Here is a 60948-nt window from a genome sequence, read left to right as displayed (position 1 = left end):
ATGCTCAGCCAGTGGGTTCCCCTCTCCTGTCTCCCTTTTTGCCCCCGTGGCTGGGGCACATGGCTGGACGGGTCTGTCTTGCCTCTGCAGATTAGACACGGATGGCTGGCGGGAGGCCACGTCAGCAGTCTGAGCTGCCGGCCCCTCCAGTGTTTGTGTAAGAACCCCTTCCGCACCCTGGCACGGCGTGGCCCACTTACCCCCTCTGCAAGCCACAGAATGTGACGGGGGCAGCTCCCCCGCCCCAAAAAGATTTCTAATAGGCCGTTGGCCCACGTTCTCCCGGCGAGGAACGCCAGGAAATGGTTTATTTGCCCATTTTTACTTTGGGGAGGAATAAAACCTTTGCTGGAAATGTTAGCGAGTGTCTCCGGATACATTGTTGCAGAAGATTGTTATTTGTTGACGGGAGGCTTGCAATTATCGGAGATAAATAAACAGAAGTTACCCTGACAGCACAGGCTTCCTCTACGAGCTCCTAACGTTCTAAAGCGTTCAAAATGACTCTTATACGGGCATCACCAGTCCGGCCCCGGCCCTCTGACATGTTGGTTGGCGGGGTTCGTGTCTGAACAGGAGGATTGGGCACAGGTCAGACCTTCCAAGTGTCCCTGATTTTGGTAAGTCCCTCTTTGGTCCCCAGATGTCCCCCTTTTTTCTAGATACATAATTGGGGCTTTTAGGGCCGCAGAACCCTGCGATCCCCTCATACCCAGCAAACATTCTGACCTCCTAGAAAAGAGGGGCATCAGGGGGGAGAGAGATGGGATTAGGGGCGAGATAGGTACCTTGTGTGCCTATCTCACCTGTAATCTTGTGTCTTTCCTCCCCTTCCTCGATGTCGGTTGCCATGGTAATTGGCAATGTTTGTGTGATGGAGTCTCACTGATCGGGGAAGCCCAATTTATTTTTAATTATTATTATTTTTTGTATTTTTTGTAATGATCAGATGAAATGTTTGGGGGTTTTTTGGGGGGATTTTTTCTGTGTATTTTGCAGAATTGCGTTTATTATAATGAGCGCAGACTCCTCTGAATGGAGGTAATGAGCACCCGGCACAGACCCGCAGCTGGATGCGGAGGTTAAGGGTTGGCATAATTTCCGCTGCGAGCACAATGGCAGCGCTCTCTCCGCCCGGACGGGATTCCTCCAGTATAGTGGGGACCCCGCCGCGCGGACCAAACAAAAAAACTCTAAACGCCAAAATATTTCGTTTTTCCTCCCCGTGAAGTCCACTTGGAAAAAGTCTCATGGGTAAACGATTTAATATCTAGAAAATGCATTTATTATTTTCATTCATAACAATTTATTTTTTTTTTAATTTCAGAATTTTTTCACATTTTATATTTTGGACCCCCCCCCCCCCATGCACGACTTGGTTTTGGATCGTGTGCTCCAGGAGCCAGGGACGCCTGTGTGTTGGCAGGTCCCTTCTTTCTCTGGGGTGGAATAATAGTTTGTCACAGCAGCTGTGGCATGTGCACACAGACTGGTCAGGCCAGGCACCCCACCCCCTCTGCTGGTAGTAGGATGAGAGAGGCAAGCTTTGGGAGGATGGGGGTGGAGGAGGTTTGGTTTTGAATAATATCAGCCTCTCCGAGGCTCTGACTTCCTGTGAATAAGTGTTGCCAGTTCGTGCTTCTCGCTCTGTCTCCCTGAACCCAAACCGGCGAGAGCCCCTGGATCCGCAAACTGAAGGGGGTGCATAGTCGGGGGCCGCACAGTCAGGGGCCACGCACTCGCTGATACCCCGGGGGAATATGTCTCGGATTGAGTCCTTTTCAAAAGCTCGGATTGAACGCACAAAGGAGATCGCTCTGAAGGTCAGTCTGGTTTGATTCCTGGGGTTTTTGTTTAATTTTTATTTTAATTCTTGCCCCGCGTCGTTAACCTGCCTCGAGCCGCTTCCGAGAGTCACGTACGGGAAAGGGGCAAACGTGGTGGGAGATGGGAAACGGGTGGGTCCCGGCGAGGAGGAAGCTTGGGTCGGAGAGCAGGGATTCCCCATTGTGTCTTCATTGTTCGACCTTGTGAGCGGCGCACCATTGCCATCTGTCAGCGCCGTTAACTATTTCCCTCCCCGTGGGACTGCAGCTCGGCATGCCCCGTGGCCAGAAACTTAAAGGGTTAAAGGAAGCCAGTACTGCCCCTGTTGGGTTACCGAGTAGCGGCTGCACCTTTTAGCCCCAGAGCGGTCCCACGTGCCCCCTGCTTCCCGCAGTTGCTTGCCGTGGTAGTTGAAGCTATTTTTGGCTGCCCCCCGGTACAGGCGTCCGCGCCCCCTCTCCGTCACTTACAGCCCCGTGCGCCACGGCCGGACCCCGCATCAGCAGTATTACTGGTCACGTGGACCCTCGCTCCGGGGCAGTTATGAGGAGACAGAACACAATGACTTTGGCCCTAGCAGAAGGGGCAGATACACGGGCTGCAACGCTCACTTGGGCACTTACTAATAGTAGTGGGGCAGTTATTTTGTAAGATTGGAGGCTGGTACGGCGGGGCAGTTATTTTGTAAGATTGGAGGCTGGTACGGCGGGGCAGTTATTTTGTAAGATTGGAGGCTGGTACGGCGGGGCAGTTATTTTGTAAGATTGGAGGCTGGTACGGCGGGGCAGTTATTTTGTAAGATTGGAGGCTGGTACGGCGGGGCAGTTATTTTGTAAGATTGGAGGCTGGTACGGCGGGGCAGTTATTTTGTAAGATTGGAGGCTGGTACGGTGGGGCAGTTATTTTGTAAGATTGGAGGCTGGTACGGCGGGGCAGTTATTTTGTAAGATTGGAGGCTGGTACGGTGGGGCAGTTATTTTGTAAGATTGGAGGCTGGTACGGCGGGGCAGTTATTTTGTAAGATTGGAGGCTGGTACGGCGGGGCAGTTATGTCGTCACAGTAGAGGCTGATGTGAGATCGGAGGCTGGCGCGATCTGCCCCGTCCCTGCTGTTGTGAGATGATACGCTGGCAGTTTGTTGCCCCCCGTGCCGTCTGCACTCACATTCCACGTCTGCGGGCGCAGCGCCAGCGAGCTGGAGAGAGATTTTGAAACTTTCTGTACGTTAAGTGATGCGTAACGTCGCTGGCAGCCGCCCCGCGTCACATGCACCAGATCCGCACCGCTCCGTCTCCCGGCCCCCAGACTTACCCTGATAACGGACCCCCCAGCATCCGCTGCCACATTACAGCGCCCGCGTCTCAAAACACGTGGGAATAAAGGGTTAACGTGGCAGTTCTGTTATTTGGTGGGAGGCAGCGCGCCGTTTCCTGCCCTGGAAATGTTTTTACTGCCTGGAAAGTTGAGCAGACGGAGTACAGCTGCCGGGGTCTCAATTATCCACGTAATTCCACTCCCATTCTACACAAAGGGCTCGCTGTGCGGCTCCCCTGCCATCCATCAAAGTGAACGTCTAGGACTATTGCTTGAAAGCGTAGTGCATGCATGGAACAGTGCCCCAGTGGAGGAGGCAGAGGCTGATGAAAGTTGGGATCTGTTTTTGAAACAAAGCATGAGACCAGATAGCCTTTTTTTTTTAGATTGAGGGGGGGTCTGAAAGGAAAATCTCTCTTTTGAAGGTTAAAAGACGTGCTTTATCGGTTCCTGCTGGTGACATCTTCAAAGTAAGAAAGTGGGGGAAGCAAATCTCCCTTGCGCTTCCCCTTGAGCACTTCCTGCTGTTAGACCGTGACAGGAAATGAGACGTGCAAAGTCTAATTGCTTCCCCCGGTTACACGTTTGGCAGGATTCCAAATTCTCTTTAGAAATAACCAGAATGTTGTGCGTTAAAAAAGAAAGATGTGGCTGAGAATTGTGAGAATTGCAGTCCACTGGAACTGGGCTGTGAAGGTGCGATTGCATAAGAAAGACAGATTCCCCGGCCCAGTGAGAGGGCTGGGGCAGCGGAGAGGCTCCATCTCCGCAGGTGCTCACATAGCCTCGGGGTATTAGAGGGCAGGTGCCGGGCTAATGCTTGATTCACAAGTCTCTATTGGAACGGCGCCACAGAATGAGTCGGTGTCACTGGTGCCAAGAGAGAGAAAATGGGTTACTGGCAGACTCGCTCTTATTTCTAGGAACCAGAAAGTCCCTGCAAGAATACAATGCAGAGGAGATATGACCTCCCAGCAGAGGTGGTAATAATTAGGGACAGTCTCCCGTGAGCTGGTACCTGCTTGCTGGCGGCATCTATTTACTGATAGAGGGATGTTGGGCTGATCTGCCGGTACCGATTGCGTGTCCGCCAGTCACACAGGTACGAGGGAGCTGTATCCCAGGATGCAGTGTGCGGTGGCTGGGCTGGGGTGGGCCCCTCCACAGGGACTCCCATTACACGGCGCCCGGTGCAGTGTCAGGATTTAATCCGGATTTATGAAATATCCCTCTAATGAGAGAATAATGGCGGATTACAGATCCCCCGAGAGCCCTCACCTCCCGGCGCGACCTCTAATCCGATTACTATCCCAAGAAACGCGAGCCTCCAAAGTACTAACGCGAGGGCTGGAATATCAGACTACGGATTCCCGGAGCCCGCCGAGGGTCCAACAAATCGGGGGTCTTGGATCTGCACAGCTGCGATCAGCCAGCCGGCACTACGGCAGCTGTAAGCAAATGTATAGATCAAAAAATGAGGTATTTACTGTAACTCCGCCCCCTCTGCGACATCAGCACCCGCCCTGCATGCAAATTAACTTCTTTATATTTGACTGTTCATCATGGCACGGGTTTGTCTGGTTGACGTGACCCCTCCAGGGGCATGACCGAGTGACGTTTCAGCCACGGCCCCCACAACACCTGGGTGTTCCGATAAAAGGGTTAATTCACTCCAAACCTCACAGCGGCTTCTCTCCCTACCCAAACGGGAAGTTATACCGGGGGCTGCATGGACCCCAATATTTGTAAACCCCGAGTGCCAGGCAGCACTGTGGCTTAATGTGTTTTTAGCAGAGGGTAGTAAATAACGGAGCAGTCTTCCAGTGGAACTGGTAATGGCCAAACATGACAATAGCATTGCATTGCTCAGCTGCCCCTGGGGCAATTCTTCTCCCTCACTGAGGTGCCATTGTTTTGACATGAAAGGGGAGAGACGCAGACAGTCTTTGTCTTGAACCTGTGCTGGGGGGAAGGGGAAACAGCAGAGGAAGTGCGATTACTGCAAGCAGCTGATTCATAACCCAACTACTAATGTTCATGCGCTGCTAGAATAGGAGACCCTGTGCCAAAGAGCTTACAGTCTAGCGGTATAATGGCAGACCCTGTCCCAGGAGCTTACAGTCTAGCGGTATAATGGCAGACCCTGTCCCAGGAGCTTACAGTCTAGCGGTATAATGGCAGACCCTGTCCCAAGGAGCTTACAGTCTAGCGGTATAATGGCAGACCCTGTCCCAAGGAGCTTACAGTCTAGTGGTATAATGGCAGACCCTGTCCCAAGGAGCTTACAGTCTAGCGGTATAATGGCAGACCCTGTCCCAAGGAGCTTACAGTCTAGCGGTATAATGGCAGACCCTGTCCCAAGGAGCTTACAGTCTAACGGTATAATGGCAGACCCTGTCCCAAGGAGCTTACAGTCTAGCGGTATAATGGCAGACCCTGTCCCAAGGAGCTTACAGTCTAGCGGTATAATGGCAGACCCTGTCCCAAGGAGCTCAGCACATTAGGCTACCTAGTTGAGGGTTATTTCTGGGACGGGTCTCCGTTGGTCTGGGTTCCAGTCCCTGCACCCACCGACTGTATAAACGGCTGTGTCACGGGTCACGAGTCTCCTGATTGTGCAATCTCCGTGTTCGGAGTGAGATGATCAGCGCGTCTGAGGAACCCTCCGGCTGCTTCCTGCGTTTCACCGGGTCGCGCAGGATCATCTCAGTCCAACCCGCACGCAGTACAAAAGGCCCTGGGAATCATTAACTGAAACGATGGTCGGGGATGGCCGCCCGTGGATAATGTCATTGAGGAGTCTTTCCCGCTCCCCCCAGCTCCCGTCATTCGGATGCATTGTCGTTCTAACAAAGGCTTTTGTAGCCTGACGGGCGCCACGTGGAGAGCCGACGCTCCTTCCAAAGGGTTCATCGTCTTCATTGATGTTGCGCATTCAAACAAAACTTCCATTTGGACCACGTTCTAAAGAAGAGTTATCCCGAAAAATGTCTAGATTGACGCAGAGATCTAGTGATCCCACTTTATAGATCCCTAGTGAGATCTCCCCTAGAGTATTGTGATATATGGACCAGGAGGACGCAGCTAGTGCTCACTGGTGTGGCTGCTGTATATGTGGATCGTGAGTTGTAGACACTATGAAGCTGCCACCCCCGACACGCCAAACCAGCCATCGGGGGGGGCAACATAAAGCTCTTGACGGAGACTTATGTGTCACAAGTAGCTTCGCAAAGAAAATGCGTTTCACAAACAGCCGTGCGATGGGAGCCCTCGTGTGCGAAACGCGTCCGGTGTTTTTTTACATCTTTGTTTCGAGTCTCTCTCTCCGTCCATCGAGTGCAGGGAGTCTTCAGAATGCTGGCTGTACTCCAGCACGCGCAGGAGGAGCTCACAATACCCGTTCTCTCTACCAATATGTCTCAACGCTCTCTATTGTAACAGCGCTATGGCATATAACTGGGGCCGTCCGGTGAGCTGCACAGAGCGGGGATCGGTGTCAGCCTAGGGGCCATCCGGTGAGCTGCACAGAGCGGGGATCGGTGTCAGCCTAGGGGCCGTCCGGTGAGCTGTACAGAGCGGGATCGGTGTCAGCCTAGGGGCCGTCCGGTGAGCTGCACAGAGCGGGGATCGGTGTCAGCCTAGGGGCCCTCCGGTGAGCTGTACAGAGCGGGGATCGGTGTCAGCCTAGGGGCCGTCCGGTGAGCTGCACAGAGCGGGATCGGTGTCAGCCTAGGGGCCGTCCGGTGAGCTGTACAGAGCGGGAATCGGTGTCAGCCTAGGGGCCGTCCGGTGAGCTGTACAGAGCGGGGATCCGTGTCAGCCTAGGGGCCGTCCGGTGAGCTGTACAGAGCGGGGATCGGTGTCAGCCGAGGGGCCGTCCGGTGAGCTGTACAGAGCGGGGATCGGTATCAGCCGAGGGGCCGTCCGGTGAGCTGTACAGAGCGGGGATCGGTGTCAGCCGAGGGGCCGTCCGGTGAGCTGCACAGAGCGGGGATCGGTATCAGCCGAGGGGCCGTCCGGTGAGCTGCACAGAGCGGGGATCGGTGTCAGCCGAGGGGCCGTCCGGTGAGCTGCACAGAGCGGGGATCGGTATCAGCCGAGGGGCCGTCCGGTGAGTTGTACAGAGCGGGGATCGGTGTCAGCCGAGGGGCCGTCCGGTGAGCTGTACAGAGCGGGGATCGGTGTCAGCCTAGGGGCCGTCTGGTGAGCTGCACAGAGCGGGGATCGGTTTCAGCCGAGGGGCCGTCCGGTGAGCTGCAAAGAGGGGGGATCGGTATCAGCCTATGGGCCGTCCGGTGAGCTGCACAGAGCGGGGATCGGTATCAGCCGAGGGGCCGTCCGGTGAGCTGTACAGAGCGGGGATCGGTATCAGCCGAGGAGCCGTCCGGTGAGCTGCACAGAGCGGGGATCGGTGTCAGCCTAGGGGCCGTCCGGTGAGCTGCACAGAGCGGGGATCGGTATCAGCCGAGGGGCCGTCCGGTGAGCTGCACAGAGCGGGGATCGGTGTCAGCCGAGGGGCCGTCCGGTGAGCTGCACAGAGCGGGGATCGGTATCAGCCGAGGGGCCGTCCGGTGAGCTGCACAGAGCGGGGATCGGTGTCAGCCGAGGGGCCGTCCGGTGAGCTGCACAGAGCGGGGATCGGTATCAGCCGAGGGGCCGTCCGGTGAGTTGTACAGAGCGGGGATCGGTGTCAGCCGAGGGGCCGTCCGGTGAGCTGTACAGAGCGGGGATCGGTGTCAGCCTAGGGGCCGTCTGGTGAGCTGCACAGAGCGGGGATCGGTTTCAGCCGAGGGGCCGTCCGGTGAGCTGCAAAGAGGGGGGATCGGTATCAGCCTATGGGCCGTCCGGTGAGCTGCACAGAGCGGGGATCGGTTTCAGCCGAGGGGCCGTCCGGTGAGCTGCAAAGAGGGGGGATCGGTATCAGCCTATGGGCCGTCCGGTGAGCTGCACAGAGCGGGGATCGGTGTCCGGCTAGGGGCCGTCCGGTGAGCTGCACAGAGCGGGGATCGGTGTCAGCCGAGGGGCCCGTCAGCTGTACAGAGGACGGTGTTAGACTTGGCGCTGCTGGCCCCACTTACTGACGGCGTCTGTATGATGCTTGTAAGTAATCCCTCTGCGTCCACACCCTGTCACTTCCTTCCTCTGCACTCGCTTTCACTCGTGACATCACGTATTGAATGATCTCATTTAATACACTGAGGAGAGAGCTGTTCAGAAAGGACCCCCTCCACAGCTTAATGCCCCCTGGAGGGGCAGGGACTCTAAGAATGGCTTTAAAGGAAAAGGCTGCATGTCCAAGGCGGCCCCTGGAGTCTGAGATAGAAAATCCATCAGCCAAATGTGTTACAGAGAAAGGGACTCGCCGCTGGCGGCGGCGGCGGGGAAGCCTCTCCCCAAAGGTCAGGATCCCCTGGAGGTTCCTGCGCTTGCCGAGTACCTTTCAGATGTGGCTGCCAGGAATATGGTTAACTCAATAAATGATGCACCCCTGCCTCCCCGATCGCTGTGCTGCCGGCCCCTTGTCCCGATACTCAGTGCTCCCTATGGCCAGAGAGATCCTTTTATTTTAGGGGGCGTGGCTGGAGGCGGGGTCATTTGTGTAACTAAGTGGGGCATTTAGAAGAATAATGGGGTTTATTTCCCCCGTTTGATTTCTAAAGCCGTTTCCTGCTGTTTCTATACACATTATCGGGGCTTTTAGGGCTGTAGAGCCCTGCGATCCCCTCATACCCAGCGAACATTCTGAGCTCTTTGGAAAGAAAGGACATTTGGTAGGTATGCTTTTTTTATATTACGTTACATGTGGATTGGCATAATCCACGCGGCGCTCATGCGTGTTGTATGACAGGATATAGCTGGATTTAAAGCTGCTGTCCAACTTACTCTGCTTAATGCACACAATTACACACAGTAGCACCTTGACACACGCTAACACACACAGTAACATATTAACATGCACACACATACGAATACATACAGTAACGTAGTTTGTACAGTTAACCCATTGCTCTCCTGCCGAACACTAGGTGCCGAGAAGCGATTCCTGGTCGCCATGGCGACCTCGGGTTTGTCGGGCCCTGGCTTGTCATGTGATAGGTTGTTCCCGTAGATAGAGTGTTAACTATTTGTGTTGTTTCACGCGAGGAGAGAGTAACGCGGCAGGTCGGCTGCGGGTATTCGCTAGAGACTGCGGGTAACGGTCTTGTGTAAGTGGGACGGCAGCTTTAGTGTCGAAGCGGGAGGTCAGCAATGAGCTCCAATAGGCAGTATGGGAGGTTAATGAATAGCCCGGCTCCGGGGGTGTTTGGGGTAGTTGTGAGCGGAAGGAATGTGATTAAAGTGATGTTATCTGCAGGAATTTCCCCGCTCCTTCAGGACTGAAGGAGCGGGAGGAAGGGGCTCATGGGGCAGACCTGCGACCCCACCTCGTGTCCGAGTATGAGCGTCCCAGTGCGATTGCGCAATCACTGTTATCTGCTTGCCTGCTACATCTTGGTGCATGCTTACTGTTATGAGGGCAGATCCACGGTAGATGCATGGAATCTGCGCCTGGCAGAGGTGGTATTGGTTTACGGGGTCCGTGCTGCAGTAGAGGAGGAATAGCTTACACGTTCTCTGTGCACGGCTGGTCAGTGTAATGACTCCGGTAGGGTGTCTGGTGCCTTCATCATCAGAGGCTGTAATTACATGTATCGCGGCCTCCGATAACATGATTATAAACTTCCTGAACCCCCCCCCACACACACGCACGTATTATGAAAGAGGGAGGTGTGGGGTGGAAAAACTACGCCTTGCCCCTCGACTCTGACGAACCTGCGATTATAACTCTGCGAAAACTACCAGCTATCCTGATTTTAAATGTCCAGTCACCAGGGTTAAGGCCGTCAATGGCTCTTTAAATGGGGTAGAATGTTAAATACTCGTTAAATGTCATTATAGGCAGAAAAAATAAGATTTTCAAAACATGAAGGATTTAATCATTCTGGGTGCCTGTGGAACCCGGGCTCAACATCTGTACAAGGGCACCTTAATCCAGCTTTCCCCCGCAAAGAAGCCCCCGGGCTCGGCAGGCGGCCCCCGGGCTCGGCAGGCGGCCCCCGGGCTCGGCAGGCGGCCCCCGGGCTGGGCGATTACTCACTATCCTGTAGCAGGAAGTAGCGCTTGTTTCCTCTTTCACCCAGAAACCGCGGCACTCGGATGATTGTTACCCAACCATCCCCAGCACCCTGTCCTTTAATTCCTATAGATCAGCCTTATTATACAATCTTACGGTGGCCATGGCCTGGCCCAAGAGCTTGCAGTCTTTCAGATTGCTTGCATTCAGCCCCCGCTGTGTGAGGTCGAGCTATGATGTCATACAGGAAAATCCAGTCCGTGGGATGAGGCATGATTCACCTTGATGCATACTGAGTCGATAACGACCTCTATAGTGACCTTTCTCACCAGGAATACCCCCATCAAAAAGGCACAGCAGCGGGGCCCCTCTGCTAAATACCCCAACGCTAGGCTGCGCCGAGGCAAGCGCACAGGGCATTAGCGGTGCCCTAAAGGGTTAATGGTGCGATATTTGGAGAGCGCTGGTTCTATACGTATCCGTCTCCTCTCCCCCCGTATCTGCAGAGATGTTCGGAGGCGAGGGCCGCCCCCCTGGCAGAGTTTGAGGGTTGTCATGGTTATCTGTAGAGAAGTAGTGGGGAGAATCCGATAATGCAGCATTTACCCGGAGATGCAGCAACAGGCAGGATACCGCAGCCCCTCCATCAGCGCCTCCGCCCGGGGCGACATCGCCCCTCGGACCATGAGCTGGAGGGGCAAGAGGCAGTATGAGCGGGCCGCTGCCCTCCAGGTGCGTGATTCAAGCACGGCTGCTGGTTTTAAGGGACGCCTGGAAAGATGGGGGGAATGTGTAGTGGGTTAATGGGGGGTACTCCCAGCAGAGGTGATTCAGTTAAAAAGTTAAGAGCAGGAAAGAAGGTGCGGAGAGGGGGCCGCTACTCGCCTCTGTAGGAATGGAGGATTCTGGGAGCTGCCGCTGACCCCCGGTCTCTGCTTATTTTCTTTTTTAGAACAAAGAGAAAGAGAAGATGAAGGAGGCGAAGGAGAAGGACACCAGATACACCAACGGGCACCTCTTCACCACCATCACCGTGTCGGGCACCACCATGTGCTTCGTGTGCAACAAAAGCATCACCGCCAAGGAGGCTCTCATCTGCCCCAGTAAGTGCTGCCTCCGGGCGTCACGCAGAGCACACGCGTGTGCGTGTACAGCTGTATCAAGTGTTTGGGAAGGGAAGCCGTTACACTGTTGAGAGGTTAGTGCGTGTGCAAGGCTGGCTGGGAGCGTGCGCACGAACGCTCTTACCGAGCCTGTGCCGGCGACAGACGCATTGCTCTGCATCATGGTAGGTCCGGGCCGCAAATGTCTCGGAACCCCGAGGACGTCACCGCCGATTTACGGGGCAAGCTGTAGTTTAGGGTCTTGGGGGGCTGTTTGATGCGTGCTACGGGGCCAGCGCTGGAGATAAAAGCCATCTGCAGCAGGTCCTGCGTCTGCATATGTCTGACTGCCGGGGTTAGATAGAGGGGAGTGCAGTGGGATTATCACATCGCTGACCCCACCATCCCGCCGCTCACCCCACCATCCCGCCGCTGACCCCACCATCCCGCCGCTCACCCCACCATCCCAACGCTCACCCCACCATCCCACCTGTGCAAAGCAGCCGCCTATTCAGCTTTTCCTGCCAACGCAGGCTCCCCAGAACATGCTTTGCCGAACCAGATGAACGCGTCCAGAAATGTGTCTAAAAACACCCTCTGCCCACTCCCCACCCCCCACCATCCCCAAATACATAGTTACAGGACTCCGTCTGCTGTGTAACGTTACCAACCATTTCACATAATCATTCGGGAAGATGTTTGTTTAGATCTAGTGATCCCACTTTATAGATCCCTGGTGAGATCCCCCTGGAGTATTGTGACCAGTTCTATAGAGCGGATCTCCAGGAGGACACAGGGAGGTAGCGTGTGAGGTGTATAGAGACCCTGACGTCTGTGCGTGGGATGTGTGTACATGGATCTAGTTGGGGTATCGGGGGGTGTTCTAGAGTTTCAGCTAGGAAACCCCCCCCCCCCCCGCAGCTGTTCCCACCTGGATTATGCGTCTCCGGCCTCAACAGTTGCTGCAGATCTCCGCGCGTTACTGGACTCCACATCTGTCCAGAACAGCAGCTGCCGTAACGTGAACCGACTACACACGCTACACCCCTGCCTGTCTACACTGCCCCCTGTACACACAACTCCCCCCGTACACACAACACCCCCTGCCCCCCTACACACAGCACCCCCCGTACACAGACTCATCTCAGTGTCTGTCTCTTTTTAGTGTTGGGTTGAGTGTCATTAATATTGTGTATCTCGCTGTGTTGGTGACGGGGTTTGTGTGTTTGTGTCACAATGTAGTGTGAGCGGGGGGGTTGCTGGGGTATTAAGGTCTAAAATTATCCATATATTTTAAAGCAGGGGGGGAAGCTGCAGGGGCATTTACTGTGGCAGTCATCTTGTTCTTGCCATGAGTTTATTTACTGAACCCCAAAAATGATTTCACGCAGTAGGGCCGTTAGACTGGGCTTGCGCTCTCTTACAGAACAGAGTCCAGAATTTAAGTGCAAGCTCTTTGGTCTATAGAGCGTAGAGGGGCCCGTGTCTGGCTCCGCTTCGAGGTCAGATTCATTCAATATATTTCCCCCCCCCGAATAGCTGTGAATTTGGCCGTGTGGGTTTAACCCTTTGTCCACGGTCACATTTAGCCACATTTTCCAGGGAGCCAGTCTCATCTGTCACAGGCAGCGCCACGCGTGGCAGGAGAGGGACAGCGAGGCTCTGATGTGACTGTAACATGTTTAGGGGCCCATCCCTCCCGGGGCCACCATGCACTTATAAGCGTGATGTGCGTTGTTGGCGATTTACTGGGGCAGATCCCTCGGAGTGCTGGCGATTTATCAGGGCAGATCGCTTGGATCGATTTATCGGGGCAGATCCCTCTGAGCGTTGGCGATTTACTGGGGCAGAACCCTCGGAGCGTTGGCGATTTACCGGGGCAGATCCCTCGGAGCGCTGGCGATTTATCAGGGCAGATCCCTTGGATCGATTCATCGGGGCAGATCCCTTGGATCGATTTATCGGGGCAGATCCCTCGGAGCGCTGGCGATTTATCAGGGCAGATCCCTTGGATCGATTTATCGGGGCAGATCCCTTGGATCGATTTATCGGGGCAGATCCCTCGGAGCCTTGGCGATTTATCAGGGCCGATCCCCGCACCCTCCGTAGGTATAGCTCATGATTTGATGACATGATCCCGGCTCCCAGTGCCAGCTGCGGACAATGACGGCTTTGTGAGATATCACGGGAGAGAGAGGCCGGTCTGTGTCTGAGTTTCACGAGACGTCATTCACCCCCCCAATCTATCAAAACAGTCTTCAGCAGGTCACCCCGGCTAGCCACAGCCGCCCCCTGGCATGCAAACAGTTAAGTAGCAGCTAATTACCGTATTTGCTCGATTATAAGACGAGGTTTTTTTCAGAGCAAATGCTCTGAAAAATACCCCTCGTCTTCTAATCGGGGTCGTCTTCTAATCAGACCTCAAATAGAGTCTGATTAGGAGACTAAGATCCAGATCCCCCGCACCGCTGCAGGGGACCTGGATCCTCCTGTCTCACCCCCCCCCCCCCATCATACACACTTACCGGTGCTTCCTGCTGTATTGCCGGGGCAGCGGGTTGACGTCTACGCGATCCGCGTAGACAACGTCCGCTGCAGCCGGAAGGAGGTGTGGCTAGCAGCGGGGGTTGTCTGCGTCCGTCGCGCAAACCTTCCCCGACTGTCAGAGATCAGAGTTCCCCGCACCGGTGCGGGGAACTCTGATCTCTGACAGCCGGGGAAAGTATACGCGACGGACGCAGACAACCCCCGCTGCTAGCCACACCTCCTTCCGGCTGCAGCAGAAGGCGACGTCAACCCGCTGCCCCGGCTGGAAGCACCGGTAAGAGAGGGCTGAGAGGGGAGGGGAGGGGAGAGTGTGTGTGTGTGTGTGTGTGTGTGTGTTAGTTAAATGGGGGTATAGGGTGTGTGTGTGTGTGTGTGTTAGTTAGTTAGTTAAATGGGGGCATAGGGCATTTCTGGAGTGGCGTTAAGGGGGCATTTAATAGAGCACTCTGCCTCCTGAAATGCCTTATACACCTATATGCCACTCTGCCCCATAATATGCATTTTAACCCCCTAAATGCCAGAGTGGGATATAGGGGTATAAGGCATTTCTGGAGGCAGAGTGGCACATAGGGGGTCAAAAGGCATACCATGGGGCACAGTGGCATATAGAGGGTTAAAAGGCATATCATGGGCCACAGTGCCATATTGGAGTGGCAAGCCTGGGGGCAGATGTGCGTAACTGGGGGACAGGTTGGAAAATACAAGAAATAAAAACAAAAAAAATATTTTTCTCAATCATAGCTTTTATTAAAAAAAATAGTTTACATGAATTAACATTTACTGGTAAAACTTTTTTCCTTTAGGGTCGTCTTATATTCAGGCTTTTTCTTTTTTTCCTAAGTTAATATTCAGATTTTGGGGGGTCGTCTTATAATCAGGGTCGTCTTATAATCGAGCAAATACGGTAATAGCATGCGAGGGATGTGGTTTACTTGCGTGGAGTTGGCTTCATTAATTTACTTCCAGTACCAGTTAGATGTTTGCCGGGGCAAATTTATCACGCTTATGATTAAGGATGGAAAAGACAAACGTCAGGCACCTGAGCTGTTCACCAACTACAAGTCCTATTATCATTTGACAGCCGTGGGAAGGGTGGCTCAGCATCAGCTGCGAGCCCACCAGTCATCCGCCGGCCTGCATGCCTATGGGGGCAAAGGACGGTGGATGGGGGGGTTAGGCGAAGGCGTGGAGAGATACCCCTTTGCGTGTTGATACAGAGATCCAGGGCCTGCTGGCGGCCGAATGATAATTATTAATGATATTCACGATAACGCCCCGTCTCTCCCCGCAGCGTGCAGCGTTACCATACATAACCGGTGTAAGGACTCCCTGCCGAGCTGCACCAAGGTCAAGCAGAAGGTAAGTGCCCTGAGCGAGGTCACGGGGGTAACTCCAGGGGTGGTAGGGCTGTCCAGTCTTTATATGGGGAGGGCCACAGACCATTAAGGAACACTGGCTGTGGGGGGATTATATAATGCAATGAACGTAAGGGCAGCCCAGCTGTATTTGGGATGGCCTGGGGGTAGAGGTGACATACTAACTACGGTGGAGTTTGAGTGGGGTATTTGGGGATCTGGTAGCAGATATCTAGTGAGTAATTCATGTTCTTTCCCCTCTCACAGCAACAGAAGGCTGCTTCCTTAAAGAATAACTCAGCCCTGCAGAATGTGTCCCTCCGGAATAAGAGTAAGTAACGCAACTCTCAATCTATAGTCCGATTATGGCTGCGGACTATGAAGCCACCACATTGCTCAATAATAAGAATATGAAATGATGAAATGTGCCCGTGGTTGCGCTCCCCTGCCCCCTGGTGGATGTGAGTGGGAGTGCGCCTTACAGAGCAGTTACAGCAAAAAAACAGTAACTTTATTAGTAGTTATTTTTTCATCTATTTCTCCAGCACCACCAAATGATATATTTTATTATATAGGCACATTCCGTTCATTTCCATGGTGACAGCTCCACATATAGTGATCTCCTTGTTCTTTTCTCCCCATCACAGCCACCACCCTGCGAGAGCGCCCCAACTCCGCAATCTACCCGTCAGACAGCCTGCGCCACTCGCTCCTCGGCTCCCGCAGAGGGCGGCCATCTTTATCCCTGTCCAAGAGCGTCTCCACCACCAACATCGCTGGGTAAGATGGAGCGGCCTTTTATTCTCCGCAAGTTAGCCATTTTCACTGAGAATCTTCTGGTTTAATGCGAGTTCCTCAGAATAACGGGCGGTTCTAGAAGTCTACACTCAAGTTGTGTAACTTCACTTTATTCGACTCAAATTCCCCTCCCTGCTGCTGGTATCTGAACGACGGACAATGCATATTGTAATGCGAGAATTAACCCCCCGCTGGGGTAATGTAAAAAAGTAACTGTTTTACAAACTGGTAGAATTTGTTATATCGCCACGGAAACCAGTGAATCCCCCCCCCACACACACACGCGCTGTTATTATTCTCATGTTTTTAGTCCCTTTGTACAAATGTAAGACTGAGGGGAGCGGGACTCATGTTAGAGATGGCGTTAGATGAGGCTGACTTTCCCTGCATCCCACCCACTCAGGAACCTGAACGACGAGAGCCCACTGGGAATCCGCCGGATCCTCTCTCAGTCCACAGACTCGCTCAACATGAGGAACCGGACCCTCTCCATGGAGTCTCTGATCGACGAAGGTACGAGGTTCACAGCCGTCCCATGAGCTTACAGTCTACATCCTGTCCAGCCCCCCCCCGCCGGCAGGGATTCGGGGGGGGGGGATAACTCCGAGCATGCGGTGCTTAGTAATGCAAAGCACTGATCTGTAAGACTACAGAGAAACGACAGATGTAAATTAAGATGGAGAAACGCACTATATACGAGTGTTGTGTATCCTATTTATTGTCGGGTTAAGGTGTGTTGTTTGTAAACCCGTCCGCAGGTGCCGAAGTGATCTATAACCAGCTGATGAGCGACTTTGCCACAGACGAGAAGGAGTTTGAGGCGGATTCGTGGAGCCTGGCTGTGGATAATAACTACCTGAAGCAGCACAAGAAGGACGTGATGAAACGGCAGGACGTGATCTACGGTAAGAGACGCGGGATGTACGGAGAGAGACGGGGCAGTTACAGAGCCAGATGCCCCAAACACCCCTCAGGCGAAGGCTTTACCCCAGCTGGCAGCCCGTCCCATAAGGCAGGACTCTGCGGGAGACGGGAAATCCCAGGACTCGCTGACTCCTTTCCTCCCCTCTCCAGAGCTCATTCAGACCGAGGTCCACCACGTGCGCACCTTGAAGATCATGACCAACATGTTCCGCAAGGGGATGCTGGAAGACCTGCAGATGGACCCGGCTCTGGTCCAGAAGATGTTCCCTTGCGTGGACGAGCTGAGCGACATCCACGTTCGCTTCCTGATCCAGCTCCTGGAGAGACGCAAGGACTCGCTGGCGTCCGACAGCAGCAAGAATTTTGTCATTAATCGGCTGGGGGACATCCTCATCAACCAGGTACCTGCTCTCTGTCTCATTATTATTGAGTTAGAACACCGGGGGGGTAACATTGTGTCCCGAGACGCCATATCATGGTTGAGGCGTGCCATCGGACACGCGCAGCTCTGCTCCCCATTTCTAACATGCGTTCCTGCAGTTTTCAGGCACCAACGCCGAGCTCGTGAAGAAAGCGTACACGGAGTTCTGCAGCCAGCACCACAAGGCCGTGAAGCTCTACAAGGAGCTCTTCTCCAGAGACAAGAAGTTCCAGCAGATGATAAGGGTGAGCGTCGTACGCGACCTTCGCTGAAAATGGGATCCGTACCAAAAACTGCGACTCAAAAGGCTTGTTATGAAAGACTCGCATGCGGCGAGACAGGCCTTTCAGCGCATGCAGCTGCCGTGGTGATGTACAAATAACATCCGCGGAATAACGTGGCTGCTGTGTCACATGACCCCCGTCCGAATTACAAACGGTTAATCTCTTGGTTCTTCTTTATTCGCTAAAGCACTTGAGGCCCCGCTTGGTTTGAAAACGTAAGTAACTCGTGTCTTGCCCTCTCGTTTTATAGAAGATGACGCGCTCCCCGTTGCTGCGCAGGCACGGCGTGCAGGAGTGTATACTGTTGGTCACCCAGAGGATCACTAAATATCCCGTCCTCATTGACAGAATACTTCAGAACTCCAAAGGTGAGCGAGCCCGGTGGGGGGGGGGGGGAAACAAACCACAGAAGGCTTTCTACAATATAATGGGCACCGAGTTCTTGCCCCATCTACGTTTCCTCCTAAAAACGCCACCTCTGTTTTTGCCCAGGCAACGAGGAGGAATACAAGGACATCGCTGCTTCCTTGACACTGGTCAAGGAGCTGATTTCATCCATCGACCAGGAGGTCTACAACCAAGAGAAGAACCTCCGCCTGCAGGAGATCTACCACCGGGCGGACAGCAAATCCACAGCCCAGGTGATGGGAAGTCACCTCTTCGGCAAGGAGGAGCTGCTGCGCAGGAAACTTATCCATGAGGGGCCCCTCCTGTGGAAGACGGCAGCGGGACGCTTCAAAGGTATCCTAAAAGCTGAGGAATTCAGCTCCCCTGGGCGCGGGGTGGAGTGTAACTAAACCTGCTATGGGCAAAAAGCGATCTGTACCCCAGAATAGGCGGCACGCCGAATTTAGTGGTAGATTGGGGAACTTGCATCCCTCCTTCCAGTCTTTAAAGGTCCGGTTAGAGCCGGCCGGCTGCGCACGTTCCAGTTCGGCTGTGTCGACGGGGGTTCCCTCATTGATCCGTCTGGTTCCTGCGTGATCTGCTAATTAATTTGTTTCTCCTCCAGATGTGATTATGCTGCTAATGACAGACGTCTTGATTTTGCTCCAAGAAAAGGACCAGAAGTATTATTTCCCAACCCTGGTAAGATGGCGGCTGGCGTCTGTCTACTCGTTTCACCAAACCGCTATTTACTGGGTTCATCAAGAAAACTCAACGCAAGGAAAAAACTTACATGTCAAGTGATTACGTGTCTGCACTACACGCATGCGCCACGCGGGGGAGCAGTGACCTTCTGTGATCTGCTTAGTCTAGTAGGACTAGAACTCCCATTATCCTCTGCTAGGGTTCATGTGAGTTTTATTGAAACAGCAGCCCTTGGTGACCCCAACCCATCCGTTCTCCCTCTGTGGGGGTCAATAAAAGTGCCCAAGTCAGACCGCAGAGAACCAGAAAGGATGGTGCCTCGTGCCCACGTGTTAGACCTGTAAACTCCTATGCATGCGCAATCCAGCTGTACAATGTAATGCTTACTAACACAGTCCAAAGGGTTCTGAGTGGACAAAGACTGATATAATCCTGTGTGCTTTCCACCCGGCAGGACAAGTACCCCGTGATCTCGCTGCAGAACCTGATTGTCCGCGACATCGCCAACCAAGAAAAGGGCATGTTCTTGATCAGCGCTAAGCCTCCCGAGATGTATGAGGTACACGCCGCATCCCGCGAGGAGAGGAACACCTGGATGAAGATCATCGACCAGTCTGTTCGGGTGTAAGTAACGGCAACAGACTTTCTCAAGATCCCGTATCCCCAATTATTATCCACGCAGTCCCACATGTCTTGTTCTTTCTTCCAGATGCCCAAAACGGGAGGATTTCCCATTAATTGAGACCGAAGTTGAAGCCAAGCTGAGAAAACTAAGAGGTAGATATCTCCACTCACCGTACATTTTGAGATAGAGGTGGCTGGACGTCTCGTGTCTCTTAGAGACGTTTATTTTCTTTGGGTCGTAAAACCCAAGACAGACGATTCTTATTACGAGCTGTTGAGTGTAGCAGGATGGGGGCAGTTGTACCATTATTATTATTATTATTATTATTCCTCATTTTTGTATCTGCCTTCCTGCCCCAACAGAGGTCATACAGCAGAAAGACAGAGAAGTGGCTGAAATCTTGGAGGAAAAGGTGACCCTGTTTAACAAGGTGTTGCAGTTACAGGCTGGCGACGACTCTCCCGGTCTCTCTGTAAACACTCGGAATCTCTTCAGGACCGACTCCACGGAGAGCTACAGAGGAGAGAAGCTGGTCAATGAGACCATCAAAGAAGGTGAGGTGGAGCAGAGGACTTGGGGTTAGTTTAGCGGCCATGATGGTAAGATTTGGATCTTGGGCAGCACCCGACATGCTCTCTTTACCTTCTAGTGGAGGCCCTGAAGGACGTGATTCTGGGGACGGGAACCGAGCAGCTGCTTCTGAAGACAGATCCCCACAACCACACGTCTAATTCCTCCAATGCCTCTGACAGCACTGAATCCCCTCGTAAGTACGGAGGGGTGCCGGTCCAAAAGAGAGCGCGTGTGGTTTATTGCCCTCTTGTTAATATGTCACTTACTGCCCTTTAGATGGAGACACAAGTGGCATCAATGGCTCCATGGAAACCAACAAGGATGACGACTCCAACTTGAAGGTGAGACCGTGATCACTGGTACCAGTAACCCAAATATACCAGATTCTAACCGGGGCTAGCCATGGATCTAACCCTGATCAGCGACTGCCTCGTTCCACAGAGAAAACACGTGAACGTCCCTTTCATTCTCCATTTTCTTCTGCTTTAGGACCGGAACGGAAACCAAGTGCAACATAAAAGTCCCCAAGAAGTAAGTCTTGCAGATTTATTATAAGGACTTCTCGCTATTACTGCGCGGGTTTGTGTTTTAAAGGCAGCTTTGGTAACGACTCTCTCCCATTTGTTGCAGGACGCCGTGCAGAGAATTGCCAACATATACTGCCTTATCCATGGACTGCAGGTAAGGATGTGCTGACTGCCGGCCGCCATCTTGGATCGGTACCAATTATCAGAATTTAAAGGTTAAAAAAGGCAGGAAACCCAAGGGTCCCCCCGCTCTATCTGCACCGCTCCCCCATCAGACAGTAGGAATCGGCTTCCTGACTCTCTTGTTTTTCTTGTAGTCGCTGATCACCCAGCAGGACGCCTCGCTAGATCTCCACGGCCAGGATGGCTTAGACAAGAAGGAGCGTTTGTCCCGGACCAACTCTCGTGACATCTCGGCGGCTGAGCCCCTCTCCAAGAGCGCGGACAAGCAGGGTACGGAGCTTACTCTCCTCCAGCGACAGCACACGCTCCTCCAGGAAGAGCTCCGCAGGTGCAGGAGGCAATGCGAGGAGAAAGTGCAAGAAGCTGGGATGCTGGAGACCCGGCTGAGGGAGAGCGAACAGGCCAGGACCAGGATGGAACGGGAATTGGAGGAGGTGAAGAGACAAGTGAGCTTCCTGCAGAAAGAAAAGACCACCGGAGGAGGAGAGCTGGCCCGGGTCAGGGGAGCAGATCCACGCAGACGCAGCTTGCCAGCTGGAGATGCCTTGTACCAAACCTTTACTCCACCCCAGGTACTGATTTTTACACTGTTGATTAAATGTTTCGGTTCTGGGGGGTAATTTAAGGATTTAGGCACCTTCAAGCAGACCGATGCACCATCCCAACAGCTGTCTCTCTCCTTTCAGCTCCACCCTGACCGGCGGACCTCAGACGTCCCGGAGGGTTTGGTTCCGGTTATCTCCTTCCAAGAGGATCCTGACCTTAAGGATGACTTTAGTGACCTAACGGAGCTGGAGAAGCTCCCGGAGACGGTTGACACCGAGTCCTCAGAAGAGGAGGGTGGGGGACCCCCGGTGTCACCCTCCAGTACGCGAGGTGAGTCTGTGCCACAGCTCAGGGGCAAGTGGGGTTCACCCCAACACATTCTCCGAGAAAGTCCACTGTAGGCGAGCATGACACATTATATATACATGGTGTCGGGGAGATGTTAACGTACACCCAGCCCATGATTAGATGGTGTACCGCCGGCCGTGTGACCGAGGCCCGCGAGGATGTCCTCATCTCCTTGTCTCTCTCTCTGTTCCAGAATTCCAGAGAATGCAGGACATTCCGGAGGAAGCGGAAAGCACACAGGAGCCGAGAGACGCGGAGCAGGGTGCCTCTGAGAGCTAGGAAACCAAAGACGCGAGACAAGACGACCGTAGACGCGCCGCTCTACCGCGCAGTATGGGGGAGCGGTGAGAATGAACGACTGGATTCTGAGGAGGGTTCCCTTGGACAAAGCTTTTGGACGAACGCTTTCCGTGTAACGGGACCCATTCGGACGATCCCAGACAAGGCTGCACGCGACTGTTAGATGATAACGTGTGGGGGGCAGGGGATGTATGGGGTGGGGTTGTACCAAAATCTGACGAGCTGCCACCTTCTGCCCCTTCGACCACCGCAAAAAGTTCTAAAACGCATCTTATACTAATACAAGCAAAATGTGACAGAAATGAAGGTGTTAAAATCCTACCTGGGTTTGGTTTAAATTCACCCCCAGATCGGTGCGTCTCGACACCGACTACATTTCACCGAGACTGGTTTCCCTGCTGCTTTTGTCCCACCTGGTGGACCTTTTTTTTTTTCTTTTCTTTCTTATTATTTATTTATTATTTTAAAGCAAATAGAATTTTAAGTTATTGTTTGTTTCTAGAAGCTTTTATTGCCCTCACTGCCCCAAGTGGGGCATTTTTTAAATTTTTTTTCTTAAATTTTTTTTTAAATGTCAGAATAGAATGCAGCGGGTAAAGTTTACTCCAGCAGGAAACGGGTTAATTTAGACTGTTAAAATGCCAAAAACTCCAAAATAGATGACGGGGGCAGAAACGCACTGCCGGTCATTAAATTCTAGAGGGATGGGGTCTATTCCGTAAGATACCCTGGACCCCGCGTAACAGCCCCATATATACCCCCCTCCCCCCAGTTGTAGCTGCTGTTAAATTAAAGGGGCGCCTCAAGTTTTGTGCAGAACGAAGAGTGGGGATGCTGCTGCCCGCCGAGACTACTGCCACCTGCTTGGGTCAGGGTTCCAGTTTTTAGTATTTGTTCATGAGCTTTTCACATTCCCAGTGCCACGGGAGGTGGCGCACGCCTGGTACCCGAGCGGGTATTTGCCATCGGTAACGTTTTGACCCGTAGGGTATAGAAAACAAACTGGAATATCTACGGACAGGGCGCGCCGGGTCTGTACCGACAGAGACGCCGCCATCTCTCCTGTTAAGTCAAATAAGGGTTTCTTTAGGTAGATTTTGGGGACGCGGCTGTGTTGTTTTGTGTTGCAGAACTACCATTCCCACCATACCTTGCAGGGGCCCAGCTGGTGCATTGTGGGAGTTGTAGTTCCCGCCGGGCCGGGCCTGCTCTGTTAGCGGCAGACGGACCCCGTGTTAAAGATTCTCCGGCCGCGCGTTTTCCCAATTAAAATGTTATTTATGTTTTGTACTCTTTGATCCTCTGTAAATGTTGCTGATTTATGGCATTCTAGGTCTGTTTGATAAAAGTGCTTTTTTTTTTTTTGGATAATATTAAACGGACTTCCTTGTTTTTATATGAACGCCTTTTTTATATAAAAAAAAATCTTAGCATCTTGGTAAATATCTCTGATTGTCCTGATTAGAGAGTAAACGTCCAATCGTCCTTTAAAGGGCCAGCGCCCCCTAAAACAGCGCGTACCGTTGTGAATGCAGACGTATGCTTCCAGAATCACAAGCGAGACGCCGCCGCCTGAATGTTAACGTTGTTGGTTTCACCTCCTAAAATGCCTTATATGCAAACGATCTGCTTTAATACAGAACCGTTAATCTGCATACCGGGCTGCACAGTAGGAGGGGCCAACAAATTTCTGCCAATACCACCCTTTATCTCTCTACATATATTGGGGGGGGGCACCGTTCACACTGCAAATAAAACGCTGTTTAGGTGGCGGAGCCCAATAAAGCAATGTTCTCAGCAGCAGATAGGTGTTTCTGGATTTGTATATATATATATATATATATATAAAAGTATATATATATATATATATATATAAGTTTTTGGTTTTGTAAATAGATGGAGAAATACTGTATGAAACTGGTTGTTGTTTCCTCTTTGTTCTGGAACAAGTTAAAATGAAGAATAACACACCCTTATTTTTTGCCTGCTGGTCAATAAAACGTATTCATACTGAGCTGCTGCGTGTGTTGTGTGTAATGCTGGGTGACGGCCTGTTACGTTACGGGATCGGGAGGAGGTTACCGAGGGGTACTGGGGGTCCGTCGTAAGCTTTATGGGTAAGGCGGCTATAAACCAGAACTAAAGGCTAATTCAGAGTCTGGCGGGAAGGGAGGTGCCGTCAGCCCCCCATCACTCACACTACTTTAGGAAGCCGAGAACTCCGCCGCGCCGGTTACTGCCGCCTTAAATCACGCCGGGTTTATTGGCACCTATAAAATTAAAGTGATATTTATTGCCTTTCTCAGGCATGTTCTGCTAAATTTCCTCTTTTGAGCAATATTTAACCGGACGCCTCCGTTACTCCCCGTGTGCTGGGGCAGTTTCGTCGGATACGATGAGGCTCCTCGCTTGGCTCACCCCTGAAGACCCGAACAAAACCAGGGCGTTACACCCGTGGAGCCAACCGGAAGGGGCGCGTGGTCCCTGGTGACCCCATGGCTCATACACGGCTCAGCCACGGACTCTCACACCGGACCCGTGGCTTGTTGCCGCCCCACAGAGCCCGCTGCCCGTTAGTTCCAGGACTACGAGTTATGCAAAACCCTGGCATACACCGGACAGGGGGGGGGGGACCGCAGCTCAGTAAACGACCCTAAAATCTTTTTTGTGTCTCGCTAGCAGGATCGTAATAGAATGAAAAGGCCATTTAATTGAATTATACGAAGACTCAGGCCTCCCCCTGCCTATTACCCTTTTCCTGACCCGAACATTAAAGGGACGGCGGTAATTATTAATACTAATCCAACAGATGATCCGCCGGCACGAGGAAGACATCCATGCGCACGCGCTAGAACCCTGCCTTACCCTCGTCCCCAGCAAACACTCAGAGCGCCTACAAGAGAGGGGCATCGGGATGAGAGGGGCATCGGGAGCCTGGTGCCCCAAAGAGGGGTTGGACGAACTAAACCGGGGCACTCGGCAGGTTTGATATATGCGAAGCGGCATAGAATTTGAGTTAGTTCGGAAGGGCCACGTCCTTGGATCCCCACCCGATGCACAAAGCGTTTTATTGCGCCATTAAACAAAATTCCTGGTTATAAACAGATGATGTGCGTAAATCTGCTAGAGGTGCAAACACACCTCGCGCCTGCACAGTCCCGAGGACATTCCTGGCATTGTTCACACCATTACTCGGTTACTGATTCAATGGGTGACATCATCTGCCCGCGAGGGACCCCCTCAAATACATAAAACACCCCGGGGGACCCCTGATCTGTGCGGCGACCAGACACCGACCGAGACTGAATTAGAAACGCAACAATTCCACACTTTGCGAAATGCGTTGGCGCCACCGCCGCTCTTTAAAGAGCATAAAGCGCATGCAGGAGGTCGGCGATCGCCTGTGCCGTTGGTACATCCCGGCGTGCGATTACTCCTAAAACAGGCTGGAGCAGATACCCAATACCCCATTGTTTGCCCGGGCTAGTAAACGTAACCCCTTTGGCTGCCAGAAACAGGGTATGTGACCTCATGGTAGGGTTGCCACTTCACTCTGGCGGTCATGGGGTTAACATTCAGCCTCCTCCCCTTATCAAAAATGACATTTAGCGAGATTCCGGATCTTCCCGTAATGGAGCAGGAAGGATACAATGTATCGGATGGGATGAAAACAATCCGTACCCCGATCAGATCACTGATGTCACGGTCGAGGGTAACACGAGATTAAATAAATCATTAAAAATACTAAAGACCAAGAACAACGCAATCTGTGCTTGAACACAGTTGAGTCAGAGCCAAGTGGATGAAGGAGTGCCAACAGCTGGATTAGGTTGATAGGAGCTGCGGTTCTAGGTACCTAAGCTCAGACACATTGATAAAGCGAGTTGGTGGTCACATTTGGATGGCCCCCCAATATGAGTAGGCCTGTGCGGGTGTCAACGCTGGGGGGATTCACACAGGAGCGATGGGGTCCACGAGGGGCACAGGAGGGAGCCGGGGATTTTGGGAGGATACGCCAAATTTCTTTGACCGCTACTTTTCTCGACTTGGTGTCACAATCCACAATTGTGGGTGCGTGGGAATGTGGCCCCCCCCGGCCAGCCTGGGGAGATTACAGATTGGGGGCAGCACAGGGTCTGCTGAGTTTATATCACATAATATACACCAGGGTATCCTCTCCCTGGAACAGATTCCAATGCCCCCCCCCCGGAGTCCCGCACCAGTTAGTGCTTTTAAATAAGAATCATATAAAGCCATCTGACAAGTAACGCTCGGCGAAGGACCTCGCTGGGTTATGCCGTGAACTTGAGCCCTGTTAAGAAAGCATGAATTCAGGAAAAACAAGTCTGCCGAGGGCGAAGTCATCGCGGAGACAATCCCTACAAAGTGGGACAGGCGGCGAAATGCGTGGGGGTCACTCGCTGTGTTTCTGTTACACCAGAGAGGGTCTTGCGCATCTCATCGAGGAGGTGGGACTTCATGTGACTTTGTGGCCCATTGCAGGGTATTTGTGTAACTGGTGGGGCATTTACAAGAATAATGGGTTTCATTTACCCGGTTTCATTTATAAAGCCATTTAGTAGAGGGACTGGTCACACTAAACTGGGGCACTTGGGAAGTAACACTAAGTTACCATAACATTACCCCGGATCTTCCATATTGGAATAAAGCAGTGATGGTGGGTGCAGGGGGTCCGCTAATCAATAACTTTCTAAAGTGAGCGCTGTTTAGTGAACCGGGGCCACTGCCATCATAAGAGCCGTGAGCTTCAGAACGAGAATCGCGGATAAATTCCAGAATGTGTCGCCGTTTGACGGTCAACCATCTAATATGGCCCTGACCCTGGATTTCCCTCATTAACCATTCACATGCCAGAGGGGGATTGCTTAGGAAACACAGATTATGTTATTTACACAACATTTATTACACCAAAACACGAGAAAATGCAGATTTCCTGTGAAAATGAATTCAAACAAAGGGGTTGAAGGGCAACGCGTACCGAATTCACGGACAAACGCCCCCGGCGTACATACATACATACATACATACTTACACATTTCCCCTGCTTAGCCCGCGGCATTATTTAATGTTAAGAGTAAGAGGGTAAATATTTGGGAAGCTGAAAACGTTCCGTAAAGTAAGAACTTTGACCTTTGTTTTAACGGAAAACACATTTTTCACCTTTAATTACAAAAATCGAATCCAGAAGTGTTTAACAGATAAGGTTCTCTGATATAGATAAAGTCGTCTAGAGCTATAGGTATTGGGGAGTCTAACTCCCACAATGCTTGGCCAAGCAAGGTCTGGCTGCCCAGCTGCTGTAAAGTCTAACTCCCAGAATGCTTGGCCAACCATGGGCGGCCATCTTTAGCTGTAATGCTGGCCAGCCGCTTGCTGTCGCCAAGCATTGAAGGAGTTGCAGCCAACCGCAGGTGGCCAGGCCGGTGCCGTCTGTCCGAGCATCATAGGAGTTGCAGTACCCGGCAGGCGGGTTGCCCATCTGGCTCTATGCGTTACATTGTGCGACGCGGTGACCCTTCCCGGGCTAACGATCCCTGAAACCACCCATCCCGGTCCTTTCAGCCGGTATTGATTTCCACTCGGTTGAATTGGTTGCACTAGATTAAGAATCGATGATCTTCTCACACGGCGGTTCGTTAAAAAGCCCATTCACAGGTGGATAAGCCAGGGGCCGCCACGCCGAAGCCGTCAGAATATTATATTATATATATATATACTGTATATACGAGCCTTGGCAATGACCTAAGCCACTCACTCGATTAGACATTAAGAGACGCTCGATAAAGCGCAGTTTAGGTTCTGCATCGTTAGATAAATGTCTTGTATTGATGTATTTACGTATTAATGCCCTGGATCCCGAACACCACGAGCGTTCCTCCCCGAACCAGACATCCACAAAAACAACCATCTGTACGTACTCCGCGTAACCATAACACCGGCCACACTCCGTGTCTGACCGGCAGCTTATAGCCTGAGCCTGTTCCATGTCCGCTCGCCGGGGGTTAATCTATACAGGTTTCCTGTCCCGTCTGCTCGGTAGCCCGTGGCCTCTGCTCCTTGGTGGCCAGTTCTGGAATGGTGGTTATGGTGGTGAGGGATCCAACGGCGCAGTCGTTGCTAAAGTTCTGCGGGAAGCTGGCCTCTCTGAAAAGCGGCAGCGCGGTCTCTTGGTCGGAAGTCGCCTGCTTCCCGGGACCGGACGGCAAGAAGGAGGCGACCACGGCAGATATTTGCCAAAACGTAGCCTTCAACGCTTTCCGGAACTCCTTCCTCATTAGGCAGTAGATGACGGGGTTCAGGCAGCTATTACTGTGCGCGAAGCACAGGGTGATGGGGAAGACGAACGTGTGGAAATAATAGTACGCTTCGCTCCACTGAATGACCTCGTACTTCTGAAGAATCCCCCAGAAGATGGCTGCGTGGTTGGGGAACCAACATATGAAAAAGACGACGATGACCAACTGTATGGAGCTCGTGATCTTGCTCTGTCTGTGTTGGTTGTTGGCGTTAACTTTGTGCTGCCGCAGGAAATTCAAGAGCATGATGTAAGACGACGATATCACCACCAGCGGTATGACAAAAGCGATGACCACTCTCTGGAGATGGTAGGTGGCCAACCACTTGTTACTGGGAAACTTGAGGAGACAAAGCTCTTCCCCCAAGACTTTGCTTGTAGCAGAGAAAACGATGGTGGGGATCGTAACAATAACAGCCAAAAACCACAGAGCCAAGCTGATCCACTTGGCGGAGGTGGAGGACACGCGACCTCGGAGGCTTAACGCAGAAGCAACAGCCCAATACCGGGTCATTGCCATGGCAGTCAACAGAAAGACGTTATTGTAGACATTGAGGACGGTCATGGTGAGGACAATTTTGCACATGGGATGCCCAAAGGGCCAGCTGAAGTCCATGACTGCGTCCGCAGCCCAAAACGGCAGGGTGAGAGCAAACTGGAAGTCGGTCAAGGCCAAGCAGAAAACAAAGACGTCAATGGCGGTCAGCCCAGTGGCTTTCTTCGCCCTGATTAGGTACATTACAAAAAAGTTACCCAGTAGCCCCACTGCACACACCAAAGAGTAGACGGTGGATATAAGGATGCGGAAGCCCCCCAGACCGTAGGTAGGTATGGTGGCATCATCGTCCAGGCTGATGCCTTCGGTCTCTTCTGTTGCGTTCCCCGTCGTAGCTGAGGAGTGGTTTCCATGCATCTTCAGGAACTGTTCTACGGTAAACGTACGGATGCCGATTATCCGGGAATAAAACCTGGACGCGCAGAATAGAGATCCCAGGAGATCCTTCCAACGCTCTCGCTTGTAGAAGGTGCGCTCGGGCAACGAGAACTTTACAGATGTCCTCTGTGAGACGCGGTGGGAAAGTTGTCCTCTTGAAGTCAGGAGCTCTGGTTCATGCAGTGCTTCCAGCTCTAGAATCCTTGGTTAATTCTTAGCTTGCGAGCTCCGTTGGGCTGGGAATCGGGGCTTCGAAAGGTCACTTGCCTTTATACGGAGTTGCAGAAACGAGCTGGCCTCACCCTAATGCTTCCCGGCTGGAGCGCGGGGTATTCTGCCGGCGGCTCCTGTGCGCTCCTCTGTATACTTACTGGAAGGTGGGGGCCGTGCCTGGACGTGGGCAGGTCTCTCCACTCCGATTTACCACGATATAAACATTGTACCTTTTTAGTTTACAATCAACAAACACGGCGCAATGTGCGGCTACTGCGAGGACACGGCGACCATAAACCGCATCCCTAAAAAAAAAAAAATACTTTTATGACCGGGGTCGTAAAATTCTGTATTGTAAACAAGCGAGACGCGCCTGCAAATTAGCCATCATGTTACATATGTGACAACTTCATTTCACGGCGACGCTCAACATATCAAGCGGTATTATCGGTGTTACCCGTTTACTGGAGATACAGAGAAAGAGAAGAAAATGATATATTCATTTATATTGTTACATTAGGGGATTAACAGCTAAATGGTATGTCGCCGGTGTGTCCACAACCTCTGCCGCTGGTCTCCGGATCCCTGTTTGTCCCCTCCAGCATTCTCAGGAATACAACTCCCATCAGCCTCAATCAACCTGAGCCATGCTCATCCACCTGTCACAGGAGCACAGCTTCCATCAAACATCCCGATCGTAGTCCAACACTACTCCGACAAACACCGCTCCAAGACGGGCTGCCTGAGACTCACGGGAGTTGTAGGAATAAAGGAATATTTATTAATTCTATCTCTGAAACGTAAAGAATAATAAAGTGTAAATGAGGTTTTTCTATCCCACATACTCTCCTGTCGTGGATGTGGCGGAGGTCCCTTTAATTCCTGTAGGGTCTGATAGTGGCCCCTCCACCCCCCCTCTGCGGGGGTTGTTTGTCTGGGTTTAATTATCGAGGTCTGGAACGTGTTATGCACCTTACAGAGACTCGCCGATCGGCTGGGTACCCATGACAATGGGAGACATTCTGCCCGTCACACACATCCCTGCGCAGGCACTTATCCGATTCCGAAGTGAGCAATTGCATTTCAGCCACAGGCTCCCTATGGGCTAAAACGCACAGGGCTGCCTCCTACAGCAAAAACACTGCGTATTTAACCCTTACAAGGCGGCTCTCCGCCAGCCGGCCGCGCGGATCACATGACATTTCACACGAAAAGCTGCCGCTTTATTTAAAGTTTAAATGCCGAGAAAGAAGCGGCACCGAATGCAAATTAGCTGCAGTGATTTATTTACATACGGGGACGCATAGCGATGCTTGTCGTGGCGTGGGCAGCGCTTATCCCCAAAACACCCGGCTCTACCGCCTAGCGCTGCTGGCCATATGGGGACCCTGGCAGAGGCCACTGGAACGATTAAAAGGTTTGGCCGTGGCCCCTCCAGTAGTTGGGCCCTTGTTTGGTACCTTGTTTACGGCCCATAGGTATCAAAACCCAGCTCTGCACCTCAGCCACCATCACGTTGCACGGACCGGGATGTCTCACTCAAAATAAAAGGACTCCCCCCATCATAATAAAAGGAAAAATAACCCCCCAGCCCAATAGTTTACTTCCACGCATATTAATTCAGTGATAAGCGAAACGGGCAGATTCGGCCCTGGAGGGCCAGAGGCGTCTCCTGTCACTCGCTTGCGTGAGAATAGACGAGGACGTGTTAGTTTTATCCAGCCGCACGCGGCCAGAAGATCTCAGTGACAGATTTATGCTTTTTTTAACCTAAAACAATATGGGGGGGAGGGCCGTTCCATGCTGGTTCTAAACTGGTTACAATAAAAAAAATAAATTGCTGTCCCTCTGCCATCTGCGCAGGTTCTCCGCTCACCCTACATGTCACCATATACATGGCAGGTAGACGGCCATATTTCCTCCCCGTGATTGGGTTATCCTGGAGGGGGCCAACTGGTGTCTTGGGCAGATCGGATTTTCGCAGTAATGACGGATTTTCTGTGGCGCTGGGAATACGAGGCTTTGGCGCCGCTGTCCTGCCTCTTGAATGTGCATGGCTTGGATCCCATTTAATCCCAGCGAGCACGGGAGGATTAATGCCCCGGGGGGGGGGGTAGGAGACACACGATCCGACGTGGGAGGACGACGCGTTAATTATAACGATGGCTCGTTCCGTAACCTTGGAAAAAGAACGAGATGACACCGAGACGGGTGTCATAACCCTAACCCGGCAGCAAGCGACATCTGTGACATCACAGCCAAACAGAGGGTTTGTTAATTAACCTCATAAAATAACTCCGCCTACAACGCGGACTAAATAACGCCATCAGATAACTCCACCCACAACCAATGGCGTCTCACTACCTGCCCCATGTAACTCCACCCAATTCCTCCCACAACCTGCACCCTATAATCCTCATTCGCTGTGAAATCTCTCCTAATGCCCCGACGCGTTTCGCCTTCTCAAAGCGCCGGATCCAGGAGCTCCATGTCCTGCTCTCCGTCTCCTGGTGCGACGGCCACTGCAGCGACTCTGCCCCGGCTCTCCAGCCTCTCCATCTCTAGTCCCCCACCCTGAAATGAGCCGGCCCTGGAAATACCCCGTGGCCACATCGCAGATACAGTCTCGCAGAACAAGAATTGGCAATCAAAAGACACCAGCCGGCAGCTACTAGCCAACAGACGTACCGCGGAACCTTTCATTGTCTTCTCTATAAGCAACCTTCCGGCTGCTCCGTATAGCTCTTCCCCTTACATTGCGCATACTCGGCGTCCTGCTGCCCCGTGCGCCCATTTCCATTCTTTGCAGAGTCATCTTTGAAGGACATCGGTGACTTTCTCTGTGACCCGGCTCCGGCTCCTCATCAGAAAATGTCCCACATAGAGAGCAGATGGGACATTAGCGAAGTGAGAACCAGAGGCCAGAACAAGACAGAGAGCGGCATTCCTTTGCTTCAATAACCCCCCTGACCTAGTGCTACGAGATACAACGTAACAAGAAAATGGCACCTAGTATAGACGGGAGAGCAAGGGGTCGCGAGTCCCAGATAAAAGGTGATGACTCAAGTCTTCCGAGAACAAAGCGCAGCCGGACCAACGGGGCAATAAAGCAGAAGGAGTCAGGTGCGCGGTGGGGCGTTTTTAAACTGCGAGCACGAGGCGGGTATTAGAAATGCAAATGAGCGGTAAAAATAGGGTAAAAGTCGCCGAAGCATTTCATAAAGTTAAAGGTCGCGGCGGCCGGCGGCACGCTCTACGGATTAATGGCCGGAGGGGACATGCGATGGCTGCAGGGGTGGTGGTGCATGCGCCACCCTTCTCCCGTGGAGAGCTCCTTTCTATGTACAGATGAGATAAGGAGGAGCCGGGGAATTATTTTTCTACACTTCTTACTTCCTTGAGAGCGCTGCCGGCTGTTTAAACACTCAGGAACGGCTTCTTTGGCTTCTATATATTGGAAAAGGCTATTTCCACTTTGTAAATAAGAACATGTTTTGTTTGAAGAAGGGTTTATCCTCACAAAAAAGGGTTAATTTTAACTCTTACCATCCAAAGACACACAGATGTATACTCTTACTAAACCAGATGCCCCAGTAATGTAAATGAAGGGCACTAACGAACCCAGTTACTCACCACTCAAAACTTCCGTGATCTTCAGGCTCCATAACCTCGGGTGTCCATCAGTAGCCCTCCCTCAGTCCCAGCACGGTGAGCCTGAGCGCCAGGATATGACGTAATGAAAAGTGAGTGTAAAATAAGTATGTTAGTGTGTGTAAGTGTGTTAGTACGTTACTGTATGTGAGTGTGAGTATGTTAGTATCAGAGATGGACTGGCCCGGGGGCAGGAGGGCTATTGCGGCTACAAAGAAGGGTTCAGGGTAAGGGAAAGATGTCAGACGGGACCTGCGATAGGCGTGATGTATGACTGACACGTGTGATGAGAGTGAGTTTTGATGTGTGATTGAGAAGTGTTATGGGACTGAGTTGTCACGTGTGATAGGTGTCATGGGAATGATGTGTGATATATGATAGACGGGAGAGAGTAACATGTGATGATGATAGGAATGAGGTGTTGTGGGAGATCTGCGTGATAGGTGTGATGACTGAGCGAGGCTGTTTTAAGGAGTGTTTAGTGAGTCTGTTATGGTGAGTGAGTGTGTGTGTTCCAATATATATATATTAGTTACCAGGTTGGGGGGTTAAGGGGCTGGGTGGCACATGGGCCAAACGCATCGCCCCCTCCGGCCAGAAGATGCCAGGACTTTACTGACAAACTAAAAGCTCAAGCTGTAGACGGCGTAATAAACAAATTCAGATGAAGGTTGAGGCTGAGAACCGTTCCCCTTTATACGGACACATTGAATGCTCTCTCTCTCGGCTGAGAACTGTTCAGCGCATGTTCTCCCTCGCTATGCACTTTACGAGATTCCAGGGCAGGTTCCCTGTTTGCACACACAGCTCACAAATCACAGGCTTTATTTTTTTATGAGATGGAGCAATCATTTATGACATCTTATCTGCGGAGCGGCAGGCACTTGTGCTACTGAAATCACAGGGAATCAGAGGTAACGGCTCGCTCGCCTCCCGCCAGCAGTCACACAAACCGGCAGCAGCAGAAGGATCGGGAGCGCTGCTCGGGAGCGCGGAAGGAGGGCGGCGATCAGAGAACACACGTGGAACACGAGGCAGGAGAAGGCAAGCAACATGTCCCTTTAACACACCTTTCGACATCTCAAATGGCCAATCGGGGCACTTTTATTTCAGAGGGCGTGGTTAGAGGCGTGGCCAGGGCATTTTGAAAAATAATAATGGGGTTTATTTACCCCGTTTGATTTATAAAGCCGTTTCCTGCTGTTTCTATACACATTATGGGGGCTTTTAGGGCCGCAGAACCCTGCGATCCCCTCATACCCAGCAAACATCCTGACCTCCTAGAAAAGAGGGGCAACAGGGGAGGAAAGAGGGACATCAGGGGAGGAAAGAGGGACTGGCCAGACTAAACAATAACACTGGGCAGGTATACTCTCCCATTCACAAGAACTCAATGCACTCCTATCACCAGATGACATCGGGCGCGATCTGCCCATATGGGTGCGTTGGTTTTTTTCCAGGTAAATGCCCCCCCCGCGTACGCGGAATTTAATTACTTGTTTATGGCGAGGTAATTAAAAAGAGTTCATCCTTCTTTCCACAGCCAGTTCTTTGTCCACCACGATCCACATGGATCAATATTGACATGAGATTAAGTGGGGGCCTCCGCAGCCTGGCCATGCCAACCCCTCCTTCCTTTATGACCCGCTAGGAAAGACCGGCACGGATGTTTGCCAAAGCGTTTTGTGACATTCGCTGCTCGCTGGTATCTTAATTAAAATCTTTGCCCAGACAGCCCTGTGATCTCTCTCTCCAGAGGCAGATTCTCGCGCCCAAGAGCCTGCGCTTACCGGCGTATAATGGGTACGTGTTAACCCATGCATACCCAGCGTAAGGGTGCAGGTGGCGGAGGAGGGGGGGTCCACAACCGGGTACCCAGAGCTTCATGGAGTTTTAATCTGGGAGTACAGAATTAGGAACGGGGCTCCTGATCGTACGTCACAATGTAGCATGATTAAAGAACGACGGGCGGCTTTATATTTTAATGGGGTTTTTACTGAGTGCAACAGATGAGTCCTGCAGCTCCCCATCAGCCCTGGAGGGGGCAGTAGCTGCTGGGCTCTTCGCCACCATCCTCTGAAACACTTGCGCCTGGCCTCATGTAGCCACTAGATGGAGCCCTCGGAACACTCCCGGAAACAGACCTGATTTATTTGCCCAAGTACCCCGGCCGGGGTTATTTACAGTTACATGAACATGTTACATATGACATTAGAGCATAAATCTGCCCAAACACGTCAAAATGAACCGATTCCAAGACTTGCTTCTATGAAAGTGATCAGCCTTCCACCCCTGGTGACTTTGTGCCCCTTTGCTGGGTATTTGTGTAAACGAGTGGGGCATCTAGAAGAATAATGGTTTGGTTTTTTTACCCCGTTTAATTTATAAAGCTGTTTCCTGCTGTTTCTATACACATTATGGGGGCTTTTAGGGCCGTAAAACCCTGCGATACCCTCATACCCAGCAAACATTCTGACCTCCTAGAAAAGAGGGGCATCGGGGAGGAGAAAGGGGCATAGATTTAGTAAAGGGACTGGTCACACTACACAGGGACACTTGGGGGGTGACTAAGTTACGGGAAAGGTGCGGGGGTTCTGGCTGTCAGTCACTATATGTTAAGGGGTCTCTGCTTTTCTTTGCATTATAATAGCCCCGTCACAGTGGGGTATTTAAACTACTACAATGGCACGGCATGGGGTTGATTCATGTATCAGGGGGCATTTAAGAGTCTACATTAAGGTGACAGAGGGTACTGCTCAGCGGCCACTCCAAGGAAACACTACCGTAAAAGAAAAAGGCATGCGGATCCAACACGCGTGTAACACGCAGCCGGCTCCGGACGTGTTCCTGACATGCGATAAGAGACGGTGTGTCAGTGTGGGTGGGGTTCCCCGACGCGATCGCAGGAACCCGGAATACGCGCTGAACACCAGCCGACGCGTTTCGTAAAAGCGACGCTGGGATTAGCGCGCATTGGGCTGGCCCCCGGGGCCGTCCTCGGGAGGTCCAGGTAAACGAGTTGGGCGTCAGGTACGGCAGCAATCAGCTTCCCTGCTACAGTAAAAAAATAATTGGAGGAATTTACGGTTTACGCAAAAATCCCAATGACTTAAAGCGTCTATTAAACGGGGGTGTAGAGACTGCCTTAACCCTGTGAGTGCCAGAGAGAAGTGAAACGCACAGGGACATCCTCATAGGCCCCCCATATTGGCTCATCGGTGGCGGACGGTGCGATGTTCAGTTTACGTTTTTTGGTGATTAAAGAGACAGAGCAGTTTAGTTTGTAAGATTGCACACGGCGTGTCTGTGTTAACCCTTTCAATGCAAAACACTGCTCAGCGCATGAAGGGTTAAGACCTGGCGGGGAGGGGTCACATTTGCATAGGGTGAATAAAGTTAAGGAGCCATTGTAATGTGAACCCAGCCTGAGCCGGACAGGACAATGCAGCAACCGCAGGTGTCCACATAGCCTGCCTCCTCCTACTCCGGGGAGGAAATGGTTAACGCAGTGCTGGTCTATACTGGGAGCATGTCCCTGTGCCTGCGGGTTTGGGGAATACATGTACCTCTAGGACTGTGGATTAGGGGAGTCCCTGTAACCCTAGTGACCCGTGGATTAAGGGAGTATCTGTACCCCTAGGACTCTGTGACTGTGGACTAGGGGGGGTCCCTGCGGATTAGGGCAGTTCGGGCACTCCTGGGGTTCTGAGCCGGTAGATTTGGGGTGTCACTATGCCCCCAGACTTCTGACCCTGTGGATTGTGGGTGTCTCTCTGCCCTCAGGACTCTCAGCCTGTGGATTACGGGGGTCCCTGTGGCCCAGAGACCTGACCCTGTGGATTTGCAGTGCCTCTCTGCCCCTGACGCTGAATGGTAGGAGAACAGAGCGCCATGAAGAGGTGGCAGTCCTTGTTTGTGAAACAGACGTACAAACCATCGGCGGTAAGTACGTGAGGGAGGCCACAGCGAACGCTCTCTGATGTCATGGAATTCATGGAGCGCTTCAGTGATGGGGGCAATAGATATTATGGCAGGAATGGTCACCGTGTAAAGTGGCAGCATGCAGTGTATGGCAGTGTGATCACTCACTGTAAGGTGGCAGCACGCAGTGTAAATACTATCGGGTGGCAGCACGCAGTGTAAATACTATCGGGTGGCAGCACGCAGTGTAAGTACTATCGGGTGGCAGCACGCAGTGTAAGTACTATCGGGTGGCAGCATGCAGTGAGGGGGGAGCGTGATCACTGTAAGGTGGCAGCACGCAGTGGGGGGGGGGAACGTGATCACTGTAAGGTGGCAGCATGCAGTGAGGGGGGAGCGTGATCACTGTAAGGTGGCAGCACGCAGTGGGGGGGGGGGGAACGTGATCACTGTAAGGTGGCAGCACGCAGTGGGGGGGGGGAACGTGATCACTGTAAGGTGGCAGCATGCAGTGAGGGGGGAGCGTGATCACTGTAAGGTGGCAGCACGCAGTGGGGGGGGGGGGAACGTGATCACTGTAAGGTGGCAGCACGCAGTGGGGAGGGAGCGTGATCACTGTAAGGTGGCAGCACGCAGTGTAAGTACTATCGGGTGGCAGAACGCAGTGTAAGCACTATCGGGTGGCAGCATGCAGTGAGGGGGGAGCGTGATCACTGTAAGGTGGCAGCATGCAGTGAGGGGGGGAGCGTGATCACTGTAAGGTGGCAGCATGCAGTGAGGGGGGGAGCGTGATCACTGTAAGGTGGCAGCATGCAGTGAGGGGGGGGAGCGTGATTACGGTAAGGTGGCAGCATGCAGTGTAAGCACTATCGGGTGGCAGCATGCAGTGAGGGGGGAGCGTGATCACTGTAAGGTGGCAGCATGCAGTGAGGGGGGGGGAGCGTGATCACTGTAAGGTGGCAGCACGCAGTGTAAGTACTATCGGGTGGCAGCACGCAGTGTAAGTACTATCGGGTGGCAGCACGCAGTGTAAGTACTATCGGGTGGCAGCACGCAGTGTAAGTACTATCGGGTGGCAGCACGCAGTGTAAGTACTATCGGGTGGCAGCACGCAGTGTAAGTACTATCGGGTGGCAGCACGCAGTGAGGGGGGAGCGTGAGCACTGTAAGGAACATGGATTAATCCGCCCCAGTCGGACCTGCCACACAGGGGCACTTTTAGTTTAGGGTTGCGGCTAGAGGTGTGGCTGGGGGCAGGGTTTTACTCAAACTCTTTATAAACCTTCTTGCCCTATTTCTGGCTATTTGTGTAACCAAGTGGGGCATTTAGATGGGGCCACATAACGACATCAGCAACATACTTATTTTTGGCTATAGGTTTTACGTTTTCTCGTAATTTGGGTTACTTTCTGGAGCTCAGCACTGTTCTTAATATATACCCTGTATTAACTCTAAAAGCTCCTGAAGGGTCCTCTGTCACTAAATGGTTACACCTGTAGAGGTGGCAAGGAGCCGGCGGGGGCCGGTGTCTCATGGGCGCTCTGGGTTTGTGTGAGCCCTCTGAATAACGACGTTAGACTGGGCCGCCAGACACAAAAGGACTCTTTGGGCTTTCTTACACCCATTGTCTGTAAGCTTCCAGGTTGCGATGTTTACAACGGAAAGGGCTCCTTATTCACAGAGCACCTGTGTACACACAGCCCAGACTCCGTCACTCGCACTCAACAACTCATACCGAGGCCAGCAGCTCTGGAATAAAGGAGCGAGTGTGTGTAACTGTGTGTGTGTTAGTGTGTGAATGTGTGTTACTGGAAAGCCCCAGGAAGGTGTTGTGGTGGCATTTTTATGAACATGTTGTGGGTTTCTGGGGGTGGAGAGCAGGGGGAGAGGCTGACTTGGAGCCAACAGCCCAAAGCTAGAGGGGGCTTGGTACATATGGGGGCCTGGGGGGAATGCAAGCTTTTCTGGGTCACCAGGGAACCAGCCAGGTAAAGCCTCTACCCCGACGCCCCCTTGCTATAATTGTTTTGGGGAACTGGGGGGGGCTTTTCTGAGCACTAGCGCCCCCTGGTGGAGTATCCTTGTAATTTTCTATTGCCCATTAAAATTTACCGGCAGATCAGCCCCCATTCAAGTCCCCAGCAGAGGACAGGGACTCATTACCACTCTACTTGTGCCCTGCCCTAGCCTTGGGCACCCTGTGCTCAGGATGCGCCATACACTGCCATAAGCCTGGCAATAAGGTGCTATTAATTTGTGTTGAAGGAGAGCTGGCCAGGAGAAAGGGAGACATATTGGTATTACATGGCATACGCAATCGTAGTCCTCGAGACACCCTTCTACCCAAAAGATGTCTTACCCCAGAACCCCACCTTTTAAGGATATCCAGCTCCCAGTAGTTGCCATCTCTCCACTCTAAATCCCCATAATAGGTCCGGTCTTTAGACAGTCTGCCGGGAGCACGCGCCCGCGGGGGGGTATATTACTAAATCCTGGCAGATGGTATCACACGCCAAGCTGGCACCTCTTACTAAATACTGTTAAGGCTCCTTTCATCGCTCCTTGTTAGATAAAAGATGGCTACACGGCATCTGATGTGCATCAGGAGTCATCTAGAAGGAATAAATATCACTAGAACCAGTAATTATTGGACTTCTGATGGACTAAAAACAAATATGTCTATATTACATAAAATGGAGTAGGTTTGGTAAAGCCGACACCTCTATTGGCTGATTGAATTACATTAGATTGCAAGCTTTTGAGGCTACTTAGGGTCTTAATAGAGTTCATACCTCTATGGTATATAAAAGCCATATTCCGCACTAAGCTGCGCCATGCTTTTTCGTTCCTGTTCATATCCCTTTAAGACAAAGATGAAACATTTCCAGAACAATGACACAGAACACGGAGTATTATTCCTTTGCCAAGCCGCGGAGTGAAATAAGGTAACGGGGCCCTGCGGAGAGCGCGGGCAATAATGACGGTGTTTAGCTTCTAGCCGCTCGGAATATCGGTAACGTAATTACAGGGTTCCGGGGCGAGAGACAGAGAGGAGGCGCCGTGATGGCACCTGCTGCGATGACATTGAAGTGTTTAGTGAATAATCATGACTTGCTTGTACTGTAAATACCCTGGGAACGGGCAGGGCAGGATTCCTCACTCGCCAAGAGTCATTAAAGGGGCAGGAACACCAAAAAAATAAATGGTCAAAGGGGGTGACGCAGGTTGGAGGTCTTTGGGGGGTCTCTGGAACTCGAAGCGTTGGCACACTCTCCCTCCTAGAGCATTAATACTATAATAGTATAATATAAATAAATAGTATAATAATATAATAGTATAATAAATATAATAATATAAATATAATAGTATAATATAATAGTATAATAAATATAATAATATAATATAATAGTATAATATAAATAAATATAATAATATAATATAATAGTATTTGGCGATCGGTTGCGTTATGGGAGCTGTTCCATTAAGCAGACATTACCCGACTCATCCCGTGGTTGACAGGCAGGTGAGGACAGGGCCTCGGCTACATAAGCAGACATTTAATGATTTTACAGGGGGGGTAATAAATCCTGAAGCCAATAATTGGTCGGAGATAAACACCCGCCCCCCCCAGGGCATTCTTGACTTTTTGTTTGCAGTATTAACCTTGGCGCTGTAGCACCTGTTTAGGTGAGAAGGTCCTTTTAAAAGGCACAGTCGTGGAGTCTTTTCTGCAAGGGCAGGAAGGGAGTTTTTCCTAAAATTCGAGCTAAACGACTGATGTGTTCCTCTCTGCTATATCACAGCTGAAATCCCTGCTTGAATACAGGTGACTTCATCTAGAATCCCTTTCCCTCCCGACCGGTGATGGTTTCCATAAAGACCTTTATTAGAACCATTTGGTTACGGGGGGATGATGACTAGGGAAGGAAGACCGTTAAGGCAGGGTAGGGTATATAGAGGTTTAGCAGGATTGTCATTGCGGGTGTCAGAAAACAGGGCACTGGTCTAGGATGGCTATATGGAGCATGTTTGTGGCCAACAAGCAATGACAGAAGCCAATGGAAAGTTGAAAAAGTATGAAGGACAGGGAATTTGAAGAGCCAAGAGTAGAGAAAACTTGCATGTCACTGGATGGACAAAGATCACGGCCATACCCAGTCCAGAAGTGTCCTCTCCCGGCAAATCGAGAGATTCCGCTCATTGCCGACATCAACAGATCAAGGGCCGAGTCTTTAAAGTACAAACGTCATGTTAATCTAGTGTTTGGGGCAATTGTTTCCAGTCCACCAAGCAAGAAGCCGGATAAAAGAAGCGATTGTCAGACACAGGCTGAAAACTCATAAACGTTCAACTTTGGAGTCTTCCTCCAGAGGACCTCATCAGCAGCAGCCGGCCGCCGATGTCCTCCACCAGTTCTGGACCTAACCGCGTTTATTCTTCGTAGGAGAACCCAGTGGAAACCACGGGCTGGAGGACTTAAGGCGAGAAGTCCTTATCTCTGGCACCATCATGTCATAAGGAGCCACCATCGCCTCCTGTCCAGAAAACATTCACGTTGAGTAGACCTGATGATCGGAGCCGGAGACTACATCCACAACGAGGAATACGAGTTTATTTGAGAAACCCTCACCCTTCTGTTTCCTTTATGTTAAGATGTTACGGAGGGTAAAACAGTCTCTCCTGTCACACAAGTGGCTGGGAAAGGTCCAACCGAGCCCGTTGTCTGGTGGAACGGAAGGGGGCAGCCGGCAGGATATTGTGACCAGCGTGAGCGGATGTTTTTGCGTATGCAAAGCAGGGCAGGATAAGCGCCCGTCTTGTGTGTGGACTTGCTTCCAAATCACTTTTTTTGGTGTAGATGCTAATTGGGCCGGATCACCGACGCATGCAAAGCTCCAGAACCACAATAAGAATTTAAAGAAGCAACCTTGTATTATTTGTTGTGCATTCCGTGGCCGTCTTCGTAGTCTACCATGGAGCCGAAGACGTACTTACCTCCAACAATCCCATAGGCCTGACCCAAGGAAGCGGGTCAACCATTCCCTCCATGGCCACCATCTTAAGGACTATGGTTGCACTGTGGCTGTGTCCTCCTTAACGGGTCACCTGGGTAGAGATCTCCATTGTATCCGGCTAGCTGAGCTTTCCCTACCGAACTGGGGCTACGTCGGAGCGGTTCTGAGACCATCGTTTGCTGGGCGAGGGGGGTTGTTTGGGGAGTACGCTTTACGGTAATGTCGGAAAGCCCCCACAGGTCAGCCTCGAGCTCCCTAACTCTACGGCCGTTCTTACGCCGTATAAACGTGTAAAAAGTTTGGTAACTTTCTGCGTGGAATCCACCGAGAAGCTAAGAAATAGAATCAGCCTCTACAGGAGGGGCAGAGAGTTACATAGTTTCACCCAACGTTAACAACTTGTTACTTAATTATACAGATCGATTCTATGTTTTATGTGGCATTAAACCCGTCGCCTGCGCTACCAACAGCCCCCGGACATGTTCTAGAGCTAGCCCACGGGGCGATACTCAGTCCTGCTATGCATTGTATGCGTGTTGGGCATGGACACGCACGCTGCACATTCACCGAGAGCCCCATGCTCGGGATCTGCCTCGCTCTGCGTGTCCCAACCTGACTCGAGTTTCGCTCCGACACCCAGGGAAGGGAGGGATCTTATTTATCACGGAAATAAAGAGGATCACCTGGGCGACAGCCCCGAGTGCTGTCTCAACTAGAGACTGCCTTGGTTTGGGGGGCTATAGAGACCCCCAGTAAAGGACGTCGCGTCCTAGAGCGAAATAATGTACAGCGTACTCAGCCGTCTCTCTGAATTACCGAGATTCCAAATTACCCCGACACCTATTCTGTTCCCAGCGCCGTATATCAAAGGCTCCCTCCCCGGAATTGCCCTGCCCCGGGGCTCTCGGTTTCATGTCTGCGGTGGGACCCGGGGGCAGATCTAGATGCCTGGGACAATGAAAACACCTTCTTAACTCTTCGCTCTGCCCTCTAATACTCAGGGTGCGGTGAGAACGTCACATACCGGGGGCAGAGAAGACCCTCGGAAGGGGTCTATCCGGCAGCGCTCTCCCCCCACTACAGGCGGTAACCCCAGTACTGTCTCCCCAAAGGGTTAACTCTAAACTACCAAGAGCTCAGATACCCCGAACAGCAGCATTACCTACAGCCTCCTGCCCAAAGGGTTAAACACGGTGTTAATTAGATCTAATGTGCTATTAACTCTTTAACGGCCGAGAAGATTACCCCCAACAAGCCTTAAAGCAATGTGTTTCTACCCTTTGGGGGGGGGGTATTTGAAGGAAGGACCTTTGAGGTCCTGACCACTAAAAGGTGTCACAAACTTCTTCCCCTCTTGGGTGAAAGGATTAACCCTACAGCTCCTGGTACTGTGACCAACACACACACACACATACTGCAGGGAGAGCCAGCGCACAAAGTGTTAAACATGTTGTCCCATTGCAACACACAGACATGTGAGTGCATGTGGGAGTGCATCTACTGGCTCCACTCTCCCCGCTCCACTCTCCCTCTCACTCGTTGTGTGTCGTGTTTGCTGCGGCTGTCTCTGTCACACTACCCGTGCCAATCTCCCCGCGGCACCCCGTCCCATCCCTGGCGTTCTAACAAGATGAGCAGCTAGCCGGCCACGGTCAGAAGACCCTCAGGAAGAAGGCAGGAGCAGAGAAGGATGAAGAAAATATTTTCCTGTTCGACTTCGCAAGTCCCCGTGGGTATTTATAACGCGGCTGCCGGCATTAGTAAGTTAGAGGGATGGATAAGGTTCAGGCTGTTCCGTAGGATGAGTGGATCCATGGAGCAGCTATCCAGCAGAGGCGTTAGATTAATGCTTGCAAAGCCTTTCTAAACAGCCCCTTTAGGAACACAGCTTCTTAACATGCCCCCCACAGACATAATGCACCCTGATCCCTCCAGAAACTGCCCCACCGGGGGGTTACGGTTACCCCAAGATGTGTTTTGTAGTGGAAAAGCCGGCAGCTGGCGCCCCACGTAGCAGTCAGTGGGGGTAGAAGAGGACGCGGTAATGGCTCTTGGTTACAGTGACGGGGACGTGGTGTTGTATACAGTGACGGGGACGCGGTGTTGTACACAGTGACGGGGTGTTATATACAGTAACGGGGACGCGGTGTTGTATACAGTGACGGGGACGCGGTGTTGTATACAGTGACGGGGACGCGGTGTTGTATACAGTGACGGGGACGCGGTGTTGTACACAGCGACGGGGTGTTGTATACAGTGACGGGGACGCGGTGTTGTACACAGTGACGGGGTGTTATATACAGTGACGGGGACGTGTTGTTGTAAACAGTGACGGGGGCCGGTCGCTGGGACAGGACATTAGGTTAAAATGCCTCTGATTCTGCGGATGTGTGATACGGACACCGGTTTGTCGAGTTGTTGCACTCTATAAATTTGTGTCGGTGTTCTTGGTCCTGGGACGCGGCCAGTCACCCCCGTCACAAACCGCTCATCTCAACCAATCAGATCGCGACACCAAAGTCATTTTGTTGGAAATTGATCTTGGATACATTGTTTAAATCCCGGTCGTCTTCCCCCCCCCCCCCCGTCGGCCGACGCATTCACCACCGGATTGGGTTTCAAGGTAACTCAACACCTCAAATCCCTGACTGTGAGGGCACATAAAAGCAATGCCCCCCCCACTTATACTTTTTCCACCCCTGTAACCATCTATTATACTTGGGGCAGGATCTCTGCCTTCCGCACAAGGAGCAAAAAGCACATTATACTGAGTGAGACCTGCGCACACCTCAGTACATACCAACTATCTCGTCTCTCAGCCTTGCATAATGATGTATTTGCATGTAGCGAGTGTTGAATGTTCTAATCAAGTATTTGGAACCCTTTCAGTTTCGTAGCCCAGCGGCTTCCGCCATGACAGCGCCGTGTATTACCTTCCAAGGAATAAACTTCCCGGACTTCTTAAAGTTCTACTTTAGCGTTTCCATCAGCAGCCCCGATTACTGCATCAAACGATGTAGCTGCTTCACTCCATCTCACCGGCGTTCGGTTGTAATACTATCCGTGGCCCCGGCGGACAGAGGTCGGGTGTGACAGCGTGAAACGCGTCTTACCGTCACTCTCACGGAATGAACATTGGACTGGTTTGCCAAGGGTGTCCCCAGCCCTGTGCTCCAGGGCTGGAAACATAAAAGGCGGCGCGGACGCCATGGCAACCGACAGAATGGTACAATCGCAGCGGCATTCCATTGAAATAATTGGAATTATTAGAAGAAGTAAAATGTTCTGCGGCTTCCTTCCTTCTGATCTCTGCTGTAATGTTCCTGCGCTGCCCAGGACCTCGTTTCCACATCTGGGTCAGACGCCCGCGCATGCACGTCTTCCACGCTCGGCCGGCGATGAGAAAACATTCCGTCGCTTCGCACGCCGTATTAAAATTAGGAAATTATGTCTTTGCCCAAATGTCTATTTTTTTGGGCAGGCTTTTTTCAAAATAAACAAACAAGAGATTGGCTTTAAATGAAAGGGTCTTCACTTTCCCTCGTTGTGTTTACGCGGCCGGGCGGACCTTGGATCCCAGTCCCCGTGTTTATCTTTAAGTGCCAATGACCTCGAAACGCACAAAACGGCAGTTTTCCCAGAAATATCGTTACCGCGGCGATATCAATGGCATTTCCTTTAGCGTCCCTGTGAAATTAGTCTGGCGGGTTTAAAAACGCGTCCCGGGTCACTAAGCGGATTCGTGAAATTATAATGTTTTAGGTTTTTATTCTCATAGTGGTTTTTATTAAAGACGTTGGGTGAATGGCTGTCAGCTGAAGGCAATTACAAAACACGATTTGATCCTCGATAAATAAGGATTGCAAGCTCTTTGGGCAATCGACATTGTGACACAAGGGCAGTGCCTCGTTACCGCTTTATACCCCGCGATCTATTCATTGATACGAGTGCCGTGAGATTGCCGGCCATTTATTGCCCCGTCCGGCCGGGAGTCAGCTATGTAACAGATGTCAGTGATTGCTGGCGATGCCTACGGGGCCTTATCTTCTAAACGGATTGTGGCGGTCACAGCGGCTGGGGGCCGGACGGACACAATGGTCGCACCTTCTGCTTTTGTGTACTCTGTGTGTTAGTGGGAGGTAAGATTCGGAAAGTTTCTTGTTTCAGAGATATGGAAACGACATTATTTATACCAAAAAAACCCAAAATAAACTAAATAACCCCAGAAATCTTTGACAGGCATGTTCTTATCTGGCGACGCTGAATGGAATTGTGGTTTACAGGCAATAATGGCGTTATTAGACATCTTAAACAAAATACTTATGCATCAAGGGCACAAAATGCTGTCATAATTTGGGACTTACCGGGCAGCTTCTGGATTGTCCCATTGTGGCGCCGGTCCATTTTTATCCATTAATGTCTTGGTTGACGAGAGACTTACCTGGGGTCTTTTCTTCTGCAGGTGGACAAGTGGATGAGACATGACCAGAAGCTCTTTGAAGCGGTGGAGAAAGGAGATGCCAAGAAGGTCTCTTCTCTTCTATCAAAGAAGCTCATCAGAGCCACCAAGGCCAGCCCCAAAGGACTGTCTGCGTATGTGGGGCTTCTATACATTTTAATGTCTCGGAAGGGTATTTTTCCTCATATTGTGTGTATCTGAAAAAAACAGGGTGCAGATATTTACTAAAATTACATCCAATATCGCACCAATAGCATAAAATAGGTCCACGATCCGCCTCCTCCCAAGAGGGGATTTCACTAAACACAATGTTAGGATTATTTGTATTATTTTTTAAATATAATGGACAAAATTATATTATAATTAACTGTAACTGAAGAACATGCACATTCTCGTAATTTTTTTTTATAGGTTCCATCTCGCCGCAGCCAAAGGTCTCACGGATTGTCTAAATGTCATCCTATCTCACAAGGTGGAGATCAACGCCAAGACTGATGACGGTAATATTAATGTTTATTAACCGCTGGCCGCTATCAAGTTTCTTCCATGTTGGTCCAGTTGGGTTTCCCCAACGCAGCCCTACTAACTTCTAACGCGGAATTGGTCTCATCCAAAAATATGTAATATGGGAATCATGACGCATGGCCGTTGCCACATTGGGTGAGAGGGCATATGGCTGGTGTTCCCTCAAGACCATGATCACGAGCGCCAAGACAGGTCACCCATCACCATGACAGAAAGATGGGTTTTGTTATTCTTCAGATGGTTTCCTTTCCATGTTCTGCATGTCCACAGGCCACCAATGCTGACTCAATGAAAGGATGGTGTGGAGATTATTGGGGGGCCATGTTGACGTCACTGCTCCATACTGATGGCAGAGAACTTGAGGGACATAGTTCATAGTCACTATACACACGTGTATAATAATGACATACTTATCCGCAGGCTACACCGCGTTACACCTGGCTGCCAACAACTGCCACCCAGACTGCATCAAGATTCTCCTCCAGGTGAGTCTCAGCCTCCTTCTGACTGCTGAAGGTAAATCCAAGACATATCGCTCACGGTCGATCTCCAACATCCCAAGGTTTCATAAATCCATGTTGAGGGTGGCCTGTTCTCCTCCTCCTCCGGCGGCCAAGGTTGGCTGCCAAACTGATTGTCTTGTTTGTCGATTTCAGCGTGGCGCCCACGAGGATTCCATAGACTTCCGCAGTCAGACGCCTCTGCACTGTGCAGGTACGTTATGGAGGTAGTTGGGCTCAATTTTTTTTTTTTAATTAATTACAGAAAATAGGAGCTTCCAAAACTTTATTTGTAACAAATATAATTCATTTATTCATCTTCAAGGACAGCAGCTCTACATTATAGAATGGACTAGCACAGAGATGCGTTAGAACATGTTAAACCTAGACATTTGTTCATCAATTATTATTCCTCAATGTCTTTAACGATGGTCACGCTGAACTAGTCAGATTGTGGATTACGGCTGTTTTCATGGCTGTGGTATAATTGTTGTCGTGTTTCTTGTAGCCTCTTCTGGTTGCGTTTCCAGCACGTTGTTACTATGCGACGCAGAAGACACTATCCTGGACGCCGCTGATGATGTAGGTTTATCACAGAGGAGGTTACATAGTCATCCTTCCATTAACGAGTTACTATTTAATGGGTGAGAGATAGGTTACCTACGGCTTTCGACTCCCACCATGACCCTAGCAGAATCTCTAAGCGTTCACGATTGTCACATAGAACTTTACGTTTTATTCCGCCCCAGACGAGACAATGTCTGTTCACCGAAGAACAGTTGGGTTCCCTCTCTACTAAAATGCAGGAAATTCCACTGGCTGCTGCCGACTTATTCAAAATATCCAAAGTATCGTTTGAAATGATTGCTTCCAGCTTGAGGGGCAAGGAAGGGAGGGAGAAAGTGGGTCGCGAATGCACAAAAATTCCCAAAAGGGAGGATTTCAGAGAAATAGAGGGCCTCGAGGAGTAGTTATAGGAAAGGCTCTGCCTGAACCACCGGGCTTAGATACATTAATGAAGATTCACATTCCAGATTCCTATCTCCCCTCCCAATGTTAGCCCCAGGTATCTAACCACGGGTTATACAGGAAGTCGGAGTATTGCCCAGAAATCTTATCAAATGACATCACTTCCTGTTATTTAGCTACGGGGGGGGGGAGTGGAATGTGTGTGGGGGCTGATTAAATAAGATAATATCTAAAGATAACTTGTTGTAAAAGTCATGCGCTCCTCATCCTCCCTGTTTATTGTTTTTTTTAGTATTTCCTGTATTTTTGTTTCCAAGTAAGAATGTTATTTTCGTTCATAAAAATAGATCCTAAAGGGGTTTATTTCACATTCTTTCAGGATGGACGGACGCCGCTCATGATCGCTGCTCAGAGGAACCATCCGATGGTCTGCTCCTTACTGCTGGACCGAGGCGCTCAGATCGACCTCACCGAACGAGAGAAAAAGTAAGGAACTCCGGGGGTTCCTAAAATCCCTAAGATCTGACACCCCACATCAATGGTACACACAGTATTTACCTAAACTATGTATTCGGATTATATAACCAGGTCTAATTTTCCCCTTCCTGCTAATTTATCCTGTCCGGCTTCGCCTGGTTTTGCCGCTATCTACGGAGTCCATGATTTACAAATTATCACTGCGCCGCTAGCAAACTGGTGATTAAAAATAAAAGGAACGTTGTAGTTCCATCTGTCATCTCCAGGCCCCAAAACCATGGCGGGTATCAGGGTCTTCACCCTTTCAGCACACGACAATCAGTGTCTGTCTCTTCCACGTTTAAATGCTGTATTATTACCCCAAATTAGGGTGGGGTGCTATGAGAAAGCAATGAAACATAGCTTCTAATGGACTACTTTAGTAAAAAATAAATAAAAAATAAACTATCATCATCATCATCATCAGGACAGCGCTGATCCTGGCATGCGAGAAGGGCAATCTCCAGGCGGCAGAGACCCTCGTATCTAAAGGAGCGGACCCCTGGCCAAAAGATAACAGGGGCTGCGATGCTTTGGCTTATGCCAGTCAGGCCAGAGATGAGTCCCTCAAGAAACTGGTCCAAGCTGCGCTGGACAGAAGGAAAAGCGGTGAGTTTGTGGCGGCCATACCAGCGAAGCCTAGAGCTGCTGGGTTTCATTGTACAGACACGTCACCGAGTTCTTGTAAGCTTGAAATGTCATGTTCAGTGACAATTGCTTGTATGATGGTTTGGGTTGAAATGCTAGAATTCGGTTAAAAACTTAATGTTAATACGGTTTCTCTCTCCCCCCCCCCCCCCCAGCAGGAGAAGGATCACATGAGGAAAGTGCATCTGCTTGCAAGGTAAAGCAATATATGTTAAAGATCACCAATCAGAATGTTGATAAATAATGTCTGGGATAAGCGAAGCTGAACCTCATAACTTTCTCCTGGAAAGGTAATCCCACCGGGGAAAGAGTCCTCTTTCAGCCAGACACACGGAGATACCTTCTTCAACTTATAGAAGAATGCATTGCTAGAGGTCTGATTATAGGCTGCATATACCTGTTTTATAATTCATTAGTTTGAGGTCATATAATTATACATAGAAAGATGACTCAATGCGTACATCCTTTCAGGTACCTCCTCAAACTAACCTTCGAGAGCAGGAACTGCTGAACATGTGGAAGAGGAGATATGAAGAAGAACAGAAGAGGGGCCTATGGTTACAGGGAGACCTGATGATGAAGACTCAAGAGCTGGAAAGCATTATGGAGGAGAGCCGGCTGGAGAAGACTAGACTCAAGAAACTGGTGGAAGAGTTGAGTGGTCTTCTTGATGGCCAAGCAGAAAGGCAAGGAGCCACTGGACAGGAATCTTACCCGCCTGACCCATGTGGGCTTCTAAATCGGGTGCTAGAGCAAGTAAAAAACGCCAATGAGCATCAACAAAAAGAGAGAAGACGACACGAGGACGCGGTAAAGATGCTTAGGGAAAGGATAACAGAGGTGGAGCAGCAGCAAACACATCATCAGGAAGAAGTGAAGAACCTGCAAGTAGCCACGACCGCTGCCAAAGAGAACGAGGAAAGCGCGCGTCAGAGAGTGGCCGAGTTAGAAGGTCATCTGGAGAACATGAGAGAAGTCCTGTCTCAGTTTGAGAAGCGGAAGAGAATACAGAGCACGGTGGTTGAGGACCTAGAGGAACAGATCTCAGAGATCACTCAGGAGAAAGAGGATCTTCTGGTTTTATTACAAAAACTCCAGGGTCAGGAAGACGTTCTGATTGACACCAGGACAGACACATTTAATAACGACCAGATCGTAATGCAAAATAACATCAAAGCATTGAAGGAATTAGTCCAGACGTTGCAGAGTGACTCTACTAACAGGCACACGAAAACAGCAGATGCGCTGGGGGGGAGCGAAGCATTTAAGAACGGCTCTGGGTTGGTGTCTTTGGACGCCTTAGAAAAAAAGGAAGGGAACTGGGAAAAGATCGTAAGAACAATAGAGAAATACCTTGACAATATCGAGAGGGCTCAACAGAACCTGGCTTTAAGTACATCAGAAAGGCGTGACTCCGGACTTGTTATGAATGGGTCTGTAGGTGAGCACAAGACGGAGAACAATATGGAGGTACTCAACCACCAGAAAAAGGTGGAAACCAGTGCGCCATGTCTACAAAGCGAGTTAATACGACCTTCTAATAACCGTATGGTGGGAAATGAATTGACGGCACCGGGAATCTCTAAGACTTTGAGTTCCCCCTCTACGCAGGGAAGTGAGCAGGCTGGTGACACCATCCACTCACTGAGGCAAAACGTTTCAGAGCTTCAGTTTGAGTTGTCGTCACTCAAAGCGACCCATAGCAATCTTCTCACCCAAATGAACCACGCCAGCCAAGAGAAGCATAATTTAGAAGAAGGGCTCCTTGCCTTGCAAGAACGTCTACAGGCAGAGTATGCTCTGAGGCAAGAAATGGACAATCTGTGTAAGGATTACAAGCAGCAAGTTCTTCTCCTGTCGGACGAGCTGCTGGCCGAGCAGGGCAAACTCCAGAAATTGACCTCGAGGCTGGAGTCCCAGGAGAATGAAATGCTGATGCTGAAGGACAGCTTCCCACCGGAAATATTACGAGAAGGAACCAATAAACGTGGAACTCTCTTCCAAAGTGACACCTTGGAGGAACTTTACTGGAACGTAGGCACTCTGGTTATGAAATATAACGAAGCATTGCAGCTGAAAGCAGCTTTGCAAAAGGAAAATCATAAGCTTCTGGAAAATCAAGCCCAGAACATACCGATTACAGATCACAACAATATATTGAACGAAGTAACCAACAAATTGGACACCCAGGTTAAGGAAACAGAGATGCTGAAGCAGAGGCTCTTCCAAGCCATGGGGAGCATCGTTGAGTTGAGGGATCAGCTCACAAGTCAAGCATCAAGCTCATTGTCTAGAGAGGAACACGATAACGAGATGGCTGACGTCCAGAGGACAGTAGAATCTTTAAAAGAGGAAAATGACGCATACAAAGTAAACTTGGAGAAGAAGGGTGAGGAGGTTACTATCCTTAAAAAGCAACTGGAACAAACAGCTGTGGAGGAGCAGATACTGAGATCCAGGGAAGCCGAGAAGATACAGGAGTACGAGAGGGACACGAAGACACTAGAGGTCCGAATCACAGCTTTGAGTGAGGATGTCCAAATACTGTCGGGCAAACTTATGGATGCTTCCGAAGAATCCATGTCCTTAAGAGATGAGCTGACATCCGAGAGGGAAAGGTCAACAAATCTAGGGGAGAGGACGAAAGAGCTAGCGACAGAGAGAGACGCTCTGAGGATAGAGACACGTAAACATGAAGAGGAAAATAGTCGTCTGAATGAAAAGTGTGATGAGCATTGCCGAGGGTCTCAGGAGAAACAGGAGAAGGTAAATGTGTAGTAATTACAACCATTTCTGGTCTCTCCAATGGCATCTCGAACACCATTTCTGTAAAGAGAGAAAACTATTTTGATGTGGTCTTGACAAGTTTCACCATTAGAAACATGGTTGGAAAAAGGTGGAAATGGTGACGGTAACATGTATGGTGAGGATTTCATACGCCCAAGTGTTTGACCAGATATTTTTCTTGTGGTAAGATTGAAGAGTTGCTGAAGGAACTAGATTCCATGACCAAGGAGACTGTAGAGCAGCAGATGAAGTGTGAGAACCTGATGGCCCAGCTTGAGGTATGGACTTACAGAGGTGATAAAAACGTTTGAATCGTGAAAAATCGAGTTTGAGGCTTCTTTTTAAGTTTATAAAGCAAGAAAAATGGCTATTGCTGGTATATGTTACTATAAGGATGTGTGCGTTATAAATAACAATCATTTCTCTTAGGACACAAACAAACGGCACCAGGAAATCATTTCTATTTACAGAACCCACCTGCTCCATGCAGCTCAGGTAAGGACGTGGAACAGAACGCCTCTATGGGTGATTCAGAACTTTAATGAATACAAATAATCTCTTCTGCCAGGAGTGGGACCTGCAGAACAGGAAAACAGTGTTGTTATAATACAGAGAATGATTACGGCGTGAGTCACGTACATTCTATAGAAAATACACTGAGTTGTTATACTGAATCAGGAAAATCTGTGTTTATCTCAAAAGACTAACGTCAGAAGTAGTAATCCCATTATATAGATCTAGTATTGTGATCAGTTCTATAGAGCGGGTCTCCGGGAGGACACAGAGATCCGGTGATCCCACTTTATAGATCCCTGGTGAGATCCCCTAGAGTACTGTGATCGGCTCTATAGAGCGGGTCTCCGGGAGGACACAGAGATCCGGTGATCCCACTTGATAGATCCCTGGTGAGATCCCCTAGAGTACTGTGATCGGCTCTATAGAGCGGGTCTCCGGGAGGACACAGAGATCCGGTGATCCCACTTTATAGATCCCTGGTGAGATCCCCTAGAGTACTGTGATCGGCTCTATAGAGCGGGTCTCCGGGAGGACACAGAGATCCGGTGATCCCACTTTATAGATCCCTGGTGAGATCCCCTAGAGTACTGTGATCGGCTCTATAGAGCGGGTCTCCGGGAGGACACAGAGATCCAGTGATCCCACTTTATAGACCCCTGCCATTAGATCTAGAATTAATTCTGTGTTCTTGTCCATCAGGGTTTTATGGATAAGGATGTCCATCTTACGCTGCACTGGATTCTGAAGATGCAAAATGACATTTGCTGAGTTTGACGGACCAACCGGGATGGAAACTACGACACCCGCCGGACATTAACGGCGTTCTGTGCTTCGTGCCAATTGTTCTGCCCCTGGATTTTGCACTGAGAAACACGAATGAAGCGCCAAACCCCAACCTAAGAGCTGCCGGCGACGTTAAACACACCCTGCACCCCCCAACTACCCCACCAAGAGCCGGAGAAAGGACGCCCGACACTAACCCTCCACTAACTGGACTGCCCCTTTACTAATTGGAACGTAGATGCGCTTTAGGGTTTACACGCGCACGCGGAAGCTTTACGGAGCAGACATGCACCTACTCACCAAATAAAATGTCAGGAGTGTAAGGCGTGACTCGAACGGTGAGCACAAAATACGTGACAGGTTTGTTTAATGTACAAAGAATGCCGGTGCCTCTCCCAGAAAAAGACTTTGTTAAAACAGGGGTTTGTGTTTAAAAGGTTCTGAATGATCTTGCTAAGGAGCCCCTCCTACAACTCCCCAGTTTGTGATGTCATCACCCTGGAGAGTAGGTCGCTGTGATGTCACACCCGAGCCACTATAGAAATGATATCGATTGCAACAACAGACATTTAAAACGGGTATATCATTTATTTTTTTATATGCATTTATAAGACATTACAGTTTATACCCAAAAAAGATATTTTATTCACAGACCGTTTACAGACTCAGGATAACGAGTCCTTTCCCCATTTCCTGGTTACGATGAGCGTACCTGAAGCTTTTTCCCCTAATTCAACTCACTAACCTGTTACCAGCGACGTAAAGTATAGAATAACTATTACAGCAAAGGAGAGGGTGTCAGAATTCCGAAGGTCAATTTCTCACCATCGTTAACAAGGCCATACACACACAAGATTTAACTCAAAACCACTACGTTCTGCTAGAGAAAAGAACGCAGTACTGGTTGTCAAACTTAAGGCCAAAAGATAATACATCGCAGCCATGGCCTTATGTAATAAAGAAGGGACTTGAAAAGCCATGAATCCCAGGTACTTGCGTCTGTGAAGCCGCTGACGGGAACCTGTGTTCCTTAAGTCCGTAAGTCGGTAAAAATCCCAACGAGGCATTATCCTGTAAGGACTCCGCGTTCTGTTTTCTATGCGCCATTGGGGTTACATTAAAAAAATATTCCTCTAATATACAAAAGTGTCAAACGTGTCTCATGACAAATAACTATGTACCGTATAGGACACGGAGTGTTACGCCTCGCCCGTAAGCCCCCAGCGGATGTGAAGAAGCCCAGAGACGCCGGAGTATCAGCTATTTTCAGAAATTTGGAACTGTTGTACCAACGTGGTTGGCATATATTATCATGCAATAAAGTTATTGTTATTCAAACCACTCAATGCTTTATTGACTATGTGCGATCACGTTCTAGTTATACTATAGGAGGTGCAGATAACCCCCCCCAAAAAATACTGGGATATCCCAATAAGGTTTGCTAAGGAGCTTACAGTCTAGCGGTATAATGGGAGACCCTGTCCCAAGGAGCTTACAGTCTAGCGGTATAATGGCAGACCCTGTCCCAAGGAGCTTACAGTCTAGCGGTATAATGGCAGACCCTGTCCCAAGGAGCTTACAGTCTAGCGGTATAATGGCAGACCCTGTCCCAAGGAGCTTACAGTCTAGTGGTATAATGGCAGCCCTGACCCCAGGAGCTTACAGTCTAGCGGTATAATGGCAGAGCCTGTCCCAAGCGCTTACAGTCTAGCGGTATAATGGCAGACCCTGTCCCAAGGAGCTTACAGTCTAGCGGTATAATGGCAGACCCTGTCCCAAGGAGCTTACAGTCTAGCGGTATAATGGAAGACCCTGTCCCAAGGAGCTAACAGTCTAGCGGTATAATGGGAGACCCTGTCCCAAGGAGCTTACAGTCTAGCAGTATAATGGGAGACCCTGTCCCAAGGAGCTTACAGTCTAGTGGTACGAAAGGAGTCCTTGCACCTTGCTGCTTACAGTGCTCCTCACACAGGCCACTCTGCATGGTCTAGCAGTGGTGGGAACGCCGGGTTACCCCTTCCCCCATGAGTATTGTGTCTGCATTGTCTTCCCCCATGAGTATTAGATGAATTGTCTGCACGCAGTTAATTCTATTTACATTGCCAGAACAAACAGGCTTTACAATACAGACACAATAACACCTTCACAGCGCAAACACGGGGCAAATCACAAGATCCCGGTATAACCGGCGCAGGGTGCCCTTGTTTCAGGGGTCAGGCCTCTGACACATACTTCTGTCGCCGGCTTCCACAATGTCCCTGAAATCTTCTTAAAGAGACAACCAACATATGCACTTAAATGTATGAGACGAGCGCCGGCCCAGGGGCCAGCTGGATAAGCGCGGCCGCATGCTACGGGAGCACTTTTCCTGCTGGTGATTGACAGCATCGGGCAGCCAAAACCCAGACAGCAAAGGTACGAGTGTTTTTATCACTATTATTATCTTACTTATAAAGCACATGAATGCGCATGCTTCAGTGGGGGGGCTGCATGGGATGCCCCTTTAAGTCTAAAAGGCAAATGCGACTTCAATCCCAGCTTCTTTTTTTTTTCATTAATATGGATTGGAAGTAGTCGTCGGCATTAGAAAAATTTGCAGGAACCATTCATTTTATTAAACATTATCCTTAAAAGCGACATCAGTGATAAAAGTGTCTGTTGTGTGTGTGTGTGTGTGTGTGTGTGTGTGTGTGTGTTTGTTTGTTTGGTTGTTTGCTTTACGACGGATACGTTTGGTCCCACGCGATACATTGTACCCTTCCTTGGACTTGGATTCATAGGAATAAAGCATTAAAAAAAAGTCACCGGATCCAATAAAAAAAAAGAAACTGGCTGGCTTACTCCATGGGTGAGTGAGATGTGGGACAGTTTGTAGGTATATATATAGATAGATAGATAGATATATATACACGTATATAATTTGGGACCCCAACCCTATGGAATGAAGCGGGTAACTCCACATGCCAATCACTGCCCTCCCTCCTCCCAGGCACAGTGCTGGCAAACTCCCACAATGCTTTGCTGCCACCCCCCCCCCACCAGGCAACTGTTTCCACGGAGACAGTGGGGAGGAGCCTGAGTCCTAACTTCTGATGTCAGGGACCGTTTGCAAATAGCAGACTCCGCTCGAAAACGTTGAGCAATTGCAGGGCATACGGTGCCAGGGGTGGGGGGCAATTTCAGCCCTGCACTAAACCCCCAGGTTACATGCATCCGTGTATAAAGTGCTTACAGCGTCCAGATACTGCTGGGATAATGGATCGTTTGGACTGGCAAACACAATAGAGATGTTATACTTTGTACTGAAAGGGTGTTAGATGCATGGAATAGCCTCCCAGCAGAGGGACTAGAAAGAAGGAAATATACGTATTATATCTAATATATTATATGGGATTATAAGTAGTTGGGTGCTGACATATATCCAAACTCGCTATTTATACCTTTTGTATATATCAGGAGCTTCCAGCTTTGTTTAATCGCGCGTCCATATCCGACGTCGGTGTGATAATAATAACCGAGAAGCATCACTAACTCATTAAAGCTGCTTTTACAGAAGACAGACATTACGTTTCCCATAAGAGCAAGTTACATACCGCCACCGTGCATTAACTCTTTCCTTTACCGGCATGCAAAGGGTTATTAGCGCAAGGCATGCACTACGTTTTAAGAGTGATTCTGTAAACTCTGACTAACATTCACCGGGGAGGGAGGGGGGTCTCTATTTTGTTTTGAATTCTCTATATATTATGATATTACGCATATATAATAACATATAATACACAATAGAACTAGAAGCTTCGTCACAATTACCATGAGTTACATTGTTTGCCCCTTATCACTTATTACATCATACAGTCATTAATGACGGCGGTCTGACGTCAGATGCCCTAATAATGAACATATTATAGGGGGGGGGGTATTAGTGCGTCCCTGGCATACCTCGCGCAATGTCGTTCAGCAGTGGAGGTTTCAGGATCTCCTGGCAGGTAATTTCATCAGGCCAGGTGCCTTAGTCAATCTGCCCCTCCTAGGCTCAGGTGTGAAGACTGAACATCCTGCACTTTATTAGGGGGGGGCTAAAAAGGTCCATCTGTCACCAAAAACATGTAAGAAAAGGGGTTAAATACATAGTTGTGTAATAGGAACGGTTCTGTATGTGTGACAAGACACGGGGTATATAAGGTGACCCATACATTGTGCTAACGGAACTGCAAGCAAGTGTATAGCTCAAGAATAAATGGGATTGTGTGACATCACACGTGGAACCGCATGCAAATGAACTACTTCAGTGAGAGAATAATGCATACGGTGCCACAGGGTGACGTTATAGAGGGTACGGTGGTTGTCTCTTAATTTGGGTTCTGTTACAGCAAAGGCGATGAAAGGGTTAAACACCCGCTCAGTGCCACCCTCCCCAGCAAACTGGGTGCGGCTACTAATAGACAATAAATTAACCCTTGGAAGTCATAGAGAAAATCTACCCACATGGTCAGGTTTCAATACAGCGCCCCCTACAGCCAACCGTACAGATGCACCGAGAACCTGCATCCAGCCCCCGGCAGCAGCTTTAGCACATTATATAACAATTCAATACTTTCTTTACCAACACATTGTCAGAGTATTCCATCATCCCACTACAGTGTAAGCTCCTTGGCACAGGGTCTGCCGTTATACCGCTAGACTGTAAGCTCCTGGGGACAGGGTCTCCCATTATACCGCTAGACTGTAAGCTCCTTGGCACAGGGTCTCCCATTATACCGCTAGACTGTAAGCTCCTTGGCAAAGGGTCTCCCATTATACCGCTAGACTGTAAGCTCCTTGGCACAGGGTCTCCCATTATACCGCTAGACTGTAAGCTCCTTGGCACAGGGTCTGCTATTATACTGCTAGACTGTAAGCTCCTGGGGACAGGGTCTGCCATTATACTGCTAGACTGTAAGCTCCTTGGGACAGGGTCTCCCATTATACCGCTAGACTGTAAGCTCCTTGGGACAGGGTCTCCCATTATACCACTAGACTGTAAGCTCCTTGGGACAGGGTCTGAATGATGATAACATTTGACTGTTAGCTCCTGGGGTAGAGTATTCCTTGTTCATAGACTATGAAAGTGACAGATATTTCACCAAGTCCCCCCAGTCACCGCCACTTCCGATGACGGCCGCCAGGGGCGCTAACAGCCAACTCAGCGCCGTGTATTTCCTGATTCAGAGTCGCTCCGACAAAGTGAAAGTGGGGCAGGATTGGGGCATTTTTGGCAATATTACCCCTTCTAAGAACCCCCTTCCACCCGATTCTGTACCAGCCGGCACCCCTGGAGTTAGGTGTTCATCTGTTATCCCATCAGGATTGTACTTTCTGCTATCAGTGGCATTTCCAGCAAGGACTCATGAAGCCCCCGGCTCTGGGTGAGTACAATACATTTAAAGTCTTCTTTTACCCCCCTGATCTGTTACTTCTCCTAATCCAGCCACCCCCCCCGGGGCATCAACTTCCCTGCTCCACTGGGGGGTAAGTCCTGCTTTTACCCCCGGATTTGCCCTGGATCTTTAAATTTTAGGCGGACTGCATGATTCCAACAAAGACACCTCCTGGGGCTTGCGTTAACCCTGTGCTGCCTGGATCATGCTGCATTAACCCCCTCGCAGCCCTAGTGCTTCAAAGTGGGCTGTGCAATCAGCACAAAAAAATATAAAAAATTTTGATTTTATTATTTTCAATTTGGTTGAAATATACATTTCTGAATTTCGTATCATTTCACCTTCTCATCGGGGTGTCGGACTCATTATATACAACCCTAATATTTTGTTGGGGGGAAAAAATAAGTTTACGGATGCTCATAAACGTGACCTCACGTGGAATTTTCCGCTTTTAGCAGGAAATATTTAGTAAATATTTATATTATTATTAATTTGTAGGCTGCTGTGCCCATACAATGCGCAGGGCGGTAAGGAAAATGAGCGGGTGTGTTGGCAGCTATGCACCTGTTCGCTGGGTGTTGGAGCAGGGACATGGGCTCCGGTGACGACGATATAACCCCGTGTCACCGGGAATGCCCGGCAACGTCTATAACGACTAAACGCGGGACATGGACCCTCGTGTCTACCGCTGTCCCTCTCCTTGTCCCCGGCTGCCTCTTCAGTCCCTGTCCTGAGTCTCTTGGCTGTGCCCCCTTGGAGTCTCTTGGCTGTGCCCCCTCGGAGTCTCTTGGCTGTGCCCCCTCGGAGTCTCTTGGCTGTGCCCCCTTGGAGTCTCTGTCCTGTCCCCCCTAGGAATCTCCCGGCTGTTCCCCCTCTTGGCTGCCCCCCCCCCTTCGGGAGTCTCTTGGCTGCCCCCCCCCATCGGGAGTCTCTTGGCTGCCCCCCACCCCCCTCGGGAGTCTGCCTGGGAGTCTTGGGGCCGTCATTTCTTTCCATCTGGCATCTGCTGGAGGTTGTCCCTCCGTCTGTCTAGGTCCTGTCCCCGGTTGTCTCCCCTCCTTTCCGCTACCGGTCTTCCTCTCCCTGGCAGGCTGGCTCTTTCCCCCGGTCCCTGGCTGTCCTGTCTCCGAGCCATGTCTCAAGATGGCGGAACTGAAGGTACCGGGGCACCGGCGCCAGTGGTGCATGCAGGGGTGGGCTGAGGCGGCAAGGTGGGCAGGAGAGCACCGGGGATCGGTCTGTGACCTAACGGGGAAGGGGAAGCCAAAAACGGCAATGGCGGGTCGTACCATTTAGTACTTAATGTCTTATTTACACTCAACGATAAACATCACGCGGTAACGGGGCGCACAGCATCTGTACCGCGCGGTAACGGGGCACGCAGTATCTGTACCGCGGTAACGGGCCACAGGCACAGACATGGCTGAATAATGCCCTCCCAGCCGCACCTGCCCCAGACTGCTCCCCGTCTGCTCCTGTGCAATAATGCGTATAGAAACAGCATGAGATGGGGTTGTAAATAAAACCCCATTCTTCTAAATGCCCCACGCAGTTACACCAATAGCCATCAGAGACATTGAAGAGTAAAAAGGGGCGCATGGATTTGGGGCCCAAAGAAGGACCCTCCAAAAGTAGGTACCATCAATCCCATGACAACATCTGAGTAACGCGGTCGTAATTGGGCATTTTTTAGAACGTGTATTTTAGGTTAATTTCACTGATTTTGAACGTTTTGGTCATAACGCTTTGTCCGCCCGCCGTAGCCGTTATGGAAGTTGTGTTTGGTTCTGACCCGCTTCGTGACCCTCTTTTCCAGCGCATGGTTATGAGCCTTAGAGTACCGGAGCTGCCGGTTCTGTTGGGTTTTGCCGGCCGGAATAAGACTGGAAGGAGGCAG

The 60948-nt window shown here is 50.5% G+C and overlaps 3 protein-coding genes across 3 annotated transcripts in view; 2 read left to right on the top strand and 1 right to left on the bottom strand.

Moving 5' to 3' along the window:
• Positions 1 to 1760: 1760 nt before the first annotated feature.
• On the top strand, positions 1761 to 21860 carry LOC149280490 (rho guanine nucleotide exchange factor 2-like). Its single transcript, XM_089500511.1, has 22 exons — positions 1761 to 1823; positions 11208 to 11358; positions 15197 to 15264; positions 15528 to 15591; positions 15908 to 16040; positions 16462 to 16571; positions 16817 to 16963; positions 17133 to 17383; positions 17523 to 17648; positions 17938 to 18055; positions 18180 to 18428; positions 18700 to 18776; positions 19234 to 19403; positions 19489 to 19556; positions 19767 to 19958; positions 20054 to 20170; positions 20254 to 20318; positions 20467 to 20508; positions 20608 to 20658; positions 20822 to 21259; positions 21374 to 21563; positions 21775 to 21860. The coding sequence occupies exons 1-22, from the start codon at positions 1761 to 1763 to the stop codon at positions 21858 to 21860; spliced, it is 2976 nt and encodes a 991-aa protein (XP_089356637.1).
• Positions 21861 to 27904: 6044 nt separating this feature from the next.
• LOC149280489 (relaxin-3 receptor 2-like) lies at positions 27905 to 32172 on the bottom strand. The gene is made up of 5 exons (XM_089500481.1): positions 32100 to 32172; positions 29802 to 29808; positions 29503 to 29649; positions 28121 to 29165; positions 27905 to 28042 (listed from the first exon to the last, which is right to left on the bottom strand). The coding sequence occupies exons 1-5, from the start codon at positions 32170 to 32172 to the stop codon at positions 27905 to 27907; spliced, it is 1410 nt and encodes a 469-aa protein (XP_089356607.1).
• Positions 32173 to 60870: 28698 nt separating this feature from the next.
• LOC149280488 (E3 SUMO-protein ligase PIAS3-like) overlaps positions 60871 to 60948 on the top strand; it is a 4700-nt gene continuing 4622 nt past the window's right edge. The window contains exon 1 of the mRNA XM_089500439.1: positions 60871 to 60948. This exon is cut by the window's right edge and continues 385 nt beyond it. Within this exon, the coding sequence (XP_089356565.1) occupies positions 60871 to 60948 (78 nt within the window).

Source organism: Sceloporus occidentalis, unplaced genomic scaffold (genome assembly GCF_023333645.1).
Source record: "Sceloporus occidentalis isolate IW3139 unplaced genomic scaffold, rSceOcc1.0.p SCAF_155, whole genome shotgun sequence".
Classification (NCBI taxonomy): Eukaryota; Metazoa; Chordata; class Lepidosauria; order Squamata; family Phrynosomatidae; genus Sceloporus; species Sceloporus occidentalis.
The sequence above is the reverse complement of the archived record's forward strand: the minus strand, read 5'-3'. Positions and strand labels throughout refer to the sequence as shown.

Excerpts from the sequence above, each read along its gene's own strand:
- LOC149280490 (XM_089500511.1), top strand. The coding sequence starts at position 1,761 with ATGTCTCGGATTGAGTCCTTTTCAAAAGCTCGGATTGAACGCACAAAG. Across the intron at positions 19,557-19,766 it reads CAAGCTGAGAAAACTAAGAG|AGGTCATACAGCAGAAAGAC; the intron begins GTAGATATCTCC and ends CTGCCCCAACAG. Across the intron at positions 20,659-20,821 it reads GCCTTATCCATGGACTGCAG|TCGCTGATCACCCAGCAGGA; the intron begins GTAAGGATGTGC and ends TTTTTCTTGTAG.
- LOC149280489 (XM_089500481.1), bottom strand. The coding sequence starts at position 32,172 with ATGTCCTTCAAAGATGACTCTGCAAAGAATGGAAATGGGCGCACGGGG. Across the intron at positions 29,166-29,502 it reads GGCACGGCCCCCACCTTCCA|GTTTTATTCCCGGATAATCG; the intron begins GTAAGTATACAG and ends CTGCGCGTCCAG. Across the intron at positions 28,043-28,120 it reads TTTGGCAAATATCTGCCGTG|GCCAGCTTCCCGCAGAACTT; the intron begins GTCGCCTCCTTC and ends CTTTTCAGAGAG.